Here is a 63,391-nt window from a genome sequence, read left to right on the forward strand (position 1 = left end):
GTTCAAAGGTGCCCCCTATTCTCTTTCATCCAGAAAGGGGGCACTGTAATGCAGAAGGTGTGTTACTGGCCAGATTACAAGGTGAAAACAGAGGGGAAAAAGCCTAATAAAGGAAAACAAATGCAGTCAGCACATCTAATTATTGGCAAGTTGAAACATATTACATTTTTGATTTTGGGTTTAATACCGCTTTAAAGTCAAAAATCAAAAATAAAATCTAAGCCAGCGTGCAAAGGAGGAAGCTTTATTATTACCTTTTTAGCTGGTGCTATGTTCTTTCTCATGGAGAGTGCTAGGCGCCTCTACTAAGCAACAGTTCCACGTATGTCAGATAATGTGTCTTTGCTGGGCATTTTAGTTCCTCCAGCCAATCCCTATGACAATAAAGAACAGCAGGCTGTGCCCCCCACCCCATCATTAATGATGGGGGTCATTTTAATTTTAGGTACAATGATTACTGCAGAGCAGGAGTTAGTTTTAGTGAAGGAAAGCTGTAAATTGGAAAAGAGGATGCTGATAAAAACACATTCCTTCATTGATTATGGTGCTTTCCTGAGAGCAGTGTATAAACTCTCTTGCAATACACACCAAACTGAGCATGTGCAGAGTGCGCCCAAGGCTCTGTTCTATCAGGAGAAGGATTGGGGACTGTGGGAGATGGGGAGGATCAGAGAAGACATGATCAAACAGCCTTTTTACACAATGGGCAGGATTAATCGCATGTGGGTTTAGTAACAATTTAAACAGGTCTAAATACTAGGTGCGTTTAGTGCTTGACTGTTTATTGATTTCAATGGCCAAAATAAATGAATTTGTTTGAAAAATTTAGCTCCTTAGTGCATTTTAATGCTGCTTTTGCGCTGTCAGGCGAAAAGCATTCAGAAGAGCTTAATGTGTCTAAAATCTGAAAGTCTTTCCTTAGGCTAAGTTCACACTGGCATTAAAAGCAGGCATTTGAGAGGTGTTAAAAAACGCCCCTCAAACGCCTATGGAAATGATACAATGGACAGTACACAGTGCTGTTCACATTATCAAAACATCAAGTGTCAGTGTCGTGTCGCTTCAAAATTGACGACTCAGGAGGCATTTGAAGCCTTTCAACGCCTCCTATTCAAGTCTGTGGTAACGCTTCAAAAACGCTCTGGCAGGCAGGTGCGGTTGAGGGGTATTAAGATTAGTTTATTTCCTGTAATGGATGAGGCATTTGTGGAGCAGTTTTAACGCACCTTAGCGCTCATTAAACGCTTCAAAACTGCCCATAGGGCATTTGGGGAGCATTTTTAACTCATCATTAATGCTTGTAAAACGCCAGTCTAACGCCCATACTAAAGCTCATTAATGCGAGAAACAGGTAAATAGCAATAAACAAAAAAGCTTCCTCTACCAATGTATCAAATCTGCTGCTAGTTCAGGGAAACAGTGAAAATTTGTTGTCATAGAAAGTATAAACAACTTATTTATGATAACAAATATAACGCAACATGTAAAACACAGAAAATGTACCCTAGCACGTTGCACGCAGTCTCCACCATTTAAAACTACAAGTAGAGCAGCAGGTGTAATGTGCTACTGGTATGGTCTTGTCCTCTGGCATTTCCTCTTCACTGAGTATATCCTGCTACAAGAAAAGTGGCATCCCCAATGTCCCTCCAGACATGCAAGGTCTGTTTAACTGCTTCCTGCCCGCTTGCTCGAATTTTTGACATATTTAACAAACTTTGTAAAAGAGTCCTACCCTCTTTTTTTTTTTTAGTTCTTTTAGGGCACTTTCACACTGATCCGCTGCAAAAACACATATGCGCAATTTTTCCAGTGCGGTTTTTAAAGGACATGTGACTCAAAAACGTACCAAAAACGCATCGAGGGCGCATTTTTACCAAATTTTTGCCGCGGTTTTACTGCATTTTCTATTGTTTTCAATGGGAAGGCAAGTTTTTTTAGCTCCCCAAACATGCTCCAAAGATGCTGCAAGCAGGATTTTTTTTTCACTCCAATGAAAGCGCACCACCCCAGTGAGAACACATTTATTGATTTTAAAGGAAAGTATTTTTCTTGAGCTTTTCAGGCCTTTTGTCAAATGCAAAAGCGTTTGAAAAACTCCTCAGTGTGAAAGGGCCCTTAGGCTACTTTCACTCTGGTTTGCATCAACACTGCCAGTAAAACGCCTATGCGTATATGAAGCGTTTTTGCAGCGTTTGTGCTGTGTTTTTTAAAGGACATGTGACTCAAAAAATGCACCCCAAATCATTATGGAAACTTCACACTGAACCTCATGCAACTTGGATTCTCTGCCTCTCTACTATTCCTCCAGACTCTGGGACCTAGATTTCCAAATTAATTGCAAAATTTTCCAAAGTTGGTGATGATTTGGACTGCCATCTCCCTAATTTCCATCTATACTATTGGGCGGCGGTGTTGGTTACACTGCACGGGTGTTTCCCCCAGCTCAAACATAACACAATGGTAACATTGTAAGCAGCACTGTTGGAATCAAACGTGACCATGAGCAACTTGGTCTTTCAGGGACGAGGAGCCCATCCGATGGTCACTGGTCCTATGCAAGTAGTTCATAAGGTGTGGACTCAGACTAGGGGTATCTATAAAATGCCCTCTACTTTCTCCACCCACTTCCCACTGTATGAAAACTCCAGGCTACCTCATCTTTACTCTATTCCTGATCCACATTTGGGGGCGTATAGAGGGATGACAACCCTAAAACATGTTATCCCTGATAGAAAACTCCCAGCCCAACAATATGGGTTTTCACTATTTACAATTGCGACATGCACTCAATGCCCATTTTCCAGAGGCCATCACACTGAAGTCTGACCCATAGAGCACATCTTTACCTTGGGAGAGATGGGGAAACCATTATCCTCTCTCTACCTCTGTTTTTTGTAGCATATGACCCAAATCTGAACCAGGCCTTAGAGCAATGGTGTTGCATTATCCCTGACCTTTCAAAGGTCGACTGGTATGACTGCATATCTACCTATATGCCCTCAATGATTTCCACCAAAGACAGGTCTATACAATTGAAATGCATCCATAGGGCATATTACACCCCCCAACAACTGGCCAGGATATAATGCCAGATAAGTCCTCTATGTACTAGATGCAGTGTTTCCACTGGCACATTTTTACATATGATCTGGTCCTGTCCTGCCCTTCGTCCCTTGTGGGAATCTGTGATTGGTGCCTTTAATGATATCCATAATCTAGCCCTCCAACCAGATCTGCTTCTTCTCTTATTGGGTGTAATGGAAGATGTGGAGGGAGGGTAGGCATACTAAGCTATTTCTCACCTATTACGCAAGGTGGGAGATTATGCTGCACTCGTTCAACTCCAACCATGTCTACCTGGAGGAAAGCTATTAACTCATCTTGGTCACCTTGGTCGGCCTGGATTGTTGCCCAAGGACAGGATGTCTCAGTTGATACTTGATGATCTCCTTTACCCACTCTCTTCCCCTCTGCTGCTTCTCCCCCCTGCCCCTGCCCTTCTCCCTGCCACCCCTCCCCCCAGGTACTTTCCTGCTTCCCCTTCATCTACCGTGCTCTGCTCCTTCCTTTGCCCTCCCCCCCGCCAGTTATTCACCTGATATGAGTCTGTACTACCTGGTATTTTGTGTGCTTGTATCTCTTTCTGTATGACCTTGAGAATGTTTGAAGCCACGACCTTGTATTTTATGTAACAATGGACATTACTCCTTACTCAGATGGTATCTGTACCATTGCACTGGTCTTGAATCTTGACTATTTTGATGTGTGTTTACCTTGCTAACTGATTCAATAAACCGTTCTCTGTTTAAAAAAAAAAGATCCCGGGGGGGGCAGCACTCTTAAAAAAAAAAAACAACTATCAAGCCCACAAAAAAGTGGCACAAAGAACACATAGTGGGGTTTATTTACTAAAGCTGGAGAGTGCAAAATCAGGCTCACTTTTGCATAGAAACAAACTAACTTCTTACCTCAGCTTGTTCAATTAAGCTTTGGCAATACAACCTGGAAACTGATTGGTTTCTATGCAGTGAGCCTGATTTTGCACTCTCTAGCTTTAGTAAATAAACCCCAGTGTGTCGTGGTATTGTCCTTTGCCACCCTTCACATCATTCCCCCCCACAGTAGTATCCTCTGCCCCCCTTCACACTCTGCCCTGGGCCGACGAGTAGATTGTGATCGACAGCTTGCCGACCCTTGTTTTAAAGTGTATCTGTGGTCAAAATGTAAAATCATATTTTCAATTATTTCTAGCCTACACCTATTAACCTGAATGATCTTGATGTTTACTTTGTGAAGATCCCTACATATTTACTTCCTTGAAGTATGTGACACGCATTCACCATGCCATGTGAGTAGGCATTGCTGTGTCATACATTTCATAGTAGAGCCTACCTTCTGAACCACAGAGGAGCTGAGAGGAGAAGTTTCAGGAGGCAGAGTTAGTACAGGAATCGCTGCTTGCAGGTAGCAAGGTACCATGGGATATGTAGTCCTTAGCAATTGATAGTAAACAGCAGAGGAGAAGCTTTATAGAATGCAGGGAATCCAGGAAGTTGTAAAAACAAGATGACCCGCAGACAGGCAAAACTCACAACATTTTTCCAAGTAAGCATTTATTGGATTGTCAATGATAACTATTGTTTGTATTGATATTACAATGCTGGTGGTATAAAATCAAAGTGTATGATTTGATCATAGATTTCCTTTAAGGAACAGGTTGTGGAATTTTTTTTTTCAATTTTGACAAATTCAATTTCAACACCTTGATGCAAGCATATTTCTTATCTTCCTTAAAAATGTATGACTAACAGTAACATCACCTTGTGGGGTCTAGTTTCCAAAACATGTTTTGAGGCTATTAGAAATGTTCTACCATTTTTATTTGGTATGTTTTAAACCAGAAAGGAAAATAGTTTGCTTAATAATTTTGTGCCATTGTCCAAAAGAAAGCTCTGCCTGTCTCAGAGCCAGTTCACATATATGCGATGTCAGACATCGCATGTGATTCGCACCGCACTGCTGTGCAAATCACATGCAATGACTTTGTGATGCAAATTCAGCCATATAGATTGTATGGCTGAATTTGCATCGCATTCGTACCAAAGTCGCACAGGATCCTTTTTTTGGTCTGCACCAGAATCGGATCGCATGGGTATTCAATATATAATGGGTATACAACTATATGATCCACATGGGTATACAACTATATGATCCAATTCATGTCCAAACTGACAGTTCGCACTGCGATATGCGAACTGATCTGGGGGTCTCGTTAATTTTTTATTGACACTCCCAGCAATTCGCATATGGTAGTGTGAATTGGGTACGATGCGGGAACCCGCAGTGGATTCCCAGGGTTCCTGCATCACATTTTTAGGAACCCTGCGAATCCACTGTGGGTTCCCGCATCACACATGTGTGAACTGGCACTCAAAAAAGGATATAAAATGTATCTGGGTCGAGCGTTGCATAAGTGAGTAATTGTAAATCAAACGATCACAACGCTGAAAACTAAAGAATGGCCTGGGCAGGAAAGGGGTGTAACATGCTGGTATTGAGGTGGTTAATCTGCACAGTAGATGGAGTTTCTCACGCTGTACATGAAAAGCGACATCCCCAGCATTCCTCTAGATGTGCACACGCCACCAGCTGCCTAAACTGCACAGTAAATAAAATGTCTTGTGTGCTGTATATTTTTGTGGAATCCCCCCTCCTCCCCATCCCAAATGAAAACACTGCACCCAGGGCAGCTGCCCCCCTTGCCCCAGCCTGGGACAGAATTGCCTTCCAGTGAAGTGTAACTAAAAATGTTTTCCCAATTCTCTTTTGTTACAGTGTTCCCGGATACAATAGGACACATTGCTGTGGCGTGGAAAGTCCAGACAGATGACTGAGGATGATTCGCAGAGTAATCCCCAGTCAGGGCTTTTAATGCTCCTCCTCCGATCAGTGGCTGATTAATATAGGAGGGGATCACCTCTCTCCTCTACTATCTGTGGCAGCTCAGCACACACAGCACTCAGGAGGCCAGTGTGTGGCCTGGGGCTCAGCTACATCCGCACTGTGACATGACAGTCCCTGGGCTGCCACAGCACTAGCACTGCTCTGCCAATGGGGAACCTCCTGAATGTGGTCAGCTTCAAGGAACCCACCACTGTGGAGGACTGTGACTCCACCTGGGAGACAGACTCTGGGGGAGACGAGGAGCAGGGGGACGAGGATGAGGAAGCGGAGAAGGATGGCTTCGAGGACAGCGGAGCCGAAGAGGTAACAGACAGCAGCCAGGTAACAGCCCATAGCAGCATGTGCACAACATACATATGCACTTTCATACATATGTGCAGCCAGGCTCAGCCAGTCCTGTGTACGCTGCCTGTGTATATACAGGCTTTCTAATATGGAGTTATGTGGTTAGAGAGCAGATCAAGTAACATACTACACAGACCGGTATTGGGGAGGGGGGTGATCATTCTATAACTAATTCCACATCACTCATATTAGGCTTTTCATCAGATCATCAGCACTGCCTGTATTTACCGCCTGATCATTCCCCATCGCCCATCACTTTCCCTTTGTGTTTAGAGTGCACATGGCTGGATCAATAAATACACATGTGTTTTACCAAAACATCAGCAACAAAAATGGCATTATTGGGCTTACTGCTACCAAATCCCCAAAAAAATGCATAAGATCAGCTGTTTGATGTCAGTGGAAACGCCGTCACTTGTGACAACATTGATAATACTGTTTTACTACTACAGTTATTAGTTGATTTATTGCACATAATAAATGTACACTTAGATATAAGCCAACAAACATTGCTTGCTGTGTTTCCTATCACTGACGATAAGATATAAAATTTCCGCCTGTTATTAAGACTTTGGTTTCATGTGATTAACTGTTCTGATTGTTCGGACCTTATACGATCTTCAGTTGCTCAGGTGGATCAGCGCCAACTTTTGGAAACTGATAATTATCCAGGTGAATATTGTCAGGATGGGTTGGAAGATCAGGGGTATTGATGCATGAACACAGCTCCCAGATTGCTGTATCTATGTTTTCCTGCACAATATGGGCAGACAGCACCTCCCTGGACCACCTGTATCTGTCAAATTTGCCCATCGCTGTGGATAATTAAATCCGTGGCAGGTCAAGCTTTCTGTTGTTGTCAAGAGCGTCGGGCAATCTGCAGACGTATGGGTGATCTGGGGATTCTGACACGGTAATTTGTCTATTTCGGGAGCAGCTGATTATAACATACAGTAGTTCGCATTTTTGGGAAGTAGTTCCTACTCCTAGTTCCTTTCACATTTTAAGCAAATATATTGTGTGGCGTGTGTGGTTTTTTTTTTTTTTTTTCATTTTTTTTTTTTTAGACCAGGTGAGGGCCAGTAAAAGAACATCTAAATTGATTATGACATGTTAAGTGTGGCATTTTAAGCCATATAGAAAATAGTCTGAACTTCGAACTATACTTTCAACTATGTAAAAACTCTTTATTTTACTTAGTTGAGATGACAGACCTGAAAGCAATGCTCTCCTTACATCTGCATATTATTTTTGCTTTGTCGGTGCATTGGAAATAGTTCTGCTTGCTGCACTTTTGATGTGGTTTTTAGAGAAATATGTTTTGTTGAGTTCAATAGTAATATATGCAAAACACTTCCAAAACATGTCTGATATGTACGTTGATAAATACAGCCTTAGGCCAGATTCACATTTCCATGTTGTGGCAACACATGTAACATGCGTTACTGCATTGCGGTGCCATTCATTTTAAATGTTACACCAACTCACTAGGGCAATGCACAGTAGTGAGCTGCTGTGCATTGCATTAAAAAAAAGTGTGATATGCAGTTTTAGGCACGTTGTGTACTGGCTGCCCATTCATTTTTTACAGTTGCCTTAATGCACTACACATTATAACCTAATGTGCATAAACGCACCGCAGAGGAGTAAATGGACCCTTCATGTTACTACTGAGAGTGGATTACAGTATGTTATGGTCTTGTTATCCCTCAGGATAATGTTGATTTGTACCTGTTTTCAAATAGCTGTGTAGACAGAAATACATAAACTGCCACTGCCCCCTTTCTATCTGAAAATACCTAGCTCTCATGCTAATTCATTGACTTAAAAATTTGAATCTTTGATCTGGAACATGTATGCAGATCAGGAGTTCTGATTTCACTAAGATTTCATTGGCTGCATGTTTTTCTAGATAACTGACATAAAGGAGATGTGTGGAAAAACAATTAATACATCCAAAGACATGTTGGTAGGTTAGTTGGCTGAGTAAGGGACCTTAGATTGTAAGCCTCTTGAGGGAAGGGACTAACGTGAATGTACAATGTATATGTAAAAGAGCTGTGTAAATTAGCGGTGCTATTATTATTATACAAGATTTATATAGTGCCAACAGTTCGCGCAGTGCTTTACAATAAAAAAGAAAGACAATACAGTGACAATAGAAGAAAGTTAGGAAGGCCCTGCTCCTGGGAGCTTACAATCTAATAGGGAGGATCTGGTAGAACAAAAGGTAATAACTGTAAGAGATGAACTGATGGGCGAAATAAAAGATGTGGTTATTAGCTGAAGGCAAGATAGGCTGCCTTAAAGAGATGAGTTTTCAGAGATTGCCTAAAAGTGGACAGCATAGGATATTGCTGGACAGAGTGAGGTAGGGAGTTCCAGAGGAGGAGGGAGGCTCTGGTGAAGTCCTGGAGACGAGCATGGGAGGATGAGACAAGGATGTTAGAGAGCAGGAGGTCTCGGGAGGAGCGAAGAGGACGGTTTGGGTGATATTTGGAGACAAGATTGGTGATGTAGCTCAGGGCAGAAGTTGGGTAATGGCTTTGTATGTTATTGTTATGTTTTGAATTGTATTAATTGGGAAATGGGAAGCCAGTGGAGGGATTGGCAGAGAGAGGTGGCGGACACTGAACAGTTGGTATGATGGATAAGTCTAGCAGCAGCATTTATGATGAACTGAGGAGCTGATAGCCTCCAAAGAGGTAGGCCTATGAGGAGGGAGTAACAATAGTCAAGGCGAGAGATAAAAAGAGTGAATAAATTTGGCTTAGTGGTTTCAGCAGTGGGGATGGTTAACAGTATCAAAGGCCACAGAGAGGTCTAGTAGTATGAGTATGGAGTAGTGGCCATTGGTTTATGCAGTTAGTAAATTATTACAGAGTTTGGGGGCAGTTTCAGTAGAGTGTAGCAAGCAAAAGCCAGATTGTAAGGAGCTAAGAAGGTTGTTGTCATTGAGGTAGTAGCTCAGACAGTTATAAGCTAAGCGTTCTAAAAGTTTAGAGGTAAATGGAAGCAAGGAGATGGGTCTTAAGATGTTCAGGCTGGCAGGTCCAGTGAAGGCTTTTTAAGTATGGGGGTAATCAGCGCATGTTGTTTTATAAGGGAGGGGAAAGTGCTAGAAGAGAGGGAGAAATTGAAGACGGAGGGAGCATCCTGCTCAGGCTTTCAGCAGCATGCAAAGAGGTGCCAGTCAGGCATCTGGATGAATCCCAACCTTAAAGAGGATCTTCAGTCGTTAAAAAAAAAAAATCAAAGTCAGTATCTACAAATACTGTAGTTGCTGACTTTTAATAAAAGGACACTTACCAGTCCAGGGATCCAGTGCCGTCCTCACCCAAGCCAGTTATTTACCTATCTTTGAGTCCCTGGCACCGCCATGTTGACTAAAGGAAGCCGGCTGTGCCTCCCTGCAGCTCCACAGCTGGCTCCCCACTGTGCAAGCGCGTACTGCACTGCACCCTGAGAATTGTCCCATCACCCAGGAGGCTGCAGGCATCAAGAAGGGGGGCAAACTTTATTAGGATTGCCTAGATGATCCCAGTGGGAGTAGGTACCTGTCAAAACTAGGTACAGTACCTACTCCCCAAAAAAAATTTTTTAAAGTTTTTTTTTTAACCAATTTTATTGATTGAATTGGATGGATTTGTGTCTTTTTTTTTCAACCAGACTAACTATGTAATTGATGTTCTACTTTAAAGTTGGGATCCTTCCAGAGCCTTGATCGACTCTCTGACATCGAACCCCTATCAGATTGTATTGCTGTCTGTATCCCTGTTAGAGAACTACACCTTCCCAATTTGTCCTGGCGCGACCATTGTCACAGGGCCTGAAAGTATGTGAGAAACCAAAATTTGCAGTTGCCCGCAGAACAGGAAAAGAGAAAATGACCGTTCAATGGGGACACTTGTTCTGGTGACCACTGTCTAAGTCATTTTACTCACTATGCACAAATCTTCTCTGATTTTCTATTGTGTCTACAGAACAAGAAGTGAAGGTAAATATTTGTATTGGGGCACATATGGAAAAAAGAAAATGACAGGAGTTGTCATCATCCCCTGCTCCCTCCAAAATGAAAAAGTTTTGGCTTTAATTGTACTTTCAAACAAAAAACATCCAGACAACTAGCAATAGGGTCCCATTGAATGTCCAGTACAGGCTTTCTGTAACTGCTTTTTGCCGGGAACTCTCCTGTTCTGGGTGGACATTAAATTACATCCTCCCGAGATCTGGTTGTGCTGCAGCATGATCTGTAACCTGCTGTGTCCACCGAACACAGAGGATGACAGATACGTTTACCGGGCTGGTGATACCATGTGATCGCTGCGATCAATCACAGCAGATCACATGACAATTGTACACAATGGAGGGCTTCCATTCATACCATTCATTGTGTACTATTGTGGTAATATCTGTGACTGGTCACAGAGATCACATGGTACAGGCAGGACCAATCACAGCCCATCTGTATCATGTGATTATCTGTGGCTAATCACAATAGTACACACTGATTTAATGGATTTCATTCAGAAAAAAATGGTTGCTTATAACAGTGATTATAAAAAAAACACCTGATTAACTACCCAGAGTAGTACAGTATTACTATATATATATATATATATATATATATATATATATATATATAGAATAAAAATGTAATAAAAAATACAAAACAATATAAAAATGTTATTTTAAAATAATTGATTATTATTTTTTGCATACTCTCACCAGTCAGTGTCTTGATCACTGCCACGCCAGTTATATGATGATGCTGTACTGCTCTGGTGACAATGCAAAAAAAAAGAAAAAATTACAACTTCAAAAAAACTCGCCATCCCTCTTACTAAATTCTTAGAACTGTCTACTTTCCAAAAAGGGGTAATTTGGGGGGTATATGTACTGTCCTGGCATTTTTGGACCTCAAAAAATGAGAAAGCCGTCAGTACATCAGGATTGATCGATTTTCATCTATATATACAGTATATATATATATATATATATATATATATATATATATATATATATATATATATCTATATATATATCTCATAGTTTGGGAATTCTATAACTTTCCTACAGACTAAATAATATACACGGATTTGGGTTATTTTCACCAAAGAAATGTAGCAGTATACACTTTGTCCTAAATTTATAAAGAAAGTGTAACTAAGAAACTAAGAAAAGCCCCCCCCCCAACAGTTTCAGTTTCAGTCTTTTAAAATACCACCAAAAGAAAGCTCTTTTTAGGTGGAAAAAATGATAAAAATATCATATGGGTACCATGGCCCTGCAATTGTCATTCAAAGTGTGACAGCGCTGAAAGCTGAAATTGGCCTGGGCAGGGGTTGAAAGTGTCTGGTATTGAAATGGTAAAAATAAACCTGCCACAAGACACAGATTGGCTGCCACTGCCAATACCCTTTTTAAAAATTGTAGTTCTCTGCCTGTCATGCTAATGCTTTGACTTTAATACTTTCTGAGATTTGGAACACACATACATAGTAAGTGTTGTGCTGTCATGCTGATTCTTTGGCTTGGAGTCATTAAACCAGAAAAAGTATTGAGGAAGAATTTTGACTTCACTCTAACTTTTATTTGGCGTTTCTAAATATGCATACAGGATGTGCCACAGGTCTGTAATTCAGAAAGACAGAGGTAAAGCTAGGGAGTCACCAAAACAGCCAGTCAACCAGCATTTTTAAAGAGGCCAGCAATAGCTGCCCCTGTGTTAATTTCAAATCTGGTTTACTTTAAACATTTATTAAGACTCAGGGCATGCCTTACCCCAAAAGCATCAGGAAGCCCCAGAGCTGAACACATAAGGTTTTTTTTTTTTACCTTAAAGTGATTCTAAAGTCTTCTTTTTTTTTTTTTGTTTTTTGTTTAAAAATAACAAACATGTTATACACACTTGCTCTGTGTAATGGTTTTGCACAGAGCAGCTCAGATCCTCCTCTTCTTGGGTCAGCTCTGTGATTGTCTAGTCCTTTGGACTCGGCTGATCACAGATCGGGGTAAAGGGCCAATCACAGGCCCTTTATCACATATTCAGCTGTCAGCCAATGGCAGCTGATCATGGAAGTAAATAAAAGCTGGTTATCGGCTTTTTTTTTTTTTTTCTTCATGCTGACATGGTGAGGAGAAAAGAAGAAAGCCGTTAAATGGCTTCTGGTTCAGGGACATCGGTCCCAACATCTGCCCACCAGTGCTGCTAAACAGTGCCCAACCAGGCAACTTGCATTTTTTTAGAAGTACAGCAATAGCAGCCTATAGTACAGGTTGCCTGCAAGGTCAATTATTTCTAAATGCAAAACTAAATTTACCAGCATCCATAACTAATTTGTATGCTTAAATATTTTGTAAATGTATTTTCACAAATCATCTACCAGGACAGCGCATGAATAATAGTCTCGATTTACCTAAAACAGGAAACCCCTCATCTATAATCAATAAAAAGAGCACATTCACCTAGTTTCCTCTGTATTTGTGTTTCCTCTGGCCTCTGACATTGAAATTGTTTATTTTCCCTTGCCTTTCTGCTAGTTGCAAGGGCCTCCCACTATGTGCTCCCCCATGATTTCAGGGACAGTGGACCTGGAGGGGTTGCATATCTGAACTTCTTTCTACTACTTTTATTAGTATCTTCCTGGGCATAGATGCTCTAGTGGAGCTCTCTACCTTACATTTAATCAGGCACTGAGTCCTCCTTCCCTGCATTGCCTCAGGAGGTGTTGGGTAAGGGGGAGCCTTTCGGGTGGCCAGCTAAGCTCCAGATGTATGCTGCTGACTGTTGTGGATGGACCAAGTTTGACATCATACCCGAGTCCTTTGGGGGGGTCACATGCATGGTTGAAGTATGTCCATGCCCCCCCCCCCTCACTACTTTCAGACAGGTGAGGCTTGTCTACCAAGACAGATGGTGCATTTGCAATGCAGCCTACTATGCTATGGGTCTCCTTAAACAGACAGCAATATGGTGGGTGTGTGGATATACCCTGGTGCCAGCATTCAAAAATGTCAGGAGTACAAACGGGTGGGGCATGGAGCAGTAGGCAGATTTATATTGGTCAGCAGTTCTACATCATGCAGTCTGATTCCATCACGCTGGCTTCCACAGTTCTGGCAGATGTGGGCACCAGCAGGTCCAGGGTAAATTGGCTTTCTTTTTTTTTTTTTGGCTCTCCTTCCTACTATAGATACACTTACAAAAAACTGGGATTCCAGTGCTTTTATTTAAATAATATGTATACATTATAGGGATAGACCGATATATTTTTTTCAGGGCCGATACTGATACCGATATATTGGTCACAGCATATCGGTATCGGCCGATATGGGCTGATATTTTGTACATCCTATGTCAGGGTCCGAGACTAGCCTTCTCCTCCTCCAACCATTAGGTGGTGATGCTCATGTAAGGGTAAAGTAATGTCACATAGCATAATTCCATTTACAAATGTTATTGAATATGCCACTCACATATGCACAAAAGATATAAGCAATTCCACATTATCAGATCTGCTGGCAGATCGGTATCTCTCAGCCACTTGCCGTACGTGATACCCAGGCACCCACTCAATACCGCTCCGTCTCGCACCTAAGCGGGTGAAGGACGGAGCGGTATTGAGTGGATGCCGAACAGAGCGTTATCACCCGAGTATCACTTACGGCAACTGGGTGAGAGATACTGATCTTCCAGCAGATCTGCTAGTGTGGAATTGCTTATATCTTTTGTACATATGTGAGTGGCATATTCAATAACATCTGTAAACGGAATTATGCTATGTGACATTTTACCCTTACATGAGCAATATTTGGAATATCAGTAATATCGGCCAGTTCCGGGGCCGATACAGATATATCAGCAAAATGAATATCGGCCCTCTGATAATCGGCTTTGACGATAATCGGTCGATCCCTAATACATTATAATGGTGGGTGTCACCACACAAATTGGGGTACAGTCAGGAGGATATCCTCTCGTTAGGTGTTGGTTGTATTGGTTAGTCATGTTGACATGCATCTTACAAGTGCAGATGAAGGTGCTGTGTTTTTTGATTTGCCATTGGCATGGCAATTTGGAGGCAGAAGCTAAAGCTCTAAACTCCTCTAGCTGTAGAGTGCCAGCAACTGGTGGCAAACAAAAGCTCCAAACTATTAACTCATTAAAGCGGAGCTTCAGGCTCCTTTAGAAAAAAATAAAAGTCAGCAGCTAAAATACTGTACCTGCTGACTTTTAATATTAGGAACCTACCTGTCCACGAATCCAGCAGTGTCTTCACCCGAGCCAATTTTTTTAATCAGCTCTAGGGTGCTGCCCAGGGGTGTATTTAGGTTTTATGCTGCCATAGGCCTGACTAAACTTGGGCACCCCCTAATTTAAATACGACCCACCCCTTCCTGTAAAAGCCACACCCTTCCTGTTTATGACCCCCCTCTGTCATCTGTAAATCACAGACCGCAACCACAGACTATCAGTGCCCATAAGTTCAGCCTCATCAGTGCCCATAACTTCAGCATTATCAGTGCCCATCAGTGCAGCTTATCAGCGCAGCCCCATCAGTGTCTATCAGTGCAGCCTATTAGTGCCCATCAGTGCAACATATCAGGGCAGCATATCAGTGTAGCCCCATGAGTGAAGCTTATCAGTGCCGCCTCGTGCCCATGCAGCCTCATCAGTGCAGCATATCAGTGCCCATCAGTGTAGCATATCAGTGCTGCCTTATCAGTGCAGCCTCATTAGTGCCCATCAGTGCAGTCTATCAATACCCACCATTGCCGCCTCATCAATGCCCATCAGTGCAGCCTATTAGTGTCCATCAGTGCAACATATCAGGGCAGCATATCAGTGTAGCCCCATGAGTGAAGCTTATCAGTGCCGCCTCGTGCCCATGCAGCCTCATCAGTGCAGCATATCAGTGCCCATCAGTGTAGCATATCAGTGCTGCCTTATCAGTGCAGCCTCATTAGTGCCCATCAGTGCAGTCTATCAATACCCACCATTGCCGCCTCATCAGTGCAGCCTATTAGTGTCCATCAGTGCAGCATATCAGTACTGCCTTATCAGTGCCACCTCATCAGTTGCTATCAGTGCATCCTTATCAGTGCCCATTAGTACAGCCTTATGTCACTGCATTAGTAAGATTACTCCTTTCTTTTAAGATATTTGGACTTATGTTTGCTGCCACTGATTGTAATCATAGGATTATTTCACGTATTTGTATAATGACTAGGAAGTCCGTAGTCATTATACAAATAAGTGAAATAATCTTTTGCAAAAAACACAAGCCCAAATATCTTATAAGATTGGAGTAATCTTACTAACTAAGTGACATATTGTGATAGCACATATGTGGTGAGCAGGCCCAAAATATTATTGCCATCATATACAATTAAAAGTCCTAATGAAATATGATGCAACTCAATATGCTTGCTTAAGGACAAGGAAGTTTAAGTAAATGAAATTATATTCCCGACATAATACCTGCCATACCTGGGGGCGGTGGAGGGTAGGCGGAGCATTAGGCTGCAGTGCCACACCTTTTAGCATTGGCGGCCATTGGGCCAGTTGTATTAAGTGGGGTCGGCGGCCTGCCTGCTGTCTGAATGTCCTCACCGGCCAGTATTATCATACCCACAGGTAGCAGTGTGACCGCTTTATGGGGGCTGCCAGACTGATTTGCTTCTTGGACCCTCCAGCCCAATTCGCTCCATAAGACTGGCACTATACTAAAAGTGTAGCGCAAGCCGGTGGGGACCCTTTTCATGCAGGAGCCAGGGGAAGGCTGTTTTTTTTCTTGCAGGATGCAGCTATTTTCCTGCCCCCCTGCAAAGTGCCGCCCTAGGGCCCTGTTGGCCTAGGCCAAGATACAGCACTGGCACTGCTGCCACCATCTCGGCTACGGGAAACTGGTAGTGAAGCCTTGCAGCTTTACAGCCAATTCACTGCTGTGTATGCGCGAAGCATGCTGCGCTTTGTGAATGGCCCACTGGGGAAAGTAAGAAGTGGGCCACACTTCAGGCTCAGTTTGCTGCGGCGGGGTCAGCCAGAAGTGGTAGCGGGTACCTGTCAAAACCAGGTACCTGCCCCCCCCCAAATGGGTCCAAAGGCAGCAGAGGAGGGGAGGAGGAAAACAATCAGAGCTTCCCTTTTGGGTGGATCTCTGCTTTAATACACTTTTGTTACACCTGTTGGTGTGCAGAGGCACTGTTGTGTACTTACTCCAATACACTCTCCTTTTCACTCCTTTTTGCAGCAAATAGAAGTGATGGCTTGGAAGGAGGGGTCTGTTGTAGTTTAAACAGGACCCTTTTTGTGCTTGTTTTTAGGCAATAGCCCACCTCTAGGCTGAACTAGAAACATAAAATGTGGATCCTGCAACACTTAACTTACAGGCTCCTGAGATAAGCCTCTATAGACAAATATGTGTTTAATGATTGCTTGTTAACACATGCAGGTGTTGGAATTCTGATTATTGCACTGATTACACTTCCAGGCTCATGTGTTTGCCACCGACTTTATAGGTGTCAGCAGCTTTAATGGCTAAGTTCACCTTTTTTATTATTTCTAAATTTCAATTTCCCTATATACCAATATACTTTTAATGTACCAATGGCAGAAAAGAAAAAGCTTTCTCTATTTTCTAGGACAGGCCTTACCTCAGCCTCCAACATCTCTTATAGAGAATTCTTCCATTTCTTCCTACTATTCATCCTGCTATTTGGGAAAGAAAAACTGTTAGTGAGGCTTTGTTTCAAAAAGTTCTGCATGATTTGTTGTTGTTTTTTTTTTTTTTTTAACGTGTATGAATGAAACTCAACACTGGCCGTGTGTATTATACAGGACATCCTAACTTTATGTATTATTTTACAAGCTCTAGTTCTTGTGTGCCTTCTGGGGTTCACAGAAAGATGTAATGGTGGTGTCAGTGGGGGTGAGGCCTCACACAAAGCTAGACCAGAGGACCCAAATTACCAGTGACTCCTGAGGGGGGGTAGCTCTTCATGTGGAGCTCCTTCAGGATTCCTCTGCTCAACATGCCAGTGAGTCAGTTAATGAGCCAGAAAAGGGTACTATGGAGCCTGCAACCTTTGCAGGGTGGTGTCCAGAGCAGAATGGTCAACTGGAGCTATGTGATTCTTGATATGCTTGGGAGGTCCTGGTCTGAAGAGCAAGTGAGACAGGCATTAGCAGCGTCGGTTCCAGGTCACTGTGGGGTTGATTTACAGTTTTTACATTTTACATTTTTTACATCTTAAGTGTAATTTGCTCTCTCAATATAACACACTTTCCATAGCCTTGATGTCACCTACAGTACATAAATGTTTGCTTCTACATATCATTCCTTGTATAATGCCAGAAATTCATATTTTTGAAAACACATGGGATTGAAATATTCTTAATGAACCCTAGAGGTATAAATCCTGTAATATTCTCTGTGCAAAGTAAAACGTTTATTAAATCCCATAAACCTTGGCTGAACTCCCGTTTTTTTTTTTCTTTTTTTTTTTAATGCGACTTTTATTCCTTCTGTGTATTTTGTGAAATATTTCTGTCTTTTTACAAAAATGTTCCGGTTCCTATTCATTTATTATTTTTTTCCTCTGTGTATTGCTCTAGTAAGTTCGAATTAGTGTGAGACTACAACACCTTGCAAATCATTCTGTGTTGTACAGCTTCACTTCCCAAGTACTAAAGTCCTGTGCATATATACAGTATATATATATTCTTTGCGTGTGACTGGGTATTCTTTGCAATAGGAATTTTACCACATGCACTAAGCTCTGAGGAAAATTGTATGTTTAGAGAGCAAGATTCCAAGAACAGTTTGCAGCTGAAATCTGTCTTTTCGGGATACTGCTTATTATCCTTAAAGTGTCTGTATCCTTAAAGGCATTACGCAAATGTACTTCCAAAGCTCCTTCCCCCCCCCCCCCCCCCCAATTGATAGAAGTCTCCCTGCTGTCAGAATACAATAACTTAATGTGAGGGATTTCTCCATCCACATCGAACGTGTGGATGGGGGAATCATCGAATGTGTGGACTGGTTGAACGAAAAAACAAATACTCACGGCCTGCTTTAAATATGCCCCAGAACTCTTTACTTTGACATTCCCCAGGCCATTTCTCTACAAAACGTGTGTGGGCAGGCTCCTGGGGGTCATGGCAACTGCATTGTTTTGCTAGGAAAAAAATATGGAACAAAATGCATGCATGTTCTGTCTCCAGCAGAATTGTTTTGCCTGCAATATCAGATTTGACCACAAGATGGAGCCAGTGGTAAATTTACTGTTTTGGAGAAACTAGAAACTGTTCCCCTTTAACCACTTGCCAACCTCCCGCCACAGATATACTGTGGCAGGCTGGCTCGGCTGTGCGTATGCGCCCCTGTTCGCCAGCGGTGAAGCTGATTCACGGAGCCGGCGGCCGCGGTTACTGCTGGGCAACCGTGATCGCTGAGCAAACACAGCAGACTGTTGTTATCTCTGGAATCAATACAGAGCGCCTGTGTTCCTCCTATTTAGGCTCACAGGTCTCTGTGTTGATTCCAAGAGCCCATCCCCCTCACAGTTAGAAAACACCTCCTAGGCATACATTTAACCCTTTGATAACCCCTTCCCTGCCAGTGTCATTATTTTAGTAACCGTGCATATCTTTAGCACTGATTACTGTAGTAATGTCACTGGTCACCCCAAAAATGTCAGCTAGGGGTCTGATCTGTCCTCCACGATGTCACAGTCCCACCAAAAATCACTGATCGCCGCCATTACTAGTAAAAAAATAAATAAAATAAAAATGACATAAATCTATCCCCTAGTTTGTAGACGCGATTACTTTTGCGCAAACCAATAAATATAAGCTTATTGTGATTTTTTTTTTTTTTTACCAAAAATATGTAGTAGAATACAAATTGGCCTAAAAAATTTATGAAAACATTTGATTTTTTTACATTTTTTTTTATTGGGAATGTTATATAGCAGAAAGTGAAAAATATTGTTTGTTTGTTTTTTAAACTGTCGCTCTTTTTTTTTTTTTTTTTTGTTTATAGTGTAAAAAATGCAGAGGTGATCAAATACCACCAAAAGAAAGATCTATTTGTGGGGAAAAAAAATCAATTTTATTTGGGTACAGCATCGCACAACCACCCAATTGTCCATTAACCTCCCTGGCCGTATTCCCGAGTGTGGCTCGGGGGGGAATTTCAGTGCCATTAGCGGTAACCCCCGAGCCACACTAGGGGTACTGCCAGGGAGCATCGCTGGATCCTAGTAGAGGTTACTTGTCTCCCGGGATCCCGCGACGTGTCCCTGCAGCATATGGCAGCCGGATCTTCCGCCCGATGCTGTGAGCCCTGGCTTCCGTCTCCTGCGAGCGTCACATTGCAGGGGGGTTGAACCGGTGGCAAATTCAAATAGTAAAACACACTGATATATTGTAATCCTATTGGATTACATTACTAAATAAAATAAATTGACATTAGTTTGCCCCCAGTGCCCTTTACTGCAGTTTTACTGTGTGTATATATATATATATATATATATATATATATATATATATATATATATATATATATATATATATATATATATATATAATTATATGAGAGAGATAGATATGTATACGTATATGTAACTTGTTTATAGTTATTTATGATTTTGTGTTTCAAACTTTATCATACCGGATATGTTATAAAGAAGAACGCACAGTAAACAAAAAAATCATATGTAAATAGTTGGTTTGGGCTGCTCGTCCTTAAGAATTACATGCAAAATAATTGTACCGCTTTCAGCACCTAAAATTGGAAACAATCATACCGCCAGGGAGGTTAAAGTAACGCAGTGCGGAATCGCAAAAAATGGCCTGGTCATTAAGGGGGTAAATCCTTCTGGCCCAGAAATGGTTAATAAAACTTCCCATCATTCTTAACTCAAGGGAAGAGTAACAGGTGCATCCTGGGAACTCAGACCCAATCTTAGAGACTGAAAGAATGAACCAGCTATCAGAGTACATGTTGGACTAAACTCTCCTAGACGCAGCATCACTTGTGAGAATTACTTATTGCCATCTACAGCCTAGCTTATTCATCGTATTTTTGTATACTTCATATACTGATTATACATGTATGTATATGTATTTGTTTTTTCTCAATAGTTTCACCCACCCTGTTTTGTTAATAAAACTCAGTCTGGCTTATTCCAGAATAGGAGAGTTTAGCTACATGTCAAGCTACACACAGATAAACATGTAGCAGGGACAGAACAATGCATGTGCAGTGGGACAGTGAAGAATGTGAAACAGGTGAAGGTCTTTAGTCCAGCAGGCAGGGCTGATAATGCTGCCTGGGATTGCAGTACAGCTAAAGCATTATGTTTTGTGCTTTCTGGCAGAACAATATGTATTTTTTTTCTTTTTTTGCAGTGTTTTTAAAGGGATAGAACATGGAGAATAGTGCACACTCTATCTTCTTGAAACTTAACCTCCAAACACAGGAAAGTGTCCATTTACACCTCTTTTAGCCACTTTGTACCAACCAACATTTAAGTAATACTAAACACACACTGTTTAATTTACACTGTCCCTTCTATTTCTGTATATGGATGATGACACTGTAATTGTTTTAGTTAAAGTGTCTTAAGTGCCTTTTTTACTAATAGATATTCAGCTGTCACATATCCCAGATCTTTCCCAGCCTGTCTGCAGGGAAACATAAGCAGGAAGTGCTTCTAGTCATCTGCTGCTGGTCACATGTTCAAAATAAAAAAAAACAGCCTTCAAAATATAGAGTAAAAATATATAATATCAATAAACCATTTTATTAAAGTGTCATAAAATATATACAGTAAAACCTTGGTTTGAGAGTAACTTGGTTTAAAAGCGCTTTGCAAGACAAGCAAAATTTTCAAATTTTGACTTGATATACAAGCGATGTCTTGATATACAAGTAGCCTCAAGTCACAACTGGGTATAAAATAGAAGAGAGGCGCCTCTAAGTGTAGCAATATGGTTACATTTAATGAAGGTACAACATTTAGCAACTCACATGGTTGATGATTGGAACAGGCACATCTAAGGATGCAGGCATCCAGGCTAAAGCTGTCCACATAGGACCATCCTCCGCACCGCCATCTACGTCATCCCTTCCATGCTGCCCCTCGCTTTCAGATCGCTTTACTGCAGGGTGGTCTTCCCGGTCAGGATTACAGACTGGCAGCCGGAGGTGCAGAAGATAGTCTATGTGGACAGCTTTACCCCGGATGCCTGCAAATTTAGATGTGCCTGTTTTATTCATCAACCATGTGAGTTGCTAAATATTTTACCTTCATTAAATGGAACCATATTGCTACACTTATAGGCATCTCTCTTCTCTTTGATACTCTGTAGCTCCTGCTAGATTTTGCTTCTAATCCCCTTGTGGAAGCGGCTATTTGTGGATGGACATTTTATGGTTATATAACCTATCGCAATGCTATAAACTTTTTATATGGACTATAAACTGAAGGACTTATGAATAAATGGTTGTGGAACGAATCATCTGAATTTCCATTATTTCTTATGGGGAAATTCGCTTTGATATAAGAGTGCTTTGGATTACAAGCATGTTTCCGGAACAAATTATGCTCGCAATCCAAGGTTTTACTGTATTTGAAATTGCATCTTAATTTTTTATTTTTTTGGCAATAACATGGTGTGGACAGATTTCTGCCAGTCACAGGCTGTGTCACGCCCCTCCAGGTTGTGTCTTAGAATAAGAGGGAGGTGAAGCCTCCATCCATCTACATGTAATATCCCTCCCCCATTGTGTTTAGCTTGTTAGTGGGCGAGGAGGAGGGAGAGATGGGCTGTCTTTACCACTGTTTATACGACCACATGTGTGACTCTACAGTCAAATGAACTGCTCAAATGTTATAGGGAAGAAATGCTCAGCATAGAAACTCACTGAAAATTGAGCATGTGCAGAGCTGCCAACACTGCTTTGCAAAATCCCTAGCTGAATTGGGGACATGGAAAAAAGGGGAGATGGAAAACAACAGGATTACCAGTTTTTTTTTTTTGCAGAATACAGAAAACTGATCTCATAGTGACTGAGTGAGTATGAACAGCATGTGATACACCATTTATGGATAGTTTTTTTTATTATGTGGATTTACTGCCATTCTTTGCTTTGTTATTTTGTTGCCTTTACAATTTCATTGGTTAGAACGCCACGATGCAATGATGAAGTTTGCCACAATACTGCAAACCATCACAGTTTCAGAGGATAACTGTAAGAAAAAGTGTTTGCCATGCTTTTTTCATCCACAGACTTTTAGAATAGACCAATTACCAGAAACTGCTAATGTAAACAAAATAAATAGCATGCATCAACATGGTTTGTGTCTGGAGAATTCATATAACCGTCAATTTGATACTGGAGATTAGGTGAGGGAATATCTGAATCACGTAACCTATTTAACACTACATTGCTGATAGAGTGCTAAAGAAACATGAAACCACGAGTCAGTTAAATAAACAATGCTATTTATGCAACCAGTACTGTATACAGTATGTGATATATGGCATGACCCAGCCAAGCAAAGGAACTATTAGCATTTGAAAGTAGGACTCAATGCAATTTTGCCAAAGTAAAACACTTTCACTTTTGGTATTGTATGTGTAAGGCTGCATTCACACTTGAGCATAGCGTTTGTTACCGCGATTTTACCGCGATTTTTACCGCGATTTTACCGCGATTTTTTCAGGCGTTTTTCATTGACATCTATCAAAAACGCTGGTAATCAGCCCAAAAAGAAGCTCATGTACTTTTTTCAGCTACAGGCGTTTTGCAAAACGCTCAGATGTGAACAGGGGCCATTTAAATGAATGGGGTTTTACTTGTTGGGCGTTTTGGAAGCGTTTCTTTTGAGCGTTTTTGGAGCTGAAAACGCCCAGGTGTGAATGGAGCCTTAGTCAAATATGTTTGTAAAAAGATATTATTTGTTTAATTAGGTGGGAAGCTCATGGATGAACTTCTATCCTACCTCTCATTTATGTATAATTTTTCTTGTAAAATACTGTGTGGCTTTACCAGATTCCACAGAGCATTGGCTTTGAAAAATGCCTACCATCCATTATAAAAAATTACAGTTTAATTATATTTAGGATTGACTTCTTTTTATTTTTTTTTTGCTACTGTATGTCCAACTTTTAGGGGTCAGGTATAGTATAGAGGAAGAAATTCACAACATAAATTAAAACATAAAATAAAATACAAATACATATTAAAAAATGCTATATACTGTATATTAGCAGTGTACAATAGGTGCATCTCAAAACCACTTCTAAGGAACAATCCAATGGTCACTAGAGCACCATAAAAGGCAAGAGGTCAAGGCAGGCAGATAACAAGAATCATGGAGAAACAGGCGGAGGTCATAAATGGTACAAGAGCCTGGGAACAGATATTCAGATAGTTCCACCAGTGGGGAGTGTGGAAAAGTCTAAATACTCAAACCTGAAAAGAACTCATTGAAGTTCAAATGTGGTTGCACCAAAAAACAGGAATCAAGCATGGGACTCAGTTGCAAAACAGCAAACTGATTCTGCAGATACTCAGCAGCAACGTGAACAGCTGTGGAGGTGACACAAGCTGGTTTTGGAGACCACAAACTGACTCTTATGCATAAGGACAATATACATTTTCAGTAGCTCTGGAGGTGTTTTTTTTTTTTCATCTGAAGGTTATTAGAGGTCGTAACATGGGCCTTAAAAGCAGATCACATTATAAAAATAGATACATCTTGGTAGTCATTGTTCAAAAAAAGCTTATTGATTTTTTTCCCAATGGTTTTCCCTTGAACTCTGATCAACTGATCATTCAGTCTCCACATTCCCTGGCCATAGTCCAGTAAAGAAGCATTTATATACATAGATGCAGTACAGTGATTACAATCTTGTAACAGGAGTACAGTTCCAAGCAAATAAACTATTGCTGCTTGGGGGAAATTATTGTGGGGTTGATTTATTAAAACTTGAGAGTGCAAAATCTGGTGGCGCTATTCATGATAGTGTAGCAGGTTTTCCAGGCCTGTGGCCTGATGTGGGTCTGCCATCGGTACCCATTACCTCTCCAGCGCATGTGAGGTGTGACCCTGGGTGTGAGCACTGAGACATTGACCACTCCAGCATCTTTGTTTGTGGTTTTTATTGTATTTTAAGGGGATGGGAGAAGGGAATGAATGGGATACTCCTTTAGGCTTTCACTAGATACACTTGGGACTTTGTTCCTGAAAAATGCCCGTTGGCGCTTCCTTGACGCCAGCCAGTGCCAGCCAATGTTCACTAACACTTTGTAACTCAATAGTAGTGCTGAATCCTTGACTTGAATTCCAGAAGATCCAGGACTGTGAATTGTAGAACTACTGACACTGTTGTACTGCAAAGTCACTGAATACTTCCCTCCCGCCTTGAACTGGCTTGAGGTAGTATGTGGTAGAATTCTATAATGCTGTAACTTCCAACTGGCACACTCTGTCCAATTCAGGGCCCAACTGTAGGCGCCCCCTTTAACCTTGAACTCGTCAGGGTCCACTGACTATGTACCCCCTCTGTCACTTCAGGGTCCTCAACCTAGGTACCCCCTTTCACCACTAGCTGGCACTGGATCCCCGAACCTCCACCGGAGTGGTCCCCTCTAACTTTAGGCAGACCCCCAGGGCAATCCTCAGTGCTCACGACCTGTGTAGGCTTTCCTGGGACTGGACCCCTCTGACTCCCTGCAGGTTCTCGGCACACCGGATCCCCTCAGCTCAACTCAGCACTCTTTCTGAATCTGCAGGCAACACCCCGAGATCCTCAGACAGGAGGAGAGACAGCCGGCCGTTCTCTCCCTCCTGGGACTCTGCTCCCACCAAAGACATTGTGTCATGCGCCACCCACAAACTTATACCCACTCCTAGAATCCTTTGCAGCATTATCTGCTTTTTGGGGTAGTTACAAGCCTGGATGTGTCCCCTGATTGGGTTTCCTCCACTGCCCTATGAGAAGCCTCTCACAGGAGCCAGTGGGGAGACTCCCCCTTCAGCAGGCAAACCTGGAAACCATGACACCCTGACTAAATAAATCACAGCCCTGCTGTTAGGCAGACAAGGCACACTATACGCTTACCTAGCACCTACCTGTAGGGTGCTACAGTAGCCAATCAGCTTCTAACTTCAGCTTGTTCCATTAAAGCTTTGACAAAAAAACCTGGAAGCTGATTGTTTTTTATGCATAGCTGCACCAGATTTTGCACTATCCAGTTTTGGACCCCTATATGTATGAGTATTGCATACCAGAGAGAAGAAGGAAAAGCAGGAATCCAATGGATGCAAAGCTCTCCAGGATTTCCCAAGAAATATTTGATCCATTGTATATGGTAGAACTTTTGTGCCTTTGAAAAGGATAAACATTAATAGAGGAATAAATAAAGCATTTCCCTTTTTAGTGTTTATCACACCTGTAATGTGCATATGCTGTGGAAACTTATGGACCTTGCATCCAATACATATTTTCATGACACATGCATGCAGATGAGATAGAATGACAATGTAACGCTTGCGGGATGCAGTCATCTTCACTTCTCCCCAAAAGCACTATTTTTGTTCAGGCATCATGTGGGTTTAGCTAAAATCCACTTCTCATGTTCCAACTAACTGCAATAAAGTTACAGTAAGTGATCTTTGAGTGAAATGGTGCAACAAACTGAATCCTGAAACCATGTGCAACTTAGTCTGATGGTAAATAATGGCAATTTTCATCTTGCTCAGAGGGTTAAACTTCCAAATACTGTTGAAGGTTAAACAGAAAAGCCATTTATTACCCATATCACCATAGGCCAACTAAAACCCATAAACGTTTTGGTTTTGGGCTTCGGCTTGTATAAAAGCAAGTGTGTACAGCAACCTTTGCAAACCATTTGCAGAGTTTTCTGCAAGCTTTACAAAAATCTCTAAAGAAATTCTCTCTTCCAGTTTGTGAATGTAAAAGTGTACATGTAGCCAAAACCCCAACAAGATTATATATTTGCTTCCTGTGTACCACTGAGGAAATTTCCTTCTACTTCTCTTCTAGAGACACAACAGGAAGTCTCCCAAAGTGGCGATTATTCCCATTTTAAGCCCAATATATTTCCTGTTACAATCAGATTAGACAGTTTCTTGTGGATCTACTAAAAAGTGCTCCAGTTTAGAACTACAACTACAACGTTCCCAAGACGAGCCAAAGCCATGCTGACTCAGGGGCTGCTGTTAATGACTACTGTGAAGGAGGAGAGGAGGGCATCCATGAACCTGGAGTTGGGAAGTGTGAGCAGTTTGAGATGAAGATTTATGAAACAGCAATAGCATATAAATGTTCTTATTTGGCAAAAATAAAAAAATACTTTAAAGTGGTATTAAACCCAAAACCAAAAATGTAGTATATTACAGCTTACTGTTATTGTAGTGCCTGCATCTATTTTCTTTGGATTTTTTCCCCTCTGTTTTCACCTGGTGATCTGAACAGTAACACATCTCCTGTATTCGAGTTCTACCACTCTGAATGAATGAACACAGGAGGCATTACAGACAGCAACATTGTCAGTAGAGATGGCCTTGAGGTTCGCCCAGTGGTCGGTTCACGGCAAACTTTGCTCGTTCGCTGTTCGCCGAATATGTGAACATATGGCGATATTCGCGACCGCCATATTCTTTTACATTGTGAAGAACTTTGTCCCATGACCCATCCATCAGTTGGTACAGGACAGCCAATTGAGACATTTCAGCACATGGGACATACCCCCTACCTTATAAATAGACCTGATCTGGCTGCCATTTTACATTCTGTCTTTTGTCAGTGTAGGGACAGGTTGCTGTGTGCAGTAGGGACAGACTGTTAGTGACACAAATCGCTAGCTAATAGGTCCACAAAAGTCCTTTAAGGACTGGTATAGGTCTACTATTGTTTTCTGTGCAGTATATAGGGGTGTAATACACTTATAATATACTTTCTAATATAGAAAGCATATTATAGTGGATTTGTATTGTGCAGCATTGTGACTGGTGAGCAGTTCTGCAGCGATACTACAACTACAAAGAGTGACAAACGCAATTAGAAAAAAGTATTGTAACTGGTGTGATATACCAGTCGCCCCCCCAAAAATGACAGATTGAAGCCGGGTGTTATATATACTTTCATAATGGTGTATTTGGGTACTGCAGAATTTTTTTTTTTCTGTCTTGCTGCATTCCCTCTGCTACACACAGTGACAAATGTTACTGGAAAAAAGGTATTATAACTGGTGTGATATACCAGTGCCCCCCCAAAACGACAGATTGAAGCGGGGTGTTGTATAACAATATACTTTCATAATAGTGTATTTGGGTACTGCAGAAATTTTGCCTGTTTTGCTGCGTTCCCTCTGCTACACACAGTGACAAACATTACTGGAAAAAAAGTATTATAACTGGTGTGATAGACCAGTGGCCCCCCAAAACGACAGATTGAAGCGGGGTGTTATATACCTTCTTCCACATATACTGCGCTTCTCTAGAGACTTTTGTCACAGGGTCATTTAAAAAATGACAGGCAGAGGAAGAGGCAGGCCCTTCCGCAGGGGTGGTAGGGGTAGGGCAGGAGCACCAGGCCAGGGCCAAATTGGGAAGTTGCAGAAGGTGCATTTGATTACGTCAAAGGACGCACCAGACTTGGTTGAGTGGCTCACTCAGCCTTCCTCTTCTGCACCCTCCTCATCCACTCTATCTGCACCCTCTTCACTCTCTGCTGTGTGCACCTCCAAAGACACCACCACCAACACCACCACCACCATATACCCTCCGCTTGAGTCACAGGAATTATTTTCCGATCCATCACAAGACATTTGCGATGCACAGCCATTCTTGTCATCAGATCAGGAAGAGGAGGTAGAAACAGCCGCCACTCAGCAGTCTGACGACAGTACCCAGATCAGCCCAAGGAGGTTGGTCCCCACTGTTGCAGCCTACTCCGAGATCTCTAATGTTAGCGGTGGGGAAGGTGACGTGGATGATGACGTGTCTATGGACGTCACGTGGGTGCCCACAAGAGAGGAAAAGGAGGGGAGTTCAGAGGGAGAGATGAACCAGCAGATAGGGAGGAGAAGCAGGCCAAACTTACATTGCACAGGAGGGACAAACTAGACTGCTAATATAGCAGGAGCGAGCCATCAACCATGTACGGTCAGATCTGGCGCTCCCAGGACACCGACACATGGCTCCGCAGTGTGGGCTTTTTTTAACGCATCCACTGCTGACAATAGTGTTGCCATCTGCAGCCTTTGCAGTCTACGCATAAGTCACGGTAAGCCCAACACTCACCTAGGGACTTAAGAAGACACCTGGACTCCTATCACCGAGCCCAGTGGTAGCAACGCCGTCAGAACCCACAAAGCCACATGCCAGGATCTCACCGTCCAGCCTCTTCTCCTTCTCTCTCCTCACAATTGTCCTCCACTCCACCTTCCATCACGCCGTCCTCACGTTTTTCTGGAAAAAGGCAGGCTTCCATGGCCCAAATGTTAGAGCGTAAAAAAAAATTATGACGCCGGATAACCCTCTTGCCCAACGGTTGACCGCTGGCTTGTCGGAACTGATAGCCCGCCAACTACTGCCATATAAACTGGTGGACTCGAATGGCCTTTTCGAAAATGTGTGGCCATTGGAACACCACAATGGAAGGTCCCAGGAAGGAAATATTTCTCGCAGAAGGGCATTCCAGAGCTATATGGCCATGTTCAGCGGCAACTGAATGTATCTCTGGCACACAGTGTCGGTGCCAATATACATCTGACCACAGACACGTGGTCTAGCAAACACAGGCAGGGAAGGTATATAACTTTTACTGCCCACTACAGCTAGTAAGTATTTTATGGCTGCAAATAAGACCTGGAGGTTTTTCATGTTCGCCTGCCTTTAAAATGAATGGGACCCGCCGCGAACCTGCAGTTTGCGAACATTTGAGCGAGTTTGCGCAAACGCGTTCGCAAATCGTCCATCACTAATTATCAGTGTGTCTAATCCCTATAAACTGATACATTCTGCTGGAAAGCTTGGCTTTTGAAAGATAGACTTGCTGGCTGGATCCCCAGAGGAAAATGGGAAAAAGAAAGAAATGAAAATGAATATAGCCATCGCATCTAAGAATTAGTAAGCTGCAATATAATAAATGTTTGCTTTCGGGTTTAATACCATTTTAACATTTACGTATTTAAATTTTAATATCTAGTAAAAAAATATGTGTATTTAGTATTGTAGCCAATAGGTTGAATGACATGCAAGTTTGGCAGGAACTGTTGGCTTACAACAGAGCTAAAGAAAGCCAGGAAACGGACGGGAGCCCTGCAGCTGGCTGAGAACTGCTGATTGCTATCTATGCTGCCAGGCAAGAAAAGTCAAATGGTTTTCCACTATGTAGCTGAAAGTGAAAACCCCCTTTAACATATATTTGCTTATATGCTTTCAGCAGTTGAGCACAAGCTCCCTGGGGGAAAGCCCTAGATACAACATATAAACTGTCAGTAAAATACTTGGAAAGAATCCTTAATAATTAGAATATATGCTAATCTTGTATGTTTTTAGTAGAAGCGTCTGTGGAGTTATGCTTTAAGGTGTTCAATTAAACGTTTAAACTTGTGGAGTTAATGCCTCAAGCTCATGTCTAATAGCGGTTTGATTTATTGTAACAAATGCGACATATGAAGCAGATTTCCTTGCAGCATATGCAAGTCTATATATTCTTATCAGAAATTTCTCTGTGTTAAGCTGTATTTTTTTACTTATCATTTCAACTTCTGCTAGTCTCAGGGGATAGAGTGACTCATTTAATATACCATGAAGGATTTATATATATATACGAAAGAGAACTGTGCTTTTGTAGCGTAAATCATAGATGCATTCCAATAAACTGGCTAAGCATTTATAGCATGAGTGCACCTTTATGATAAAATTCAGCTTATTAGTTGTGTTGTTGACATATTTGGCTTTTTCAATGTCAGCAACCCTAAAATCCTAATTTCTTTAAAGCATATGCCTTCATAAACTGTGTAGAAGCATGTACAAAAGAAAATGTGTATGGAGCAAAAGGGAAAAAAAGGACACAATGTTTTTTGTTCTTTCTTTTTTATTTCAAAAGATATAAGTATCCCCGCCATCTATTGTGCTTGCACTTTGCTCATTCCTACAAATCAGTTGTGAGCGAGTCTGTGAAGAATGCAAAAAGGATTTTGAAAATATTTTTTTACTGTACAACTTTATTTTGTAGTATTAATTATTTTTTATTCAATAGTTTTCTATTGGTAATTATATCTGCTATAGTTGAACTTCATGTGCATTATTTTGGCTTTGCTCACACCCCATACATGTTAATGATGGGACCCTCCATACATCTAAAAAAAATGAATGTAAAATCAAAAATACAATAAAAAAAATATGGAAACAATGCTACTAGCATAGTTTTTAAAAAAATGTGTAATACATTACTGTACTGAATCAGTAGTTTTTCACATGAAATTTGTGCCACTCAGAATTTGGCACATTTGACTAAAGTACAGATATTTTTTAATGTATTTGTTAGTTAAAGTAGAACTATAGGCATTTTGTTTTCACTTTGGATAGAGTAAGGGAGGGTTATAGCCCCTGTCAGATATTTTTTTGCCATCTGTATCCCATTGCATAGATTTCCCTTCTTCACTTCCTGCCCTATAGCCAAACAGGAAATGAGAGGAAATCCCTACAAAGGGAATTCCTTGGGGACCCCCAGGTTACCAGAACTAATGTCTCCATTGGAACATTTCCCTCCTATTACTTTTCTGGGGACAACCCAAAATTTGGGAATTTCTTTTACTTTCACTTTCAATGATCATGGTAAATAGGACAAATAGAGAGGGTAAATGTCCATAAGGGGGATACAGATAGCAATAAAAACTGCCAGGGGTTCTAATCTCTCTCCACTCCATCCAAAATGGAAAAAAAAAGTTTTGCCTTTAGTTATGCTTTAACAAAAGCTGACATTTAGTTTAAATGTTGGGTTTAGGTTAAGGAAGAAGTTTATGGGATAAGTATAAGTATTGGTTAATGTTAAAGAAATACCTTCAGTGGCTAAGTTACGGGTTAGATTTAGTTGTTATTTATATATTCACGGGGGCCGCCCTTGTTGTCTTCCTTCTAAAAATACTAATTACCTGGCTTTATGTGACTTTAATAGTTTCCTTAACCCCGGAAAAGGCTCACAGGTTAGGAGTGAAGGCAGAACTCCTAACCTACATGTTCCTTGTCAGTGCCTCAAAGTATTGAAGCCATTGGAGTAGCATGACAGCCAGGAAGCTAGCATTTTCAAAAGGAGAGGTCAGGAATGTCAGTACTTGTATCCTCTTGATTTATACAAGCATGTATTATTTAGTGTGTTGCGTAATCTAAGCTGTGTGCCTATTACATTGGGGAACAGTGTTGATGAGGCCCCCCAGCACAAGAGACAGGGTACAGATGTAAGCCTCTACTTTTGGACTTTATACTGTTGTGAGCCATCAGGTAGACAGCAGGGTACAGGAAATGTTTGTATAGCACTGCACTTAAAGACTGCCCTTGGGAAAGATACTAATTGTTCCCTAGACAGATCTCACCACACTCCTGCTTTCCACAATGTACCTGTGTCATTTGCATTATTCTGAGTCATTCAGTCTAACACCATGAGGGATCAGACAGATCCCACTGTTTTCAATTTGAATAGGAAGACACACATATAATGAGAACTCCCGTACAGAAAACCAGTTCAGTAGACATATGGGGAATATTGTGTTTAATGATAATGATCTGTGTATATTTTCTTCAATGGGAAACCATATTTAAACCTTTAGGTAAATGTGTTGCTTTCCCACAGTGAAATCTAAGGGGTTTTTTATTACTATGCTTTTAATCTTTCAATCTGTTTTTTTTTTTTTTTTTTCAGAATGACAGCAATGCATCAGAACAGAACATCAAACCAAAGAGAAGCTTTTATGCAGCAAGAGATTTGTACAAGTATCGACACCAATACCCAGTAAGATTTCTATGATATCCTTTTCCTCTGTTCATTCTTTTTTCTAAGTGCCTTTGTAAGGGTAATCCCAAAACTCACAGGTTTCAATAACATTTTGACTGTTGAAGCCAGATTGAAAATTATATTTATTTAGACAAACATGTAGATAGGAAGCCATGTTTGGAGAGCAAGTCAATCTTATTACATTCTGTTGGCTTAATGAACATTGCTCTAACTGGCTAGGGTTTGTAATACACTTTTATACACTACAATGGGTGGCACCTAGCTATCTAATTTCTTTTGAAGTCCCATCTGATGACATCTTGGAGTCTTTTGGTATGCGGACGGCCATTCACATAGATGTGTGACTTCCAGTTTAGTCCCTTGAACAAATCTTTAAAGACTTGAAATGGCAATCTTGCAAATGAAGGGCTGAACACAACAGCTGCTCTAAAATATGACTTCTCACACAAGATAAATCCAATATATCTGCTTAATCACAAATCCATTAATCTCACACACCTCTACACGACTAAGGTTGCCCATACACGATACAATTTTCTTACAATTTTCTTACAATTTTCTGTACAAATGTTTTTTTTTTTTTGTGTACAGTAGGGTATAATCTATACCTATACTATAGGTCATTATAAGCGATCTAGGTGGTAGTTCAATGTGCCTACAGTTATTTCAGCAATATTATTATTATTAGGTTCTTTACATCTGTAATCATACAAATTTCTCATTGGTTCCCCTCAATCTCCTCTTCACCATGTTTTCACACTGTTCACTTGCATTTATCCATTTATCTAGTGCCTGCTTTTGCTTCTTTTGAAAACACTTGGATCGTACTTTTTACATTCTTTGGAGAACTTGGGGTTCTAGGGGTACAAAACCCCTGTGTGCCTTAGTTCCATTTCTTCAGGGAACGAACTGTTCCTGCTACAACTCAGTCACACAGACTGATGGGCAATATCACAGTGGGATCACACAGATCCTCATTTGAGGTGTACACGGTGGTACAATTCCCCATCTCACACGGTGATGAGACTTCCTGAAGAATTAATCTATTACCAGGTCCCCAAGTCACACAGACACAAAAGTACCTAGGTAATAGCAGGAACTATATATCTGGCCCAATCCTTGCCCAGGATCTATACCAGACTATAAGGTATAAATCAGCCACACAGACTGACAGGCACACAAATTAATTAGGGTGTTGAGTATTAAAATAGTTCAAGAATGTAAAAAGCACTCCATTTTCAGCAATCAACCACTCATATGCAGGACACACAGCAAAACATATTCCAAAAAATGGTGCAGTATAATAGGATAAATGTTGAATCTGTGAGAGAGAGAGAGAGAGAGAGAGTATATAACCTGATAGTTGTGCTTTCCTAAAAAGTCTTCCACTTCAGTTTATAGGCACTGTTGTGAAATAGAGAAGACAGTACTCCTGCTTATTGTGTGATTTTATGAAGAATCACGCAGAAGAGAACGGGAAGACAGTTTTCTCAATCATTCTAGTACTAAAGCTTCAAGCAGTGCTGTTTTTTAAGCAGCCCATCACCCTTGGCAATAAACCAGGGCCCCACCACATATAGTACTTTATCAATCACACGTTATGAATGATCTTGAGTCCGAAGACCCGATTCCTGACCTGGTCGGTCTCCCGATCGCAGGAACTGCAGAAATCCTACCTAACCACACATTGCTCCTGAAATAGGGCAAAACATTCAGCAGAACACACTCATGCAAAGGACAGTAATAAGTAACAGATAGTAGGGAAAGTAAAAAAGAAATTTAAAATGATAAAATTCAACAGCCAAGGTTTTTTTGAAGGGTACTTCTCCATTACATCGACTTACATAAACAGCACAACACAAGGGGAAATCACAGTAAGCATAAAGTTAGCTTACCTTTTACTGAAGACGTGAATTCCCAGCTTGTGTTGTCCTGTTTCTTTTAGCCATGTCCATGGATTTTCTCTACCCGGCTACGAAGGACCATTTGTAAGGGTAATCCCAAAACTCACAGGTTTCAATAACATTTTGACTGTTGAAGCCAGATTGAAAATTATATTTATTTAGACAAACATGTAGATAGGAAGCCATGTTTGGAGAGCAATGTTCATTAAGCCAACAGAATGTAATAAGATTGACTTGCTCTCCAAACATGGCTTCCTATCTACATGTTTGTCTAAATAAATATAATTTTCAATCTGGCTTCAACAGTCAAAATGTTATTGAAACCTGTGAGTTTTGGGATTACCCTTACACCTTCTTTGTGTTAAAATAGAACCAAACATAAAAGGTCATCAATGTCCATTTGCAAAATTCAGAATTTCAGCTCTTGACTTGTTATAACATGCATTCTAACCTCTCAGGGGTGAACAAGAACTTCAACCTCCCCACTTTTAACATGCGTTGAGTTTTGCATCCCTTTAAATCTCAGCCCATAGGTGTGCACAGCCTATTGCATTAGGGGTGTGCATCCCAAAGTTCAAACATGCACGCATGCATATGTGTGTATGTATATACAGTAGGAATCGACCGATTATCGGCAAAGCCGATATATCGAGGGCCGATCTGCACTTTCCCCGATATATCGGAATCGGCCCCGGAGGTTACCGAAGTTGCCGATATTTCGGGAAAGTGCATGTACCGGGGGGATGCCTGCAGCTAGAGGCATCACCCAGGAACCGGCGTGACAGTCGGCTGTCTTATAATGACAACCGATGCGGCTGAGAAGCTGCTCGGCTGTCATTACAAGGAGCGGGAGGGGACGTCCCCCCCCCCTCCCGCCACCTTCCCCAGCTCGCCCAGGTCTCCCGTCCTACCGGGAGACCCGGGCAACCAGCCTGCATGGCCGCCGAAGAGAAGACCTGATCAAAGCCGCATTCGGGTCTGATGACATCACTTTCGGGTACTCGCCGCAAAAATTCAAAATTACAGAATCCAAAACAGCCAAACTTGGCGTTTTGAATGCTTTTAAGTGCAGAGGGGGGGGGGGGGATTTGGGTCTTTTAGAGATCCCTCCACAAGAGTACCTGTCAAGAAAAGTAAATAAATACACATTTTTTAATGTACGAAAATATCAGCCAATATCGGCTGATACCGATATGCGATGACCAAAATATCGGTATCGACAATAAAAAAAACTATATTGGTCGATCACTAATATATATATATATATATATATATATATATATATATAAATAGATATATATATACACACACACACATAAATGTAAAAAACATTTTAAAATGTATTAAAACCAGGTATGTATCAGTAGGGCAGTGGATTATGTCAGTAGAGCAGAGGAGGTGTCAGTAGTTTTTTATTTTAGTATTTTATTTTTGTATTATTTTAACCACTTAAGCCCCGGAAGATTTTACCCCCATTCCGACCAGGGGGTATTTTGCGATTCGGCACTGCGTGACTTTAACGGACAATTGCGCGGTCGTGCGACGCTGTACCTAAACGAATTTGGCGTCCTTTTTTTCCCACAAACAGAGCTTTCTTTTGGTGGTATTTGATCACCTGTGCGATTTTTTGATCACGCGCTATAAACAAAAAAAGAGCGTCGATTTTGCAAAAATAGCAATATTTTTCACATTTTTTTTATATGAAATTCCCCAAAAAAAAATTTAAAAATCAAAATTTTTTTACTTTTTCAGCCAATTTGTTTTATGCTACCTATGTTTGGTAAAAAAAATCGCAAAAAGCGTATTTTGATTGGTTTGCGCAAAAGTTATCGCGTTTACTAACAAAGGGAAAGATTTCTGTCATTTTTGTTGTTTTTTTTTAACGTGTAATGGCGGCGATCTGCGATTTTTTTTTGCGGTACTGCGACATTGGGGCGGACAGATCGGACCGTTGACTGACATTTTTGACACTTTTGGGGTTACCAGTGACATTTCTACAGTAATCAGTGCTATATATATGCACTGTTACTGTAAAAAATACACTGGTAGTGAAGGGGTTAACTTTATTTGGGAGGGAGGGGCTGTGTGTATCCCTAGGGGCGTGCTTTCTACTGTGATTGGCTGGGGCTTGAGCTGTATGGACACTGATCAACGGATCTACATACTAAATCCGAGTGATCAGTATCCTAACAGCAAGGAGAATGACAGGTGGCTTGTTTACACAAGCTGCCTGACATTCTCCCTCTCCCCCGCCGATCGCCGAGTGACCGGCGGACATCGGGTCCGCCGGTCACACGCGCGGGGGGGTCCGTGACCACGCGGGAGCGGGAGCGCGCCTCCGGGGGCGCGCGCTCGCTCCCTAGACCCTCACAAGCTAGTGACGTAGCCCTACGTCACTTTGCCTGTGAGGGGCTGACTGCCGACGTAGATCGGCGTTAGGCAGTCGGCAAGTGGTTAAAAAAATTTGGGGAGCTCTGTTGTGGGCTTCGGTGAAATATTAGCAGGGGGAATCTGCACCGTACAGGTTTATTAGGGTGTGTCCAGGCACACCCCCTGCATACGCCTAAGTCTCAGCCCCTGTCTTTTTTTTTTTTTTCTTCTGTGGAGACTGTGGGGTTAATTTACTAAAACAGGGGAGTGCAAAATCTGGTGCAGCTCTGCAGAGAAACCAATCAGCTTCCAGGTTTTATTGTCAAAGCTTAATTGAACAAACTGAAGTTAGAAGCTGATTGGCTACCATGCACAGCTGCACCAGATTATGCAGTCTTCGGTTTTAGTCAATTAATCCCTGTGATTCTCTTTCTCCTCTTGAGGTTTCCATATTGCCCAATGGCACCAAGGCATTTCCATTCTGCCTGACAGTCTTAGCGCTGAGGAAGGACCCTTCCTGCAAGGGGGTGCTATGGATGGGGGACAGTACCAAAAGCTACACTTTAGGCTACTGTAATATTTCCCATAGTTAGAGATTAGAGTGTGTTTAAGAACAGCAGTTTTTGGAATGAATTTGCACATATTTGCTCCTGTTTGACAACTGCTACCACATGCTATTTACGTAGGCATGCACCTAAGAAATTCCCCACGTCATGGTAATTACTAAATATATTTTACACTTAGGCTGACCATACACAGTTCGAATCTCGGCCAGTTCCTGCTGAACCAGTCGAGATTAGAATCTTTAATGGGCATGCTGAATGTACCAAGTTGATCGATCTATCAACTTGGGTACAACCAGCCTGCCGCATTTTCATGCGATTATCACTAGCGGCTGCTATAGCCACTAGCAATAAACTCTGTCTTCTCCTGGAAGGAAATTTGCACAGTGTATGGCCAGCTTTAGGCTGGCCGTACATGTTCAATTTTCTTGTACAATTTTCTATTAGTTACCAAAAACCATATAATATGAGGTCAAAACTAAACAACACTTTCAATTGTAGTTGAAGGTAAATCTAAAGAAAATTGTACAGAAAATTGGAAGAAAATTGTATAATGTATGGCCAGCCTTAGGCTTCATTCACATGCCCGTAAAAAAAACCCTACTGTATATAAGTGTTTTTTAGTTATAGGTCTGAACACAGCTGCATTGTTTTGCATAGAGCAATTCACACATGTGAGTAAACATGAGCTGATTTCAGATCCATAACACAGCATCCAAATATCTGACTCTAAGAACATGTGATTTAAGCATTTATGCCTATAAATACATTTATGTGCATTTGTACATGCGTAAATAAAGTCTTAACAAAGGGGGGAAAAAAAATTATTATAAAAGCAAGTTATGTACGCTTGTCATTGCGCATTTTTAATGCATCTACTGTATACACAAGTATTTTGCTGGTCATTAGGCTGAAATGTTTTATCTTCAGTAACATTTTTATGACCGTGTGAATATAACCCTAATATGGCCTTTCTGATACCATAGTAACCCCTTTTTGCTTCCCGGGTAGTCTGTCTCTAGGGTTTTGTATTATATCGACCGTGTGAAAATTGTCTTATATTTGATGAAAATGTATGCAACATTCACAAAGAACTGTCCATGTTTATTGAATTGTGAATTGCTACGAAAACCTCATAGTGATTTTTCCTAAAGTTGTAACAGAACAGTGCAGTTTAAACAAAAATAAGGATAATAGGGCTGTGAGAGGAGTACAAGGCAAATACATGGATTTTCAAACAGTAACCTACATAGCTCAGCACATAAATCACACAGATTTATTTTAATGGAAAATACTCATTAAAAAAAATGGTCCACTCTCTTTGTCACAACTGGATGGCTGGCATAGTATGCATCGCATAGTAGCTCATTATGAAATACTTACCTTAGAACAGAGGCGTCCAACCTGCAGCCCTCCAGATGTTGCAGGACTACATCTCCCATAATACTTTGTCATCTAAGAGGTTGGCAAAAGAGTATGGGAGATGTAGTCCTGAAACATCTGGAGGGCCGCAGGTTGGACACCCCTGCCTTAGAAGGAAGCTGTCTCAGCGGCACCCACACACCACTGAGATGGCTGACATCTTCTGCAGTGTTTCTTCCGGGTTCATCGTGGGCTCCGGAGCTGTGAGTGGCTACGATCACATCATTCCCGTGCCGGAGCTGCCATTTGGGTCTGAAGGTCCTGGCAGGATAAGCCAAACCTTCAGAGCGCATGCACCGATGACCTCATCGGCTGCATTCACTCAGAATATCTCCTAAACTGTGCAAATTTAGGAGATATTCACCGTACCTACAGGTAAGCCTTATTATTGGCTTACCTGTAGGTACAATTAAAGAAGAGGGCTTTACTTCCTCTTTAGGTACTTTTGAACAACGTTCATCAAATCATCATTTGTACTAAGAATGTTTGTACGAATGTTCAAATTTTCGTATGTATGTTCATTTAGAAATCTACTATTGTATGACCAGCTTTAGTACTGCAATGATCTCTATTATTATTATTTTCACTACTTCAGTTTCTGGCAAATTATCACCAGGTATTTTTCTTTGTTTTCCAGCAGAATATTAAAGATCTACGTTATCAAAATGACTTGTGCAATCTCAGATTTTACATGAACAAGATCCCTTTTAAGCCTGATGGTATGTTAATGCTGGAATTAAGTTTACATGCATAATAATCAGCATGAAGGGACTAGAATTAGACAGTTGCATTTGTATTATAAATCCTAAAAGGGCATCACTGTAGAGTTCAGTTGAGTAGTAGTTCACTTTAAGGATGTTATCAAATCAACTCAGTATTTTTAAATGTAAAACTTTAAAGGTTTTGGGTCAGTGGCATTTTATTTTTATATGTTTTTAAAAAGTTTTTTTTTAACTTATTATTTATATAAAATATTTATATTATATACCATATATGCGCATTTAATACAGGGTGTACTAATGGCACTGGTGACACAGGACATTATAGGTTCTGATAAAGGGAAGACACAGCAGAAACCTATGTTCAGGCTTTCTTTCCTACAACCTAGTGCAGTCAAAGCAGTCACAAAAAGTTAGGAAGTGGGTATGAGTCAATTCTATGGCATATACAGGTATGTATGTATGTATGTAAACTTCAGCTTTATTTATTGAGCTCTGTAAACGGACAAAGCAGCTAAGAATAGACAGGTCATGTCTAGATGCATGCCGTACAATTGGTTGGCTGGAAAAAAGCATGAAATATGAATTTTCAATATTTATTGTTCACCTGATTAGACAAAAAGAAAAAGAAAACATACTAATGAACCTTTTTTTTTTAACCTTGAAGATAATAAAGAAAAAAGTGTAAAATGTTTTTGATAACAACTCTCTGTATCTAAAGCCCTTTAGACTAGTGTTTGGATTACAATGTCAGATTAAACAATATCTGTGTATATGGGTCCTTACCTTGAGTGAGAGCTTTATAGGCTGTGATCGGGAACTATGATGAGACCAGTGAATGGAGATTCATCAGCTGCAGGTCCCTTACTGTGCTATTGCTGTATTTTTCCATTGAAAACAGGAGATGGAGTGCTGTTCAGCTGCTGAATTTTTTAAATTTCTGATTTTTAATGAAGAATTTAAATGGTAGAATCACTTACATTTAAAAAGTGCAGGCAGTATTGCAGCACAGCCTAGAACCTTAAACTAACAAATCATAATGCTGAATAATCAACATTCACCTCGTTTGGCTATACTTCTCCTTTAAGTCCTTATTTAATTGTGCTAATAACCCAGTAAAGCATGAACAATATAAATTACCCTATATAGTCACATCACATTCTTCTTAAAGTGAAATATATAAATGGAATTTAACCACTTCTGGACCAGAAGGATTTACCCCCTTAATGACCGGGCCATTTTTTGCGATACGGCACTGCGTTACTTTAACTGACAATTGGTCGTGCAAAGCTGTACCCAAATAAAATTGATGTCCTTTTTTCTTTTTTTCCCACAAGTAGGGCTTTTTTTGGTGGTATTTGATAACCTCCTCTTTTTTTTTTTTTTTTTTTTTGCGCTATAAACAAAAAAAAGAGTGACAATTGAAAAAAAAAAAAAACAATATTTTCTACCTTCTGCTATAAAATATTCCCAATGAAAAAATTGAAAATCTAAATTTTTCATCATTTTAAGCCAATATGTATTCTGCTACATATTTTTTGTAAGAAAAAAAAATAAGTGTATAGTTGATTGATTTGTGCAAAATTGATCGCGTCTACAAACTAGGGGAAAGATTTATGCCATTTTTTATTTATTTATTTATTTATTTTACTAGTAATGACGGCGATCAGTGATTTTTGGGGACCAGTTACATTACTACAGTAATCAGTGCTAAAAATATGCACTGTTACTGTACTAATGACACTGGCAGGGAAGGGGTTAACGCCAGGGATGATCAAAGGGTTGAATGTGTCCCTAGGGGGTGCTTTCTAACTGTGTGGGGGATGGGCTTGCTGAATGAACCCAGAGACCTGTGTTCCTAAATAGGAGGAACACAGGATCCCTGTGTTCATCACTGACAGAACAGCGGTCTGCTGTGTTTACATCGGTAGACCGCCGTTCTGTCTCCACGGGGAGTGGGTCCACCGGACCTGATGATTGGCTCCTCCTTGCGCTCTCCCACTGCCCCACTAGCTGTCTTACGAAGCGACGTACAGGTACGTCGTTTCGCGGGACAGAGGTGACCTGCCATATAAGTACAGCGGCTGGTCGGCAAGTGGTTAAAAAAACTCAACAGAATACATATTATATATAATCTAATATATAATCTAATATATAATATATTATATATATATATATATATATATATATATATATATATATATATATATATATATATATATATATATATATATATAAACATAATAATTTATTCAAAAAAATAAAAAAGGCCCTTTTATCATAAAGTGCTAAATGAATTATCCATAAATGAATTATATGTAACTTAACACTCTAATAAAGTGCATCAGTATGAACCTTATGTCATTTTGTGCTAGGAATGCATTTAATTGTAAAAATGCCATTTTGTGCAAACACAAAACTTAATTTCCAAATTATTTAATATTAAAGTGCAAGACAAACTCAACAGAAATATATTATTGTATATATTCTGTGGCCACTTCCTTCCAAAGAAAAAAACGCACACTAGTGTTTGCTTGTGCCTCTTCCCCTAAAGTTCTCACTCAAAGAAATGGACCCTTAATTAATAATTGTCTGAATGCACTTTTGTGGATAATCTCCACACTATCCTGGTTATATTCTGCTTGATCCTCTCCAACCTCAGAAAGGGAAATGTCTGTATCACCAGCGGGTCTTCTCACTTTACCCACCAGACTCCCAGGGCAGACCACCAAGACCTCCATTTCACTTCATTGTACCCAAGGGAAGACATATGTGAATCGTTTTTTTTTTTTTTTTTTGTTTTTTTTTATCCAGCCAGTCGAATGAAAAAAAAAACTGACCCAATTCCCCCCATCCACACATTTAGTATGGATGAGGGAATCCTCCACACCATTTTGGGAATTTACTAAAACTGGAGTATACAGAACCTGATGCAACTTCTAACGTGTTCAGTTAAGCTTTGACAATAAAACCTACAAGCTTATTGGTTACTATACACAGCTGCACCATATTCTGTGTACCCCAGTTTTAGTAAATCACCCCCTGTGTCTTTGTATTCTGACAGCAGGGAGACTCCCCTGCCTCCCCACTGTTAGAATACACAGATCAGTGCTACAGCCTATTGGCTGCAGTGCTGATCAAACTGAAATTTTCCAGCTTTTCATGTCAAGTCCGTCAATAGATCAACCTTTAATGAACAGGAATGGCCCTACATGGATTGAAATTCAGCTGGTTCCTGCTGAACTGACTGAATTTTGATGCATCTATAGCCAGCTTTAGACTAGCAGATTTAGATGGACTTGGCTAACAAATTAAAGTTAAATTCCTTTTTTACATAAATTAATAAAAAATTATCATTACCATGGTAAATGGTTTGTCTCAACCCTCTAAGGGCCGGTTCACACTTGTGCGATGCGGGAAGCCTGCAAATTCGCAGCCTGTTCCTGCATCGCATCCGCACAAGAGGCAGTTCACACTGCCATATGCTATACGCAGGGGGTGTCAATTAAATGTTAACGACACCCCCAGTTTGATCGCATATCGCAGTGCGATCTGACAGTTCGCACAGGATCGGATCACACAAGTGTGAACCACTGTGCGATCCGATCCTGATGCGGCTGAAAAAATGCCTCCTGTGCGTCTTTGCTGCAGGTGCAGTGCGAATTTCAGCCATACAAAGTGTAGTGTAGGAGATCGCATGTAATGAAGGAGCAGTGCGCTCCGAATTACAAGCGATCTCCGCAGCCGCACAAATGTGAACCGGGCTAAATGCTAGTTTATTTGTACAGCTTGGTCTGTCAAAGGAAATTGGAAAAATACCAGACTTACTGACAGGATCACCAGTTGCAACTAAAGGAAAGAAAAACCTAGAAAAAAGAAAACTGTTGCAGCCACCACATCTAAGAATCGGTGTGCTGTAATTTTATACATTGTTGTTTTTGGGTTTAATACTGCTTTGAGGCTCCATTCACACCTGGGCGTTTTTGAGCGTTTTTCAGCTCCAAAAAAGCTAAAAAAAAAAAGTTCCAAAACGCCCAACAAGTAAAACCCCATTCATTTAAATGGCCCCTGTTCACATCTGAGCGTTTTGCAAAACGCCTGTAGCTGAAAAAAGTACATGAGTTTCTTTTTGGGCTGATTACCAGCGTTTTTGATAGATGTCAATGCCTGCCTCCAAAAACACCTGAAAAAAACGCCTGAAAATCACGGTAAAAAACACGCGAAAACGCTACGCTCAAGTGTGAATACAGCCTAAGTGTTTACTACAATTAGTAATGGTTACTGCTTATGACTGATTTTTTGTAAATGTTTGTTTCTGCTCTATGAATGCTGCTTTGTTTTCATTTAGGAGTATACATTGAAGACATTCTGAACAAATGGAATTCAGACTATGATAAATTGGAACATAATCATACGTATATACAATGGTAAGTGTTGGTGCCAGCTCTCACAATGGATGCCTGTTAGGCCTCATGCACATTGGTTTCTTGTAAACGCTGTTTATCCTGACAGGAGAAAATCGCGATTATAAACTCACCTAAGCTGCATTATTTCAATACAGTTTAGGTGGCATGAGCAGAGTTTAACACAGTTTGGAGTTTGGGAGCTTTTTTATTTCATTGGTCAGAATTTTAATTTATTGCGGCCATTGAAATATATAAATGCTGAAGTGCTAAACACACCTAGAGTTTAGGTGAGTTTATGTAAGTTTATGCGCAATTAACAGGGTTTAGCATTTTTTGTGGTAAAAATTGCCTCTCCTGAATGCAATTGTAGAGCATTCAGAAAACATCCTCTAAACTCCCCTGCTACTGAACTGCTAAAAACGTCCATGTGTGCATGGACACATAGGATAACATAGAGGGGAGTTTTACGGCAGAAAAACCCCACTTAACCACTTTACCACCGGAGGATTTTGCTGTCTTACGTCCAGGCCACTTTTTGCGATTCGCGAGGGGGTGGGGGTTTTGATCTTGGGGGTGGTTATAGTAGGTTTTTGCCTCCGTCCCTATAAACTAATGAAGCAGGGGGGTTTTTTGGTGTCTCACGCCAAGGAAATGGGACTTTATGGGCAAGTAGTATGCATAATAAAGTAAATGTGGAAAATAATAGAATAATATAAAGGGTATATATATATAAAATTCCAAGTTTATTGGACAATCTTGTCAAAACAAGAGTAATGATATAATTAGTATCTCAATATGTGAGCATAAGTGTTGGGTATAGGCCCAATGTGATAAAGGTAGAAAGGTGATTCAAAATGAATCCGTGACACATGTGATAATAGTGACAGTTCATATGGATTCTTGTCTCTGCGTGTCCCGAGTAAATCAGGAAAAATATTACAGAGTTCCATCCATAGTATCCTGACGCGTTTCGGCTATATCAGCCTTTTTCAAAGGTTTCTGTCACCCAGCTGAAACAATAATAATAGTATTAATGTTTCCTTAGGAAATATATAATTATGGGTGTATCAAAGTACTAAAAAGTACATACTTATTTTTCCATCTTGTTTCTGCAAACCAAAGGGAAAAACTCTCTCTGCTTCCTCCAACCTGCGACAAGGAGCCGTAAGATGCCACAGTCTGGAAGGATATATTGGGTTATTGTAAGTAGAGTATATATATATAATATATAATAAGGGTAATTATTACCGTTATTATTACTCACCTACCAAAAGAAAAAAGTGTTCATGTATGAGTCTTCACTCAAGGTTCCAGTGATGTCTCAGTTACTAAAATAATATGTAATATGTAGGTTATACATTATAGGATATTTCCCAAATAATTGTTTTTATGTGTATGGATATCCAAATTACTTACAAATGCAGAGTTTTGAAATGAGGATAAGGGGGAGGTATCTCTTCCACCGTTTTACTTCAGGGATGAGCTATTACCCCGTTCTGAAAATACCATGGTATGTGTCCATAGATTAATTAAGGCAACAATGGTTGTGGATACAAAGTATTTTATTTGTGACTTCAAAGGTTGCAGGATGAACACTTACATTTTGGGGGAGATGTAGGAAGAAAAAGTAGGATCCTTTCACAGCTTGCAGCTCCACGTCTGTCCTGTTCCCTCAGCAAGAGGGAAGTGAGGAGAGTGAGAAAAGCCGCTCGCGCATGCGCCTGAGGTGCCGCGCTCGATCGGCTTTTTCCGTCAATGGCTCGGATGCTTCATACTGCGCATGCGCCTGGGTGATGCGCGCGCAGTATGAACCGATCATGACAGTACGGCCGCCGACACGGGATAACGAGATCGGGGAAGTCACCCGCCGTATCCTGCGGGTGAGGGGGGAAAGATCTTAGGAAACCTCCTTCCCATCTCAATAGAGCCCCTGTCACTGGAGGGTGGCAGGGGCTTACCGTGCCAGGCGCAAATTCGAGGAGATGCAGAGTGGTTTGTCAATGAAACAAGATTACATAAGACATTTTGTACAACGATGGTGCAGTAATTGCTAATAAAGCAAGAAGTATATATCTGCATTGTAAAGGCATTTCCCATTTCCCATTCTAACAACAATGGTAGCAAACAATCAATAGTAAATACATAATCATTTGTATTTATAAAAGTGGCGATGGGAACGAGTTGCGCACCATCATATGCGAACATCTATTTGGGTGCCTGGGAAGCAGAATTCCTAGCTGAAGAAAACAACATCATTTTTGTAGACCATATTCTACTATGGCAGCGCTTCCTGGACGATATTTTTATCATTTGGACAGGCCCAGAAAATCTAATAAAAGAATGCTTGAAGGTTATGAACAATAATACCTACAATATGTACTTCACACTGACTTACGACAAAAAGAAAATTGCATTTCTGGATACTTGGATATTGAAAGAGGAGAATGGAGAAATTAAAACAACCCTCTATCGAAAAGAAACAGCAGGAAATTCCATCCTGCACGCCACAAGTTTTCACCCAACACCGTTAAAAAAAGCTATCCCGTATAGCCAATCACTAAGACTAAAAAGGAACTGCAGAGAGGAGAAAGACTTCCAAAAAGAAGCCGATCTTCTGACGGGCAGACTCTTGGAAAGAGGATACACAAGAAGTACCCTCAGGAAAGCATTCAATAAAGTTAAAAAATTACAAAGACATGAACTCCTATTCAAAACCAAAAAAGCGGATAAAAGTAAAGAACAAGGAGAAAAAAGCCGTATTATCCTATGATTCACCAATGAACACCACAAAATCAAAGGAATACTCCAAAAGCATTGGAGAATACTAAGGGAAGACCCCATAGTAAAACCATTTGTCTCCGACAACCCACTTGTAACCTATAAAAAGGCCGGCTCCCTCAGACAAGATCTCATACATAGTGAATTTAAAGAGAAACGGAAGGACCCATGCAAGGATAAGGGTACATACCCTTGTGGCACTTGCGCACAGTGCAATGTCATCAAAAAATGTACAGACACCATCTTGCCTAATGGTGAACACTTCAGACCACGTCACTATGTCAATTGCAAAACGAGAGGTGTTGTGTACCTTATGAGGTGCCAATGTGGGTCTTTTTACGTCGGTAAGACGAAACAAGAAATGGGTAAGAGGATAAATAAACATGTCCAAAGCATGACCATATGCAACTTCCATCTACCACTTGGCAGACATGTTAAAAATATACACAACAATAAAATGCCAAAGGTCACATTTATTGCCCTTGAGAGAGTACACATACCTCCGCGTGGGGGCGACTGGAACAAAAAATTGTTGCAAATGGAGATGCGATGGATCAGGCGTCTGAACGCCACAAAATATCCAGGACTTAATGAAACAGAAAGTTTTAGACCATTTTTGGAAGGCTTTGCCTCGGGCAAAACAGATTAAGAATATATGACAAGACCATCCATCAATGACCAATAATAAATACAAAAAAAACCCCCCTTTTTTCTGCCCAAACCCCCTTTTCCCCCCCCTTCCCTCTCTTTGATGTACCAGACCTGTAATTGTTCCAATAACATCCTCCCTTAGGGACACCCCTTTTTGGGTATTATATTATTACTGCTGTTAACATACACCTAAAAATAATTTTTATAAATACAAATGATTATGTATTTACTATTGATTGTTTGCTACCATTGTTGTTAGAATGGGAAATGCCTTTACAATGCAGATATATACTTCTTGCTTTATTAGCAATTACTGCACCATCGTTGTACAAAATGTCTTATGTAATCTTGTTTCACTGACAAACCACTCTGCATCTCCTCGAACTTGCGCCTGGCACGGTAAGCCCCTGCCACCCTCCAGTGACAGGGGCTCTATTGAGATGGGAAGGAGGTTTCCTAAGATCTTTCCCCCCTCACCCGCAGGATACGGCGGGTGACTTCCCCGATCTCGTTATCCCGTGTCGGCGGCCGTACTGTCATGATCGGTTCATACTGCGCGCGCATCACCCAGGCGCATGCGCAGTATGAAGCATCCGAGCCATTGACGGAAAAAGCCGATCGAGCGTGGCACCTCAGGCGCATGCGCGAGCAGCTTTATAAGGCCGGGGAGCCGGCGTCTCTCCTCACTTCCCTCTTGCTGAGGGAACAGGACAGACGTGGAGCTGCAAGCTGTGAAAGGATCCTACTTTTTCTTCCTACATCTCCCCCAAAATGTAAGTGTTCATCCTGCAACCTTTGAAGTCACAAATAAAATACTTTGTATCCACAACCATTGTTGCCTTAATTAATCTATGGACACATACCATGGTATTTTCAGAACGGGGTAATAGCTCATCCCTGAAGTAAAACGGTGGAAGAGATACCTCCCCCTTATCCTCATTTCAAAACTCTGCATTTGTAAGTAATTTGGATATCCATACACATAAAAACAATTATTTGGGATATATCCTATAATGTATAACCTACATATTACATATTATTTTAGTAACTGAGACATCACTGGAACCTTGAGTGAAGACTCATACATGAACACTTTTTTCTTTTGGTAGGTGAGTAATAATAACGGTAATAATTACCCTTATTATATATTATATATATATACTCTACTTACAATAACCCAATATATCCTTCCAGACTGTGGCATCTTACGGCTCCTTGTCGCAGGTTGGAGGAAGCAGAGAGAGTTTTTCCCTTTGGTTTGCAGAAACAAGATGGAAAAATAAGTATGTACTTTTTAGTACTTTGATACACCCATAATTATATATTTCCTAAGGAAACATTAATACTATTATTATTGTTTCAGCTGGGTGACAGAAACCTTTGAAAAAGGCTGATATAGCCGAAACGCGTCAGGATACTATGGATGGAACTCTGTAATATTTTTCCTGATTTACTCGGGACACGCAGAGACAAGAATCCATATGAACTGTCACTATTATCACAGTGTCACGGATGTGTCACGGATTCATTTTGAATCACCTTCCTACCTTTATCACATTGGGCCTATACCCAACACTTATGCTCACATATTGAGATACTAATTATATCATTACTCTTGTTTTGACAAGATTGTCCAATAAACTTGGAATTTTATATATATATACCCTTTATATTATTCTATTATTTTCCACATTTACTTTATTATGCATACTACTTGCCCATAAAGTCCCATTTCCTTGGCGTGAGACACCAAAAAACCCCCCTACTTTTTGCGATTCGGCACTGCATGATTTTAACTGACAATTGCGCGGTCGTTGCGACGCTGTACCGAAACAAAATTTACGTCCTTTTTTCCCACAAACAGCTTTCTTTTGGTGGTATTTGATCACCTGTGCGATTTTTTACTTTTTGTGCTATAAACAAAAAAATAGCGTAAATTTTGAAAAATAACAATATTTTTCACATTTTTTTTATATGAAATTCCCTCCCAAAAAAATGTAAAAATCACATTTTTTTTTTTTTACATTTTTGGCCAATTTGTTTTCTGCTACCTATGTTTGGTAAAAAAAAAAATCACAATAAGCGTATTTTGATTGATTTGTGCAAAAGTTATTGCGTTTACTAACTAAGGGAAAGATTTCTGTCATTTTTGGTGTTTTTTTTTTTTTAACGAGTAATGGCGGCGATCTGCGATTTGTTTTGCTGGACTGCGACATTGCGGCGGACAGATCGGACCCTTGACTGACATTTTTGACACTTTTGGGGGTACCAGTGACATTTCTATAGTAATCAGTGCTATAAATATGCACTGTTACTGTAAAAATGACACTGGCAGGGAAGGGGTTAATTTTATTGGAGAGGGAGGGGTTAATGTATGCCTGGTGCTTACTAACGTGTGTGGGGGGAGGTGACTGAGTGACACAGGGACAGATCGCATGTTCAGCTATGCATGTTCAGATCGCCGCTGCTCCTCCCCTGGCCCGACTCCCGCTGTGAATGAATACAGTGGGAGCGAGCCTCCGGCGGCGCGCGAGCGCCGCCCACAAGGGGAGGAGTCCAGCGACGTAGTACTACGTCGCTGGACTATAACGAGCCACTGTGCCGCAGTAGAGGCACAGTGAGCAGTCATAAAGTGGTTAAACTCACAAAAACTTAGGTTTAACTGCAGCAGTGTGCATAAGGTGTCATAGTGGAACTTTAGGCAAGTAGCTAACTACACTGTTGAAATAGATACGGTTACTAGTTTTCCTGCCAAGGGAATTGTAATTCTGCACAACCAGTCTTGTGATTTGCTCACCTCTGCCACACTCTTCTTCCTGGTTCAGCTTTACTGCTTTCCTGGTTACCTCCTTGTTAGTAAGATGGAGATGATGATAACAACTCCATAACCAATGAATAAACTGATGCCAGACAGATGACATAAGGTCCTTTCACACGGGTGGTCTGCTCAGCAGGCTCCGTTTTGCTCAGCGGGGGATCACTCCACTGATCCCCAATGAGCAGGCGGATGACAGGTCCATCTCCACTCACTGTGCAGAGCGGAGACTGACCGAATCCTGTTCAGGTGAGGGCTGGCAGCCTTAGTCCTGGGGGGCAAGTCCAGTCAAGTGACCCATTAAATCAGCTCACCATCCATGCCCACCTGGTTTTTTAACAGGTATTGATGTTATGAAGCAAGAAAAACATGAATGTGATAACCTCATTTATTGTTAATAGCAACAAAGGAGGTTTAACAAAAATACATGACATTGTGCCAGGTGGGGCCTAGGAAGCTAGAAAAACTGCATTTCTCCTGCGCTCGAGTGGCCTAGGAAGCTCCTGTCGGGCAGAGATCACTTTGCCTGACAGGGAAGTGACTGTGTTAGTATTGTGCCAGCCGGGGGCAGGAGCGTACTCTGCACACTCATACCGCTCCCCTGCAGCTCTGCAAATATAACATTGTGTAACATTGTGTAGCAGCGACCGGCAGCTGTATACAGTGACTGGCCCCTACATGAACCCAGCCTTGAATGCGGCCTTTTTACCCAGCATCAGAGCAGCCTGGGGGGGGGGGGGGGAGGGGGCACCTGGCACCTTCCCAGTCCTCCCCTGGTCCTGCTCTCCCCAATAGGGAAATCGGGTGAAAATGGACCGGCTGTCCATTTTCACCCGATCTGATCCTCCAGACGGACAGAAAATAGGGTCACCATCCATCTGGATTTGGCTTATAGGATCGAATCGGATAGTGGTTGGTGTCAGCCAACATGTCACCGCTGACATCTGCCGCACAATAGGGGTGAATGGAGGGTCCGACCAGGTCCTCCTGAAAAACTGACAGGTGGACTTGATCAGACCGCTAGTGTGAAAGGACCCATAGGAAGCTGAATTGTTAGGCCTCTTTCACACGGAGCGGACCGTATTGCGATCCGCTCTGGCACTTTTTTTTTTTTTTTTTTTACGGACACGGATGACACTTGTGTCATCCGGTCCGTATGTCCGCATATCATCCCATCCGTTTGCGGATGTCAGCAGATGACACCGCTGGCATCCGATTTTGCGTCCTTTCTGTTTTTTAAATGGAAGAAAAATAGGGTTCTGTTCCGTTCCAAAAAACGGAACAGAACTGAAAGGACGAAAATCGGATGTCAGCGGATGGTCATCCACTGACATCCGCAATCCCATAGACATTCATTATGTCCGTATATCACCCGCAAATGGATGGGGTGATATACGGACATACGGAACGCCCGTGTGAAAGAGGCCTTAAACAGGGAAAATAATTGCTTAATTATTACCTACATGTGTTACATGTCTGGCTGTACAAGGTCGAAAATGTGTGAAAATCACAAGATTAGCTGTTTGGAAGATAAACAGTAGACATACACGTATACATGTATCTAAACTGTGTATTTAGCTGTTTGCCTGGGGATCACCTCTAAAGCCTGTACCTTACAAGTTTGTATTGTGCATTATATAATGTGACCAAGATCACCCTAAACCCACTTTGCTTCATTAATTGTGTGATTACCATCTAAACCTGTAAAAATAGCAAGTATTTGGAAAAAAGATATCTGAATCTAGGCATTTTGATAACACTCACACTGCAGTGATTTTTTTTTTCTTTTTTCCTTTTGCAGGCTCTTTCCTCTAAGAGAGCAAGGTTTAAATTTCTACGCCAAGGAACTGACCTCATATGAAATTGAGGTAAACCAGAATTGCTTGTATAATTTTTATGATTACTGGCTTCATAAGGAAATTCATGTGTTGAAAAATTGTGCAGTCCGCATTTTATAATATTCACTTGTAAAGACAGGTGTTTCACACAACATATTGTGTACAGTTCCAACTTGAAAGGTGTCTAAATATGCTTTTTTTTTTTTTTTTTTTTTTTTTTTTTTCCCCCTCTCTCATCACTTTGAGGGTTGACATTTGTTTTCATGGATTTGTGAGAAACCGAGTAGCAGCAGACATCTTTGATGTTCTCAGAAGTGCTTGTGTGACATCTATTAATACATCAAGCTATAAGAAGATTTTAGATGAGCAAATGACATGGGAAGACTTCCCTATGCTAGCTTTAATAAGCTGTCACTTTTTTTTAAAACTGTTTAGTGGCTTTTCACTAATGAGCATAGAGATATGCAAAACAAGGTCTCCAGCTGACGTGCTACCCTCAGATCTATTAAATAAACAATGAATAGTAATAGAATGTTTGTGGAGATCATTTATAATTATCCTATTATATTGATGTATTTTTATAAAACCACGTTCTTCTTAGCAATCTTGTATATTTTCCAACATTTTATTGTTTATTTTATGGTAATTTCATCTGGAAATATTTTTTTTTTTTAATTTAGCAGTATAATCAGTTTTTTTTGTAGCATTACCTTGGTAATAATAAATTGTCTTAATAATATTCTGTTCTTGATTGTCCGTCTTAAATAATTACTAATTAAACAATGGTACGCTGGCAGGACAGTGAAAAAAAATCCTGCAAGCAGCATCTTTTGGGCATGTCTGGAGCGCTTAAAAAGAGCCTCAAAAACGGCCCTCTCCATTAAAATGAATGGGAAGCACCTCAAAAGCACCCGAAAAGCTTTTCAAAAGCACCTCAAAAGTGTTATTGAGTCACGTGTCTATAAAAAAGCACATGTTAACACCTCAAAAGTGCCTAAAAAGTGCCTCAAAAAATCCTCAAAAGCGCCTGAAAAGCGCTCAGTTTTATGGGCAGTTTTCAAGTGCCTCAGTGTGAAAGGGCTCTTAAAGTGACTTAAAATTTGGAATTTTCTCTATTTTGGTATGCATTTGCCAAACCACTTTAAAATCCATTATTCTATTTGCAACCATTTTTCATAAATGCTGTCACTTTTGCCATTCTTGTTCCATTCTCAAGTGACTCCTGAGATATGCTATTTTCCTATGGCAAATACCAGTTATGCAAATTTCTGAAAAAGTAAGGGCACTTTAGCAAGGGATACAAACAACAAGGGGAGTGGAAGAGGGGAAAAACAAAGAGGGTTTTTATCGATAACATGGTAAACGTGATATAAGGAATGCCTACAAAGGCATTTAGGGTGCTGTGCTTGATATTTTACTGAGATGTTTTTGTAGCGGGGAAGGCATACACAGCATTTGAATATAAACTCCCAGCAAATGCGCATCTTCTGTGATCCATCTTTGTATACAGCTTCCAATTACCTGCCCTGAGATAAATATAAACTACTAAAAAGTGTACTTTGCAGAACATCACCACATGTTCTTCCTCACTCTACACATAATTGTAGCTGAAATATTCACTCCAAAAACCGGTATTATATTTATAGCCAACATATGTAGAAGAGGAATTACACCAATGAAAGACCCAAAAGCATGCCAGCAGGCAAATAAGCCCCCTTTTTCTTTTCGGCTTTCCTTCTAAAAATGATAGTAGAATACAAATATTCATAGCAGTATTTCCTCTTCTGCATATGTTGGTTGTAAACATCATGCTAGCTTTTGGAGAAGGAATTTCAGTTACTAATTATCCATAGAGTGGGAAAAAGCAGGTGGTGGTGTTCTGGAAAGCACTCTTCTTTTTTTTATACTTGTATTTTTTTTTCTGTCTTGCCTTTACTTTTTTCCAAATAAAACCGCATCTTTGTCTACAATTTGTTATATAAAGATTGTTAATTGTAGAAAGATTTGGCTGAAAATATGATTGTTGGAAGTTATGATTGAGCCATCATCTCCTGTAGCAAAGTAATACATATTAAAAAGGAGGGTAGTATAGGTAGTATTAAAGGTTAACTTTTCCATAGGTTTGTACATAGAGCTGTAATAAAAAAAAAAAAAAAATATATATATATATATATATATATATATATATATATATATATATATATATATATATATTAAAAGGTGGCCTCTATACACATAAGCTTACAAACTAGCGGAATAAGGGGTAGAAACAAGAGGTAAAGGAAATGATTAAACTGTATATGAGAATAGGGTGTGTTCCTTGACAGACAAAAACGTAGGTCAGTAACTAAAGAGAATAGCTTAGCTAAGATTATATGACGGTCTGAAGAAGGTTTTTGAGTGTTTGTTTAATTGGGTCCATGGTTGGAGAGCACTGAACAATGTGTGTAAAGGTATTCAAAAGGGGCAGTTGTAAATGAATGCCAAGTGTGAGAAAATTATTAAAGTGGGAGTGCAGGTTACTTTTGGGATGGCATCTGGAAATATGTGGAGATGCCAAAGTATAGAGAGCTCTGTAGGTTAGAAGTGGACACGTTATTTGGGATTCTCTGAATTGTTAGCCAGTGGACGGACTGACAAAGAGGAACACCATTGGGCGAGGTAGAAAAGATGTTGATGAGTCAATCAGCAATCATGAATGAATTGGAATGACTCCAACAGCTAAAGCTAAATGGCAAGACTAGGATTTAATAAGGGCAAATGGGTTGTTCGCTTTCCAAGAGAACTGTCATTTAGCTTAACGCATAAGGTAAAGTTTTGCTAACTTCCATCATCCAATCATGTGCAAGCAAACATTACATGTGTGTCTTTTTTTTTTTTTTTTTGCACCTGATTGGGTATTTGTTGTGACATTCATTTTTACAACATTCACAAACCTAAGGAAAAAAATCCCAGAACAGTTTTTATTGGCTTTTATTAAATGAATTAGTTGCAAGATATGTTTTATATACCATATGTTTTAGTTACCATCCCCTTAAGTAGGCCTTAAGGGGATGGTAACTGAAAAAGGATGGAGGAGTCCAAGAGGGTTTTATGAGGAACTGCAGGTTTGAATCCGGAAGAGAAAATTACAGTAGATAGAGCTAGGTTAAGGAGCTATGTAAAGCAGGAATATAGGAAAAAGAGGGATGAGGATGAAGTATGAAATTAAAGGTACTGAAAACCTGCTTTGTGATTTGGCAGTGTACAGACATGATAGAAATATTACTACATGCCTGAGCTCTTGTAAATTTCTCTATTTGTTTTTCCTTCAGCACCTCATTTAGGTGTCATTGGATATTCAATCACTTTAATGTAAAAGCATTCAAATGTTTTTTTTTTTTTGTGTATTGACATTATATCTTTTTTTTCTCTAAGGAATTTAAAAAAACAAAGGAAGCAACCAAAAGATTCATTATGGCATACAAGATAATGCTGGATTTTTTTGGGTTAAAGTTGGTAGACAAGAATGGAAATGTTTCCAGAGCTGCAAACTGGCAAGACCGATTTCAGCATTTAAATGAGTATGTCAGTTCATTCTCACACTAACTAACATGCAAATACGTCTCTTTTTCTTGACTTAAAGTGTTACTAAATCCAGGACCCTGCATTCACTGTATCTGGTCTCCCACAGTACACAGAACATGGAAATGCAATTATTTTAGTACATTTTAACTGCTAAATACCTTTTCTCAGTTAGAGCAGTCTTATGACTTCTATCAGCCCTGGTTAAAACTTGTAGGAGGAGTTTTCATTCTAATCTGACTGTCCTATGAGGCTACAGGACCCCTGACCCTCTGCTGAACAGTGCTGATTGGCCCTGTGCCGATCACATGCAGCCTATCAAGAAAAAAATAAACTCTCTAGCAATACACACCAAAGCATGTGCAGAGTGCCCCCAAGGCTCTGCTCTATCAGAAGATGGACTGGGTACTGTGGAAGAAGGGGAGGATCAGAGAAGACAGTATCAAAAAGCCTTTTTACACAATGCGCATAATTAACCCCTTAGGTTATATGCAGTAAAGTATGCTTGTATAACAAGCATACTTTACTGCATATACAGACTGATTTTACTGTTGTGGGTTTAATAGCACTTTAAGTAAAAATCCATTGTACCCTAGCTCACAAATTTTACCTTAATCCATTCCCTGTGTTAAGGTAAAAAACATTTTGCTACTTACTTATCCCTTCCCTGGAAATATAATTGCACAGAGCAAGAAAGTATAACATGTTTATTATTTTAATTTTGAAAAAATTGCCTAGATAGCCTAAATCATTACCAGGCATTAACCACTGCAGAGACTTGATTGTGTATAGTCCTGTCCAGTAGATTTAAAGTGAGCTGTACCTTTACTACTGCTTTCACTAAATCCACCCCTCCCTCCAAGTTAAACTGTGTTAACTTCACCCCCTCCCTTCCAAGCTGTTTATCTACCCACAGGCCTGTGCAGCTGTACTGGGCCACAGTTATCCCTGTCTGTACTGTGCAGGCAGATCTTTTTTAATATAAATTGTAACTAAATTTGAACACTGTCTGTCCTATGAAAGGATTAAGGGTGTAGAGGCTGGTCTTCTTGCATTGTATGTTTTTGAGAACAGACTTGGGACAGGCTCATGCTAACATTATTCAAATCATTGCAGTCAGCCATGACACCTCTAAACCTCTAAAAGCTAAGAATTATTAAGAAAAAAGTTTAGACATGCTGTGTGAGTGGGAACGTGAAACTAATAACATGTAGTGGGGGTTTCTCAAATCTGACTGCAAAACTGTAATTATGCTTTAAGATATAATTGCAAAAAAAGGCCGCTTGCAAATATAAATCTTTACCTTTCCTTCCTTTCTGTGAGAACAGCCCAGACAGTTCAGATCTTAGTCTATGAGTTTTTTCCCCCACAAACTTTATGAACTCTGTGTATGAGGAGTTACATCAAATGAAGCATCACTTGCATTTTATGGGTCCTGGCATTGAAATGGCTAAATCAAATGTGTGAAGAGCAACGTGTAATTTACCCCTATTTCATCACAAAGGTTCATTAATTCTTTAGAAGGAAACCTGTACTGAGTGATGTATTTGGACTGTTATTTCTAAGCTGTCCTTTTAAAAATACTGTTTTCCCGGCTATCAATCTGATACAGTGGCTTTGACACTTTGGGAGAGATTTACTAAAGCTGCTGCATGCAGAATTGAGTGCAGCTCTGCACAGTAACCAATCAGTTTTCAGGTTGTATTGTCAAAGTGTAATTGAACAAGCTGAAGTTAGAATCTGATTGGTTACTATGCACAGCTGCACCAGATTCCAGGTGCACCAGTTTTAGTAAATCTCCCCCCATGAGTCATTACCATGGAGTAAATATTCAGTTCAGTGGTTTTGGATTTTGCTAACTGAATACTTATTCTGGGTCAGTGGGTCAAAATATAGTGAATCCAAAGCCTGATAGCTAGCTAGGTAACTAGCATTTTCAAAAGGATATCACTAATGGAAGCCCTCATATTTGGTCAGGACGTGTTTTTTATAGAACAGATAGACTTTTTTTACTACATTCAGATAAGCCAGTATGCAAAAGTGAAAAAAATAATATTTTTTCCATTAATTGTTTTAGAATATAAATTTAAATGAAGTCTCTGATACAAACATAACTTCAAGTAAAACAGTTGAGTATACACATGGGGTTCCATTAATAAAGCCTAATGCAGCTGCTTTTCAAATAAAACCTCATCTGGTACTGCCTAATAAATGTGGCTCACTTCAGAACGCTGATGTAAGTGAAGACTCATCTATTCAATGAATGAGGAAAAAAGTGTGCAGGAGCAGGAGTTTGGACACAAAGAAAATGATACATCCTATACTAAACACTTAATACTGGTATCAGAATTTCCAACTGTATTTCTATTTCTGAGTAGTCTTGGGCATATAGAAACTCAGTACACTATTTAAAGGTAAAATGGTCAGTTGATCATGGCTTTTAAAAATTGAACATAAGAACTTCCTAATGATAATAAACACAGCTAATAGCCAACTCTACCACATGTGCCCCTGATAGAGAATCAAGGGTAGAAATGGCAGCAGGTCGGTCAGTCTGATGAGGATGATCATGGACAGAACTCTTACAACTTATTCTCATAAAGAGATCTATTGCAATATATCCAGACATAGGATAGCAGTTTGATATTCAAGTGATATTGAGACAGAAAACAATTCTCCCTTTCCATCCAACGACCACAGAGACGTGCACACTCACATTTTAGAGACATGCATTTTTGTGTGCTATATAGACATCTACTACATCACTTTTATCTCAAGGGGACAAAAGCCGTTAGGCTGAAACATTCCAAATTCTGAGCCTGTGAAGCAAATTCAAGTTGACAAGGTTGACATAAAGTTTCTATCTTTTTCTAAATCAAACAGGATTTGTCCATCTAGCTGAAAGTAACTTGCATGTTTGGTTTAATTAGTGTAAAGACATGGATACAGTACAGAAATGAATGAGGAAGGCATTTGAATGACTCAATACTTTTATATTGTGTATCAACTATTTGCTCTGTCTCATGACCGATGAAATGCCACAGGATAAATCATGTGGCTCAAACAACAACAGTGGGATAATTAGCGCTCCCCAGAATAAAGGAAACTAGGCTGGAGAATAGGGGATAAAATATCTCAGTTTATTGGGAAATCTTGACAAAGAACTCCGGTGATTAAATGATAGAAAACACACACAGGTCACCATGAAGGCATGAGTGGTTGCAAAGTACCTGAAGTGGGAGCCAATGCTGCAGATGTTATATCAAGGGGGAAATATCACACCAATGGGGATTGATGGAAAGGGCTTCGCTTGGTGAAGATGGAAATCAACCGAAGGAATACCTCACAGAGGGGGAGAGTCCGCGGCATCTGCTTGCGCTGGGAGATGTAATCACCGCTGGAAGCGTGAGGTGGCCGGCCACATCCTTGGAGCACACCTGGCGTCTCCTACCCTCGTGAGTCCTCTCTTCATGAGATCTAATGAAGGGGATTCCCCGAAACATGTAATGTCATCTTGGCATTTTGTCCTTCCCTACTTGACCAATTTTACTCTGGCATTCCTCCTGTGTGTGGTCATTGCTGCCTTTCCATTTGACCCTGGCTGCCTGGTGCTGTTTTCCCTGGCCCGGCCGCTGACTTCCTGTGATGTCATCTCTCGGCGTGGCTGAGGACTTATGAGGGTAGGAGACGCATGTGCACTCCAAGGATGTGGACGGCCACCTCACGCTTCCAGCGGTGATTACATCTCCCAGCGCAAGCAGACGCCGCAGACTTCGGTTGCTTTCCATCTTCACCAAGCTAAGCCCTTTCCATCAACCCCCATTGGTGTGATATTTCCCCCTTGATATAACATCTGCAGCATTGGCTCCCACTTCAGGTACTGTGCAACCACTCATGCCTTCATGGTGACCTGTGTGTGTTTTCTATCATCCAATCACTGGAGTTCTTTATCAAGATTTCCCAATAAACTGAGATATTTTATCCCTTATTCTCCAGCCTAGTTTCCTTTGTTCTGGGGAGCGCTAATTATCCCACTGTTGTTGTTTGTGGTGCTTTTTTCATTGGGACTGATTATGGGACAGCTGCACCCCCGACACAAGACATATGGCCAATTCCACAATTTTTTAACTTAATTTTTAACTCCATTTATCATCAATCGTCTCTTTGGGTCTCCTGTTCAGTTAGCTCTAAGCGCCAGTTTTTTTTGTGTGTTAAATCATGTGGCTGTAGCTTAACCACAAAACAAATATAATGGGCCTCTATAATATTGACGTCATCTATAATATTGATGTCTAGAATGGTGCCATAGGTTGCACTATCTACCAGTCGGGTGTATTTGGTGTTGATTCTACCTTTTGAACTATGTATTTTGAGGAACATGGATATTCAGTATTAGGACAAAAATTACATCTGGTTATTTTTTTTTTCTTTCCAGATCTCAGCACAACTACTTGAGAATCACCAGAATATTGAAAAGTCTTGGAGAACTTGGATATGAACATTTCAAGCCTCCCTTAGTAAAAGTCTTTCTGCAGGAGTCCATTGTTGAAAACACCATCCCAAATATGAAACAAAGTGCTCTGGAGTATTTTGTTTACACCATAAAGGTAAGGAGAGAGAGAAGACGACTTTTACGGTACGCCTGCCTTTATTACCAGCCTCCTGACCACTTTATCTGGGGACCCCCAACAAAACAGGAAGTTCAGCGATGTAAATCAGTTAAAAAGACCACAACTTCAAATAGATTACTGAAAAAACATTCACAAAAATCTAAGGATGCTAAGACTGAGCAAGAACCTGAAACAGCAAGAATTGATTCTTCTGGGGAAAAGTTACCAGAAAGTGCTCAAGTAGAAGAGACCAAGCTGGAAACGGAAGAAGTTCATCCCTCAGATGAATCAGTGGAGGACTTTAAGGACATAATGACAACAGAGACTGACAGTGCCAAGATAGAAAAGTCTAAACTGAACCATTTGCCCACAAACATAGATGACATAACAAGTTCTTCTCTTCATGTAAATGAATTGTTTGAACAAAATACAGAAGATCTCAGCAATGAAAGCAATACGGACAGCATTTTAATAGTTGACACCATTGACGAAGGTAGTAAAGATTGCTTGTGCAGCTTGTCACCTGGCACTACTGCAAATGCTGAAAGCATCACACCTTCAGAAAATAAACTTAAAAAGGAAGACACAGCCAAATGAGAGAAATACAATATATAGGAATTGTAGAAATATTATATGAACTGTTATGGGAAGAAAACTATATAAAATGTAGCACTGAAGCCTGAATAAGATTATATATATTTTCTAACTTTAAATAACAAACTAGCAATTTATGAGTCACTTTATTATCAGAAAGGAGAGTATACATGAAGGTCACCTTGGTTCGCGTGTTTTGTTTTTTTTTTTTTCTTTTTTTTGGTTATACAATTCATTTTGTACATTTATATATGTCGGTCTGCACAAAAGTGGTAAATAACAGAGGATGGGAGAAGCATTAGATATGCAGCTTTGCCAGACAGTTAGATTTGAGGATTAGTGGTAGGTGTGCAACCAAGAACTAAGTTATCTAATATTTTTGTAACTGTAGCCACAAATAGCAGTTCACAGAAAATCTGTATTCATACATCTTTTTTTATTCCTGCTAACATTCATAAGGATAGTTTTAGCAATGCTTGTTACCATAGAGAGATATCCAACTGATAGGATTACCGCAGTGAAAATTGCACAATATCCTGAGCCTGCTGTAAAGAAAAGTTCAGAAAAATATCCCCGATGCACACATTTATTTAGGTACACCAATGGCTAGTACAGTACAACACTAGTGCCACTAGTAGTATAGTGTGCCTCTATCTATATATATATATATATATATATATTATATATATGTAACTATTTTTATAATGGTTACAATATTGTTATAATATTGCTATAAGGTAGAAAAAAATACTCTCCTCTATCCTGGGGTTTATTATGTTAGTACTGGTTTATGTATTTTATACAGTTAAAAGTTACAAAGTTAAAGTGATACTAAAATCTTAGTTTTTTTTCATTTAAAAATAACAAACTTGGTATACTTACCTGCTCTGTGAAATGATTTTGCACAGACCAGCCCGAATCCTCCTCTTCTCAGGTCCCTCGCCAGCACTCCTGGTCCCTCCCTCCTGCCCCCACAGCAAGCAGTTTGCTATGCGGAAACTCAGGCCGAGCCACCACTCTGTATGTCCATTCAGACACGGAGCCACTGATAAGCCCCTCCCCCCTCTCTCTTCTTATTGTCTCACTGACTTTAATTGACAGCAGTGGGAGCCAATGGCTCCATACTACTGTTTCAGCCAATGAGGAAGGAGAGTGTTGGGCGGCTGAGTCTCTCCTGCAACATTGCTGGATCAAGATGAGGCTCTGGTAACTATTAGGGGAGCTGGAGTGGCTGCTGCACACAGGTTTTTCATCTTAATGCATAGAATGCATTAAGATAAACAACCTTCAGACTTTACAATTCCTTTAGGGTTAAAGACAGTTGATTTTTATTCACCAAATTTAGAGTCACAAAGCTCCAACACATTTCAAAGTCAGGGGCTTACCAGTTTTCCTTTATCAGGACTTGTAGTTGCAGAATAAATCACTAAGAAGTACACTGGGATAAAATGGTTAAAAATAATCTAATAACATGCAAGAAAACTTGTTCAGGGTGTCAAAGTATTTGCCAATGATACATCTTCCTGATAAAAGCTTGCATTGGATACTTTATTTATGAATAATGTACAGTAAGTCCTGCAAAAATGCCCCATTCTTTTTAGTATGTTCATTGTTTGAGAAATGTTTCAATATTTAGGATTCAAATATCTGAGTGAATATCTAGCCTAAGGATGTTTTACTTAGGGTTTATCTGATTATATAGCTAGTTAGAATTTTACATATAACAATATTTAAATTTAATGACTACCATTTTTTAAAATTCATTATATAAATACATTATATTTATTGTTTTTTTTCACACACATGTAGTATGCTCTAAATAAGGTAAATATGCATTCATCATTAGAAATATGTATTTCATACTTACTAGAAATATACAAATATATTACTAGATAAAAAAAAGAAAAAAAAACACCATATACATCTCTTTAAAACAATATTTAAACTATACTTAAAACACATCAACATTTAAAGAAAAATGTTTGCTTATTTAGAGCCCATTCACACCTGTCCAATCCGGTGCGTTGCGTCAATGCACAAGCATTATATTACCGGTTACTATGTGATGCAATATGCAGCCAACTAAATTAATGGGCTTTCAATGCACCAGACTGGAAAAAAAGAGAGATTTACTAAAATTGGTGCACTCAGAATCTGGTACAGCTGTGCATGGTAGCCATTCAGCTTCTAACTTCGGCTTGTTCAGTTAGGCCCCTTTCACACATGCTGTCCGTTTGTCTGTTTTTCATCCATCCGTTGACGGATGAAAAACGGACATCAATGTATCTCTATGTAAAAACGGATGATCATCAGTTAACATCCGTTTTCATCCGCTTCCGTCAATGTCCGTTTTTTTTGAACGGAGGAATGCCCTATTTTTCATCCATCAAAAAAACGGATCAGACGAAAAACAGATGACAACGGATGAAAAACGGATGACAGCGGATGAAAAACGGACGACAACGGATGAAAAACAGATAACAACTGACGAAAAACAGATGAAAAACGGATTACAACTGACGAAAAACGGATGAAAAACTGATGAAAAACGGATGGAAAACTGATACATTTTGACGTGACTGAACTGATGGAACGGACCATATGTGTGAAAGGGGCCTTAGGGCTCTTTTACACGGTCCGCCTCCGTAGGATGACAGCTCCGTTTCCACTTGCAGTGCGGAGAGGGAGGTGTCACAGCCCCCGCTGCTCTCTATGGGGAATCAGATGAGAGCGGACCGCCTGTCCGCTCTCATGCGATCCCATCCGATCCGATCCCC

The 63,391-nt window shown here is 40.4% G+C and overlaps 1 protein-coding gene across 1 annotated transcript; it reads left to right on the top strand.

Annotated features, from left to right (window-relative positions):
- Positions 1–5,912: 5,912 nt before the first annotated feature.
- OGFRL1 (opioid growth factor receptor like 1) lies at positions 5,913–60,652 on the top strand. Its single transcript, XM_082250884.1, has 8 exons — positions 5,913–6,288; positions 8,225–8,281; positions 32,288–32,377; positions 39,277–39,358; positions 43,707–43,785; positions 51,810–51,876; positions 55,264–55,409; positions 59,846–60,652. The coding sequence occupies exons 1-8, from the start codon at positions 6,115–6,117 to the stop codon at positions 60,615–60,617; spliced, it is 1,467 nt and encodes a 488-aa protein (XP_082107010.1). The 5' UTR covers positions 5,913–6,114; the 3' UTR covers positions 60,618–60,652.
- The last annotated feature ends 2,739 nt before the right edge of the window (positions 60,653–63,391 follow it).

Source organism: Pelophylax lessonae (assembly GCF_965119305.1).
Source record: "Pelophylax lessonae genome assembly, chromosome: 3".
In the NCBI taxonomy this organism is placed as follows: Eukaryota; Metazoa; Chordata; class Amphibia; order Anura; family Ranidae; genus Pelophylax; species Pelophylax lessonae.

Bases quoted from the DNA above. Each gene is read 5' to 3' on its own strand.
- OGFRL1 (XM_082250884.1), top strand. From the start codon at position 6,115: ATGGGGAACCTCCTGAATGTGGTCAGCTTCAAGGAACCCACCACTGTG. The intron at 32,378-39,276 runs GTAAGATTTCTA...TTTGTTTTCCAG, and splicing joins AGTATCGACACCAATACCCA to CAGAATATTAAAGATCTACG. The intron at 43,786-51,809 runs GTAAGTGTTGGT...TTCCTTTTGCAG, and splicing joins AATCATACGTATATACAATG to GCTCTTTCCTCTAAGAGAGC.